At 36.3% G+C, this 72,089-nt stretch overlaps 4 protein-coding genes across 4 annotated transcripts; 3 read left to right on the forward strand and 1 right to left on the reverse strand.

Annotated features, from left to right (window-relative positions):
• Nucleotides 1-1,088: 1,088 nt before the first annotated feature.
• Nucleotides 1,089-6,080, forward strand: LOC121249439 (protein FAR1-RELATED SEQUENCE 5-like). Its single transcript, XM_041148151.1, has 2 exons — nt 1,089-1,517; nt 5,865-6,080. Exons 1-2 carry the CDS (start codon nt 1,089-1,091, stop codon nt 6,078-6,080), a joined length of 645 nt encoding a protein of 214 aa, XP_041004085.1.
• Nucleotides 6,081-28,221: 22,141 nt separating this feature from the next.
• Nucleotides 28,222-28,614, reverse strand: LOC121249440. The gene has a single exon (XM_041148152.1). It carries the CDS (start codon nt 28,612-28,614, stop codon nt 28,222-28,224), a length of 393 nt encoding a protein of 130 aa, XP_041004086.1.
• Nucleotides 28,615-47,440: 18,826 nt separating this feature from the next.
• LOC121250812 (ethylene-responsive transcription factor ERF017) lies at nt 47,441-48,577 on the forward strand. Its single transcript, XM_041150033.1, has one exon. The coding sequence runs from the start codon at nt 47,633-47,635 to the stop codon at nt 48,245-48,247; it is 615 nt and encodes a 204-aa protein (XP_041005967.1). The 5' UTR covers nt 47,441-47,632; the 3' UTR covers nt 48,248-48,577.
• Nucleotides 48,578-54,707: 6,130 nt separating this feature from the next.
• On the forward strand, nt 54,708-55,303 carry LOC121249441. Its single transcript, XM_041148153.1, has 2 exons — nt 54,708-54,906; nt 55,002-55,303. Exons 1-2 carry the CDS (start codon nt 54,708-54,710, stop codon nt 55,301-55,303), a joined length of 501 nt encoding a protein of 166 aa, XP_041004087.1.
• The last annotated feature ends 16,786 nt before the right edge of the window (nt 55,304-72,089 follow it).

The following is a 72,089-nucleotide window of genomic DNA, read 5'->3' on the forward strand; positions in this document are numbered from 1 at the left end:
TGGATGGACAATGGATGCCGGCATAAAACATTCAGATAATGAGTGTGATGAGGTAGGAATTGATAAGGAGATTGAATGTGATGAAACTATTGAATAACCTAAGGTTGGAATGAAATTTTCATCTATAGAAGAAGTTCGGTCTTACTATATGAAGTATGGTAAGCAGATGAGGTTTGGGATGTGCAAAAGAAATTCTAGACAGGATGACAATGAGAATGTAAGATGGTTTTACTTGGCATGTGCGCGAGGAGGCACATAAAAGAGTAAGGCTACCAATGTTATGAAATCAAGACAAACAGAGAAGATAGGGTGTATGGTTGGGATTCACGTGATATTGAATGAAGAAGGTGAATATACCATATCTAAAGTGACCTTGGATCACACACATTTGTAGTCTGAGAAAGGCAAGACATTTCAGATGCTTTAATATGGTTGATGCGCATGTAGCTAAGAGGCTTGAAATAAATGACGTGACAGGAATAAGGTTGTCCAAAAATTTCAAGGTTGTGGTTGTTGAGGCGGGGGGTTACGAGAATGTGCCATTCGGGGAGAAGGAGTGTTGAAACTACATTGACAAAGCATGACAACTTCGCCTCGAGGTTGGAGGTGCTGTAGTGTTTGTGGATGTGAACTACCATGAGCAGTCAATCCTATTTGAGTGCGGATTGATATCCAATGAGGACGCAAATACATTTGAGTGGTTGTTTGAGTCATGGTTGAAGTGTATGAATGACCAACCGCCTAATGCAATCATCACAGACCAAGATAAGGCCGTGAAAATTTCAATTTTGAGGGTGTTTTCAACGTCTAGGCATCGCTTCTTCTTGTGGCATATAATGAAAAAGCTTCAAGAGAAGTTTGGATCACATTAACGATATGGAAAAATCAAGAGTACTCTACATAGGTGCGTTTCTGACTCTTTCAATGAGCATGAATTTGAGGAACATTGGCATGATATGCTTGATACCTATGATCTACATGAGAATGCATAGTTTGTATCACTATATATTGATCGGTATTTTTGGGTGCCGGCCTGCGTTAGAGACACATTTTGGGCAGAAATGTCAACTACACAGTAGAGTGAAGGTATGAATGCATTTTTCGACGAATACATTAACTCTAGAACAAATCTGAAACAATTTGTTGACCAGTATGATTCAGCCATTAGGATGAAGGTAGAGAATGAAATATTTGCTAACTTTAATTCATGGAACATGGAGATTCCTTACATCAATCGCTATCCTCTTGAGAAGCAATTTCAAAAAATAAATACAATTGCTAAATTCAAAGAAGTACAAGAGGAATTGCGAGGATTTCTATATTTGACTACCTCGTTATTGGGATGTGAGGGTGGTAGATATACGTTCGTAGTTGCCGATGAGGTTCAAGTTAGTGATGACTTGTTAAAACGTGCAACCTTCACTGTCAAAGTTGATCAAGATCCCCTTGATGTTAAATGCAGTTCTAAGTTATTTGAGTTTAGGGGCATATTATGTAGGCATAGACGATGCCCGAAGGTATGATAGGATCCATAATTGTTGGTATGAACTATGTTCCAATGTTTCAAAGGTCGAGAGTAGCTATGTTAAATTGATTAGCTAGATAGAAAAGTTGAAGGTACAATACCTTGGTATCGCTAATCGTGATACTAGAAATACAGTTGATCCAGCTACTTTCATGGAGGGTACGACATGTAGAGTTCTTAGTCCGTTGGTAGTTTGGAGTAAGGGAAGACCACCGTCTAAGAAAAAAGTGCACCACGTTGAGAAGAGTCTTAAGAAATCTAGTACGAGACGGTGATTACACCATCACGAAGCTGAGGTTCCTTTTTATTAATGTTGTATACTAAATTTACGGTTTCAAAAATATTATAGATGTGTAAAGATAAATTATCATCTTCATTCCAATTCACAATGGAGTAGTCACGCTCCAGATGAATGCATTGTGAGCTGCACATAACATGAGGCTCCTCAAACCCAAGTACATTTTTTCTATTCACAATTGCTAGATTTTTTATGTTTATAAACACGGGAAAAATAATTTACTTTTGCCACTAGTATCAACAAAGTCAAGTTTGGACATATGCGCCAGATTGTTTTTCAACTCCTTTCGATTGCTACAGATTATTTTGGCATTGGACGGACTGGTCCTCCCTCACAGGTAATTCAAACCACATTATGGTGCACACAGTTTTAACACGTTGGTTCATTTAACAATTTTTTTATGCCACTCACAGTACACAACTCACAAAGTATACACTACAAATTATTTTGGTACTAGACAATTTGCTTCTCCCTCACAGGTAATTCAAAATGCATTATTTTGGTATTATTTTTCTTAAGTGCGTTGCACTTTTAACATTTTTTTATGCCCCCCTTAGTACACAATTGATCAAGTATACACTACAGAGGCTCTTCATATTGGACCGAGTGCTCTTACAATGCAGGTAGTCTCAATGTGAAATATCATATTTAGTTTTTGAGGATTCTTTTTTAGATGATAGTAGTGGCTTTTTGTTCAATTAGGGGCAATGGAGATGATTGCATCTCTCGGACCAGGATAATGATTCGAGATATTAATCATAAATGATGCAGCTTTGGTGATTAGAAGACGCCATGCTTTTGGAAGATAGTTGGATGATTTTGTATATTTGCTCCATATTTTGTAATGAAACTATAGTTTTCTGGGAGGGATCAATTTTCTGGTTGCTCCATTTTTCTGGTTACGCCAAAAAATGTAATGAAACTACATTTTCCTTGTTGCTCCACATTTTGTAACGAAACTATAGTTTTTTGGGAGGGACCAATTTTATGGTTCCTTCATATTTTGTAATTAAACTACATTTTTCTTGTTGATTAATGATGGGAGGGACCAATGCAAACTGCAAAATGCAAAATTGCTTCATATATTACATCTTTTTTTTTGGATTGCTGCAAATAGATTATTTGTAGAGGTCCTTGTTGTGGTCCTGGTTCTTGTGTAGATAAATAGGTTGGCTGCCAAATTGTTATTGTCTCGAGGGAACCTACATAGAACTTCCATTGTTTATCTTTTAAAATCAATTTTGGTAGTTGAAGATGGATTGCAAACCGTATTTATTTGTTCATTTAAATTGTATAGAAAAATGGTGGAACAATTCTGGAAAGCATACTCCTGACATGATAATAAAGTATATTAAACAAATGAACTGAAAAATGCTCAAAATAGTGCAAATGAACATCCCAACAAGCTTAATTTTAAAACATAGCGTTTCATCAAATTCTCCTCTACAAGTAATCTACCATACATTCCTTATAAGCTAAAATAAAAAATTGCTTCATATATTACATCTTTTTTTCTCAACATTTCCCAAAAAGCATACCTAAACAAAGTATCCATGACATTGAAATTACTAAAACTACATTGACTCTCTCAAACTTTCTCTTGTGCCTCCTATCTCTATTTCTAGTCGATGTCAAGTTGTTTGGATATCCATTACTAGTTGTATCGTTTGAATTTCAATTTTTAAAATGTGATTCTCCTCTCGCCATATGGTAGTATTTTCGGGTCATACCAATAAAAAAAATCAACCAACACATATTAGCAAACATAGATTACCAATCACTTCTTAGCAAACAAGAGTTAAATAACATACCTCAAAGTTTTGGCAACTGAAAAATAGGCGCCCCTCATTATCCTCCATATGCGCGGTTCGTCAACATGCTTTAATACCACAAAAGCATATTAGATATTCATTTTGACAAGAGTTTCTTGAGCATGAGATATTACTAGTGCTACTACGTGCTTCAGACATTGTGTTAATATTAACAACCTCTATTTCTAGACTACCAAATGATTGATTAGTGACCTCATATATATATATATATATATATCAAAATGACCAACACAACATATCAAAATGACTAACACAACATATATATATATATATATGAGTAATTTTACATACAGCTATGAAGTGCATAAACGCCGCGTAATCGTTTTGAAAAAAAGTGAGGTCCTCTATTAAAAAATTAATTCTTTTCAGATGGGTCGTATGTTTTATTTAATTTTTTCAAAGCGATTATGCGATGGTTACACAATTCACGGTTACAAATATATTTTCTCTATATATATATATATCATCATCATCATCATCAATCAACAAGGCATGCACATGACAGCTAGCAAATGAGGAAGTAACCATGACAGTTCCTGGACTAACGAAACTAAATAAAGGTGGGTATATATGTAGCCAACAAAGTTTTTGAATTCAAAGTCCAAAAATAATTCATATGTAATTTCAATACTTCTCAAAATTAATTGAATATGCACATACATGAATAGAAACTAATGGATATATATATATATATATGTGTGTAAAATTTATGCACTCTGTCATAATCGTCGATGTTGGTAAAGTTAGAATGATTTGGAAAGGTAAAACATGATCAGCAATTTGTGCAAATTGCAAGACCATATTCATGAATTCAAAGCTGAAGAAAGCGACCGGTACTCCATGCATGTTCAATATTCCATGAATTCAAATTGTAAGACCTTAATTCACTCTACTTCCCTATCAAGGGTAGAAATAACAGGCTAGATAAAATGACCCATGGAAGTAGATTGATTATTCATATGAAGCATACCTACTTAAAAAAAATATATTAGTTTTGTTTTGCTTTGCCAACAAAGAAAACATGAATTAATTTTAAAAAAGAAAAGATAAAAAATGGAAAGCAACAGCATGAAGCATTTTTTTTTTCAAATTTTGGGAATAATTTGAGAAAATAGAATGTCTTACCTCTGTCGGCATGACAATGGAGGCTTCGATTTTGAGGGGCTTTGATTTTAGGTGAGGGGCTTTGGTGGTCTTAGGGTTTGGCGTGGTTGATGTAGGCGAAAAAATGGTTTGGCCAGAGAAAATTGAGGCGACATAATGGTTTGGCCAGAGAAAATGGAGGTGACAAAATGGTTTGGCCAGACAAAATGGAGGCGACTGGTGGTTTGCCGTTGTTGATGGAGGCGACAAAAACAAGGGAGAGACGTTTTCGGGAGAGAGGGAGGCTTGAAGAAGACGAAAACAAGGGAGAAGGGAGAGTAGATCTAGCGACTGGTGGTTTACCGTTATTGATGGAGGCGACTGATTTTACAAGGGAGAGACGTTTTCGGGAGAGAGGGAGGCTTGAAGAAGATGAAATTTTTCACTTGTAGAAGACGACATAATTTTTCGCTTCAAATATACTTTTTCGTTTGAAAAAATGAAATTTTTTAATCTATTAAATCATGCCATATGGAATGTCAGGTTAAGCGGTAAGGGCAAGCGGTGGGCGTAGCTTTTTCCCTTAAAAATCTTTTTAGGCTAGTACCCTACCGAGGCAACAAAAGGCCCTGCTCGGTTAGAGACTTCCAAAGACAACTAATGAACCTACTAGACTAGTACCCTGCTAGGGTGCTGAAGACTTGACTAAGCTATTACATCGGCATTACACAGAAAAGACCCTAGTGACCCTCTAGGGCATCTAAAGATTTTGTCAAGCTAGTACCCAGCCAAGGCACCAAAATATGCTTTCGAGCTATTGTCCGGATAGTGCATTAAAAGACATGTCAGGCTAGGTCCCAACCATAACACACCTCGCCAAGGCATGTAAAGTCCATGTCGGGCTAGTTTCCCTGGCACGACACCCCGCAGGTCGAGTATTACGCTAGGGCACCTAAAGGCCTTTCAAGGCTCGTACCACACTAAGGCACTAAGTCCCTTTTAGTATACCTCGGAAGTACACAAAAAGTCCTTGCCAGACAATCTTCGAGGGTGAGGGCGAGGGCACGACGGGCTTTGAGGGCCTTTGGCTTCAATTGTGCTTAAGGGAGAGCTTCTTGGATGATAGCGGTACCATTTTACCAGGTCTAGAAGGCTCGGATGGATGTCGGTGAGAGATGGGTTTGAGAGCTTGATGGGTATGAGTGTATTGGTGGGCGAAGAGGTGTACTGTGATCTAGGGTTGGCTAGTTTGGCTGAGGAAGAGATGATTCTCAAAGCTGAGCTTCTGCAAGCCATCGGTGAGAGAGAGTACTCGAATCAGCTACTCCTCTCCATCAAGTAACCATCGAGATCATCACGACGGCGGCTAGGGTTTCGTAGAATCGTTGCTAGGGTTGAGAAAGGAGGGGGAGGGGGGGGTCTGGGGTCACGGGCCAAAGGATCGAGATTTTTTTTTTGCCTTTTATACAAATCCGGTTATACCGGGTTATGAATACGGAACCCGGGTTTCATACCCGGGTCCAGACAAGATATATCCGGTTTTTATAATACGGGTTCCGGCCTGGATTTGATCTGGGCCAGAACCTGGTTATCTAGGTTCCGGACATGGCCGGAAAAAAACTCAGCCCGGATGAACAGTCCTAGCCAGACTAGTAACAATCAACACACCTTAAGAGTCTAAGACCATGTCAGGCCAAGGCACCTTAAGACCATGCCTAGTCAATACCACACCACAACTAGTTTTTGGGCTATTACTACAGTACCATGCCATTTCACCTCCAGACCCTGCGGGCCTTGTAGCCCGCTAAGGCACATAAAGACGTAGTGACTAGTAGGGCTGTGCAAAAAAGGGCTTGGCCCGAACAAACCAAAAGGCCCGACATGGGCCCACGGGACTAAAATCGGGTTCAACGGGTCAAAACCCATAACGGGTTCATTTAATCATCTATCGGTCGAAACCGATCACCCGAAAAGAAATTTCTATTTTTTCTTCTCTATAAGGTGTTCCGTAGCTTATCTCTGAACTTCTTTACTGTTTACTATTCTTCTCTATTGGGTCTTCGTGAAATTGCTATTCTTTGAGGGAAACTAGTTGGTGCTGCTCGGTTAGTGTTATATTATTATATAACTTTTAAGAGTATAGTTATCATAACTTATAATAGTTATAGCTATATAGTAACTATATAATACTTACACTATTGTAGCTATATAACTAATAAGTACTATATATATTAATTATATTAAGTACTTGTATACTACTTATCATAACTTATAATAGTAACGTGTATCTATAGTTAGTGTTATACCATCCAGAGAACATATATGAGTATAGTTAGCATAACTTATAATAGCAATAGTTATATAGTCTATATATAATACTTAAACTATAGTAGCTATATAACTAATAAGTACCATATATATAACTTATTAATATATATTAATTATATTAACTTGTACAGTTATCATAACTTATATATAGTAGCTATATAATTAGGCCATTATAATTATACTAAGTACTTAGTATGTTATAGGTAATAGAATAAGTATATTACAAATAATATACTAAATATTTTAAATAAAAGTATTATAATACTATTATTAGTTTTATTTTTATACTTTTATACTTTGTAGTATTAGTTTATTATATACTAGTATAATAACCGTTTGAACGGATATTTATCCCGTTTGAATGAGACGCTACGGTCATTATATACCCAATTCGAATACAATGAAACAAATCACTCCAGTTCGAACCAGCAGCCATTGAGAGCTTCGATTTAGCACCTTATCTCCGCCGTGAAAACCGCCACTCAACCGCCATTGCAACCCCACATTTGAACTTCTAAAAGGTATGGGTCCTCCACATTTATTGTTTGGTTTTATGTTCGAATGGGTTGTGTTTGGGGGGGTATGTATTTCGAATCTGAAATCCCCCATTTTGGTGTATTCCTTAGAAATAACATAAAAATAATCAGTAGAAATGATTGGGTTTCAGTCCTTAATAATTTCTACTGATTAAAACAAAGGTTAACATCTAGATTGAGTTTTTTCGTTCAGGGCTGAGTCGTCTCAGCCTATTTGGCGTGTTCTCGTTCGAATGAACTCTAGTCCGTTTGAACACTCAGTTGCCAAACAGATTTATTTCAGTTTGAACAAAATAAATTCGTTCAAATGAACACAAATTGTTGGTTCAAATGAACAGAACAGTCCATTCGAATAGATTTTACTTGTTCGAACAGAATATGTTACGTTCGAATTTATTATTTCAATTCAGTTCAATATAGTATAATTTTTCAATAATATAATTTAAATATTATGGTTAATTATATTCTTACTTTCATTGTGGTTAAACAGTATACTAATGGCATCCATCAGGAGAAAATGTGCGAGATATTAGCCCGACCAAAGTAGTGGAGCAGCTCATGCTCAGGAAACGAGACCTATACTTGTTGAGCGTGAGATCATTTTGTGTGACTTCTCAGATCTTTCATGGGAGGGACGAAGCATACAGTCTATCTTCACCGAACGGGGATGGACACCGATCTGTCAGTAGCGGAGTACTGCATATCCAAAGATGGTCGGTGAGTTTTACCGTGCCGTGAGAGAGGATAACGCTGATGCTCTATTCTACACCTTATCGATCTGGGGAGTGAGTATTACTTTCTCTCCCTGCATTATTGCTGAGTTTCTTGATATCCTGTGCGTGGAAGGTGCATATCCTACAGTGGCTACGTTGGAACCAGCGACTACACCATCTGATTTCGACACACCGACTGCATCCTCAACGCTAGCGCTGAATGTAGAGCTGGATGCTAGTTCGGATGGTAGTGAGGATGAGGATCTATCCAATGATGGTCTCATTGATGATCAGGTCCGTCAGCTAGTGCGAGACCCTTCGGCTCCTCAAGATGATGGGAGTAAGGTGATCTGACAGGCCGATTGTATGGCATTTTTCAGAATGTTTAATTTGATTGTTGGCTATAACATCGATCCGAAAAAACACAAGACTGATTTCGAGATCGATCGAGCCAGATTTTTGTTGGGGATAGCATGGGCGGACCCTATTGATTTGGCATTGTATTTCTTCCTTTGCATTCGATTGAAGTCACGCTATTCCAGAGGAGGTAGTCTACCATTTGCATTGTTGATATCTAACCTCCTACTCCGATCGGGGGTTACAATGTTTGTGATTGAGCGGAGGTCACCACAGATGGGGCCCCTTAACAAGTTCACATTCAGCAAGAGCAAGGAGCACTTGCAGAAGAATGCACCAGAACAACCTAGTGCCTCGCCGACAGATCCAACTTCTAGTAGTACTGCCGCTATTGAGAGATAGCCTCCTGGGGCTACTTTGGATCAGGTACGAGTTCTATTTGTGAAGTTTGTTGAGCCCATCATTGAGAAGTTTAGGGATTTGGAAGGAAATATAAAAACGTTACAAGAGGATGTTAATCTACTTAGCAAATAGATTGCTTTAATTATTATTTTACTTTTTATGTTGTATTGAACATTATATATTTGGGATGTAATTAATGTATGACTTCTATTTTTCATGTTTGCTACGTTGTTTATTTTTTTCATTTTACTTGCCATTCTTGATAATATAAAAAATAATACTATCTTTAAAGTTATATTTATATAAATTTAACATAAAAGAAATCACTATAAAGTTTTGAAATTAATTACAGAAAATTAATTTATGAGTTTATAAATATTTTAACTCACCACAAATCATAATATATAATATATACACATTTTTATATTTTGAAAATGATAACAAATTAATGGAAAAAATATTTATTACTTTAATGGAAGAAATATATGCACAAATTAATGATGACAAACAAATTAATGGAAAAAATGTCCGTTCGAATAAATAAATTTAAGTTCGAACGGTTATTAACTTTCCCCAGGAAAAATAAATTAATTTCTCGCCAATATTATTATTTGAACATATTATATACTGTTCGAACAAACTTTAATTCTATATTCGAATCTATTTTATTCCGTTCGAACAATTTTTCTTTTTTGAGACGATTTTATTCATCACAAAATATCTTATTCGAATGGATATTTATCCGTTCAAACAAATTTAGTAGCTCAGGCATTTTTGGATATTTATCCGTTCGTCTCCAAAAATGACTTTTAGGGATGAAATTTAATTCGTTCCTAAAAGTCAAATCTCTTGTAGTGTCATATACTATATTACCTTGGTCAAAGGTTTGAACTCTTAGGTACAAACAATTTTTAGGAAATTCCTATGAGTGAAAAACTGATGATTTACCCGATCTGCATGGTAGGAGCGCATTATACATGTCTGAGGTTCAATTAGGGAAAATACATGGTGTATTTATATGGTCTTCTCAATTTATATCATAAAAAATATACGTATGACTTTAAAAACTGCTTATATAGTTTGTATTTAATTAGATAGTTACATGTATATATAGTTGTAATATACTTGCATACGTATTCAAGTATGCTATTTATTGGGAGAAGTGCTATAATCACAAATAGATTTATTTTACAATAAAAGAAAATTTACATTTTGATGTACAATATCAAATCACGTTAATATATAATTTGTGAGTACTTTTGTAAAATTCATTTGTGGTTAAAATATTTCTCTTTTAATAGTACCATAATATTATGTACGTCTATCATGGTATGAACAATCATTAGTTGCTATATACAAATACCATGCATATGCTAAAATTATAGTATATGCCGGTATATGCATTTATAGTTATAATATTATGTATAATATATAGTACGATGTCATAATATATTATGCATTTATAACTATAATAATAGCTTATATATTATAGAACCGAACCAGAGTAATTCTACATACAACCGTGAAGTGCGTAAACGCCGCGTAATGGCTTTGAAAAAGAGTGGGGTCCACTATTAAAAAAATTAATTTATAGTATAAATAATTCACTGTTGTTTGCAGATGATAGTGTCTTGTTTTGCAAGGCTACCTTACAAACCAACTTGAATATAATGCATCTACTAAATGTCTATGAGAAGGCCTCTGGATAGAAGGTGAACAAGGAAAATACTTCCATGGTGTTCAGCAAAAATGTCATACCTAGTCAACAAGCAAAGATCATGCAGTTGTGGGGAGTGTTGCAATGCCAAAATTATGACAAGTATCTAGGACTCCCTTCCATGGTGGGCAGAGGGAAATACCAAGCTTTTTCTCAGCTTAAAAATAAAGTATGACAGAAACTTCAAGGGTGGAAGGAGAAGATTCTATCTTAAAGGGGGAAAGATGTGCTTATCAAGGCTATAGCCATATCTATTTCCACCTACACAATGAGTTGCTTTAAACTTCCTACCTCTCTATGCAATGAATTGGAAAGTTTGATCACCAAATTTTGGTGGGGACAAAAGAAAGAGGAGAATAAAATTAGGTGGGTTAGCTGGAGGAAAATGTGTGAATCAAAGGCAAATGGTAGCATGGGGTTTAAAGACTTTCAACTTTCAACTTAGCACTCTTAGCAAAGCAGGGATGGAGGATTCTCAAAGAGGAGGACTCGCTGCTTTATAGGATTTTCAAGGCTAAGTATTTCACCTCTTCTAATTTTAAAGACTCCAAGCTAGGAGCAACTCCTTCTTATGTGTGGAGGGGTATTTGAGAGGCAAAGAGCTTGCTGTTACAAGGGTGCAGATGGAGGGTAGGAGATGGAAATGCCATTAATATATGGTTTGACTATTTGTTGCCAAAGCACAGTTTAATCCTAGTTTTAGATTCTATTACTCAATCCCAATTGAACTAGGCAGTTGCAGATCTGATTGATGAACACAGAAGATAGTGGGATTTGGATAAGGTACGAAAACTTTTACCTTAAAGAGAAGCTTTTGAGGTTCTGAACATAATGTTACCTACTGATAGCAGACCTGACAGCATGGTGTAGGAGCATGGGTCTGATGGACAATTTAGTATCAAGAGTGCCTATAGACTGTTCATGTCCTTGGGGTGAAGAAAGGCAGCTTGGTGAGGTTTCATATGGGGAGGAGCAGAGGAGATGGTGAAGGAAGATTTGGAAGATGAAAGTACCTAACAAAATAAAGATCTTTGCTTGGAAGGTGTGTAAGAATGGGCTAGCAACTCTGAAAAATCTACAAGCAAAGAATGTAGTGGGTGATGCTAAATGTAGATGATGTAAGGTGGAATAGGAGGATATTAATCATGCTCTACTATATTGCTCAAGTTTCAAAGAAGTTCTGCAGGCACAACTTAGATTTTTGTAAGAGTTTCAAGTTCAGGTTGATTTTTTGCAGATTATGGCTCACTTGATTAGAAGGAATAAACAAGGTGAAATAAAGAAGCTATTCCTATGTGATTGGGGGCTATGGTATAGAAGAAATAAACTACTTTATGAGAATAAGAGCTTAACTCCAGAAGAAGCCTTGGACAATGCATTGGCAAGATACAATGAGTTCATGTATGCAACAGAGGAGCAGCAAAAGGGATGCAAACCTCAATGTGGTTGGAAACCTCCACCTTCGGGTGTATTGAAGTTGAACACAGATGGTGCTATCTTCCATGATCATTCTAGATCAGTTACAGGTATGGTTCTTTGAGATGAAGGTGGAAGGGTGATCTTCACAGTAAGCAAACCAGAACATGAGGTCGATGATCTTATGGAGATTGAACTATTAGCTGTGCTGAGGGGACTTCAGATATGTCTTCCTTTGGGTATTACTAATCTTCAAGTTGAATGTGATTCCATGTTGGTAGTTCAAGAGCTAAACACAGAGCATGAATCTATGTCTATTTGGGGGAGCTTGATTCAGGAGATAAGGAGGTTGGTTTTAAGATTTCCAAAAGTTACAATACACCATAGAGGCCGAATGGCCAATACTGTAACCCATTGTTTAGTAAGACATTCATGGCATGTAGATGATCTAGTGATTTGGTGGGACTCTTTCCCAGATTTTGTTTCCCAAGTCATTTGGCATGATGCAATGATGCAATTCTTTTTTTGAGGGATAAAACAGTTAAGCATTGTTTATAAAAAAAAAAAAAAAATAGGTTACATATTATTTTTGTAATGATATATATATATATATCTATATAATTATAATATTCATCATACACATTATATATTTATGTATATTGTGCCTACTAATATAATAGCATGGACAGAGTAGCTATAGTTTGCTCCAAAGGCCTAAAAACTGGTCATTGAAATCAGTATCATCATTCAAACTACTAAATTAGACTTTCCAATGAATAACACCGTTGGAACCCCTAAAGTAGAGGGTTCAAACGGAATATGAATTGTAAGGATGAACAATTTAGTCCCTAATTTAAACTAGCACTATTTTACGAGCAACCCCGTTTGGATTGAGAGATGAGACGAGATGAGATGAGATGAGATAAGATGAGATGAGATAGTTTTAGATGAGTTGAATAAAATATTATTATAATATTATTTTTTAATATTATTCTTATTTTGAAATTTGAAAAAGTTGAATTGTTTATTATTTTTGTGTAGAAATTTGAGAAAGTTGTAATGGTGAGATGAGATGAGTTGAGATACTTCTCAATTCAAACAGAGCCTAAACTCCAGCCAGAAAAATAACTTTTCGAAAAAAAAAAGTTTGTCACAAAAAATTAGTTCAATTGCCTAAAATTGAATGTTTGAATGAATTATATCGCTCGAACACATAAAAATAAGTTATTAAAATTTTACCAAATATTAGCCCAAAATTAGACACTCAAATAAATAACACCGTTTGAACAGCTAATAAAAACTGTTCCAACAGATAATCACTTTAGGTACAAATGACTTGTGTTTTCGAAGATGAGATGAGTTGAGATAAAAGTTGAAAGTTGAATAAAATAATGTTAGAATATATTTTTTAATATTATTTTTATTTTAGGATTTGAAAAAGTTGAATTGTTTATTTTGTTTTGTGTGGAAATTTAAGAAATTTGTAATGATTAGATGAGATGAGATGAGATGAGAATGGTTGTGAAAACAAACAAGGAGTATAACCGGTGAATTATTGTTCTTGGCCATTGTTAGGATAAATATTAGGAGTGTAACCAGTTCGATTCGGTTTGTATGTTTTTTAGAATCGAACTAGAGTAATTCTACATACAATTATGAAGTGCGTAAACGCCGCGTAATCGCTTTAAAAAATTAATTTTTTCCATGTGGGTCCCATGTTTTATTCACTTTTTTCAAAGCGATTACGCGGTGGTTGCATAATTTATAGTTGTAAATATCTCTCTCACCGAATCAGTATACACCGATTTTGAAAATTTATAATGGGCACCAAGATGGACCTAGTCCTAAAGATCATTTGCAAGTTTCAGATAGACCAATTACAAGATCAAGAGCCAAGAAGATCAAGAAGGCAATGTAAGGATTGATGCAATCCACTTGGGATGAAGCTAGTAAGACTCCAACACTCAAAATGGGGTTTAGAGAAGGAGATCCAGTTTTGATCCACTTGATATAAACTATGGAAGGCATGAGCTAGGGTTATTGTTTGACCTTATTTAATTTATTAAAATGACTTATTTTATTAGTTATAAGTATTAGTCTAGAATAATGGGGCTTGAGATGTTTGGCCCACATATGTTTTATGTTTTATGAACAAGGGTTTCAAGAGAGGTTTTTAAGGGTAGTCTAGGGATTGTTTTAATTTGCAGTTAGGGTTTCTTTTGGGAAGGCCTTGTATTTCGCCCAAGGGTATTTTGGAAAAGGATTTTAAGTTAGCATAGGGTTTTGGGGGGATTGAGATATGTAAGTTACTGCAATCGAGTATTGTAGCCGTGACACTATTCACTCATGGGTATTTTTGAAAGATGGGGATTTATTTTGGCTAGGATTTAAATTAGGTTTTGATTTAAATACTCTTTGTAGCCTCATTTTAATTAATTTATGAAATTTGATGAATTTATTCGTTGTGAATTGAGTTTATCTCTTCTTGTTCTTGAATGAATTTTTGAACTTATCAAAGACAAATCACAACCTTTGTGGTGGTCTTCCTTATAATTTAAGTTCTTGAGACAGGTTTTTCAACTGGTCTAGATTTTCATATAATTTAGGTTCTTGAAACGATTTCCTCAAAGGGTCTAAATTCTCCATTGACTTGATTTTGACTTTCTTAGGTGATTTTTGAAATTGATTTTGGGTTCAGGGGATTCCATTCCTATGGGTTCATATCATTTGGTATTCAAAGCAAGGTTTCCAATCAGGTCTGATTCTATCTTTTAATTCTTGCATCTTTAAATTTAATTCTAGGGCTTCATTATTCTAGGGTTGCAAAAAAAAAAAAAAAAGTAGACTGCCAAAATTCTAAGGGTTTTTGGTTTGGCTGAAATTTACATGACCTAGGGTTTCAAAATTCTAGGGTTTCTTGCATCTCTAAGTTTGTCAATTGCTTAGAGTGTCGTTCCATTGATCCTCTTATACTTCATTGCCAATTCTTATGTGTTTGAATTTAATTGCTTGATTTTCACAATTGAATATTGTTGTTTGTGATTGAATTAGAGAAAAAAAAAAGAAAGAAAAAGAAAAGAAAATGTAACATATTAAAAGGTTGCTACATAGTTACAACAAAGAGAAATAAAGACATTTGTTGATTGAGCTTTATCATCAAAGGGGCTAAATACATTTTTCTAGTTGGCATCTTCTTTTATAATTACTCTTTCCCTTGTATAAATTCCTTGAGTCTTGTGTCATTTTATTTCCTTATTATTTCTTGTTTTTGTTTCTTGAACCTATTTCTGGTTGGAATAATACAAGGTAGTATTGTTTTGATTTAGTTCAACTAGTTCTTAAAGAACTTGAGTGGGAAAACTATTGAGGTAAAATGCAAGAGAGTGTGAGACTATTATTGGAAAAAAATCAATTAAGAGTGAAATACGAGTGAAGTGCCATTATTCGAGTGTAAACACGTAAGAGAGTGTGTGAAGTTTTCTACTAATATTTTTTTTGTGCAGTACATTACGATATCTCATATGAGTGACTCATCACCAAAGGGGATGACAGATAACTCATCCTTTGTGTTAACAACAGTTTGAGCAATTGAACTTGGTGTTGGGTGAAGTGAGGGATAAGATAGATCAACGGGATGCAGTGTGTAGAAAACTACAAGTTTGGAGAGAGAGGAGGAGGTGTGAGCCTAGTATTGAACATAAGTGTAAGAATGAAGAGTATGGTGAGTCTCTTGTTGCCAGGCGTGTTCTCACTATACAAATTAAGATGGATGATATAGAGCAGCAGAGCGAGAATATTTTTCATACTAGCTGTCACATCAACAACAAGATATGTAGTATGATCATTGATGGAAGGATTGTATTAATTTGGCTAGCACTACTTTAGTTGAGAAATTGAATTTACCTACCTTGAAACACCCTAGACCATACAAGTTGCAGTGGTTGATTGATTGTGGGGAGGTTAGAGTAAATAAGCAAGTGCTAGGTTTTTTTTCAATTGGAAAATATCATGATGAGGTGATTTGTGATGTAGTGCCTATGCATGCTGGCCATATTTTGTTGGGAAGTCATGGCAGTATGATAGAAAGGTGATACATGATGGGTTAAGGAACATGAACAATTTTGAAAAGGATGGAAAAGCATTTGAACCTGCTCCTTTAACTCCAACACAGGTCAATGGGGACCAACTGAAATTGAAAAGTGAGGTTGCCAAAAAAGAAAGCGTGAAAATGAGAGTGATAAAAAAAAGAAAGAGTGAAAGTGAAAGTGATCAATAAAGAAAAAGTGAAAAAAAGATTAAGCTAAAAAGCAAGTGTGAAAGTGAGATTAAGCTAAAAAGCAAGAGTGAATGTGAGATTGAGGAAAAAAAAAAAGAAATAGTGAGGCCAAAAAGGAGAGAAAGAAAAATGAGAGAGAAAAAAGATGAGGCTGAGGCTAAGACCTCAAGAAAAAAAAATGAGTTGAAAAACAATTGTGAGGTCAAGAGTTCAAAAAAAGATGAAGAAAAAAAGAGTGACAGAAAAAAAAAGAGTGAAAAGCAAAAAAAAAAAAAAAAAAAAAATGAAAGGGAGAAAGAGGGTGAAAAAGAAAAAGAGTGAAAAGAAAAGAGAGAGTGAAGAAAGTGAGAGAAAAACAAAGAGAAAAGTGAGTTTTTATGCTAAGACGAGTCTTAATACTAATGAACTTGACATATCTTTGCCTAGTGTTGTTGTCTCTTTGTTGCAGGGATATGAGGTTGTGTTTAGAGGATTGTCACCTGTTAGAAAGATAGAGCATTACATTGATTTTGTGCCAAGTGCGACAATTCCTACCCGACATTTCTTTGAAGAACATGAGTCCTTGACACACTTGAAGGAACAACGTAAGTTGTTGACTAGAATGCATGCTAAGTGGAAGGACTGTATTGAGACTTTTCCTCATATAATCAAATACATACATAGTAAGGAAAAGTTTGTGGTTAATGCATTAGCAAGAAGGTATATCTTTATCTTTATTTTAGATGCAAAGTTATTGCAATTTGAATATGATAAGAAATTGTATGCTAATGACGATGATTTTGCTAGTGTGTATGGAACATGTGAGAAAGCATCGTTTGGTAAGTCCTATAAACTAGATTGGTACTTGTTTAGAGAGAATAGACTTTGTATGCCTACTAGTTTTATGCGTAAGTTGCTTGTGTGTAATAGACATGGTGGTTTGTTGGGTAACTTTGGTGTAACAAAAACTTTAGACGTGTTGCATGAACGTTTGTGGGGGATCATTTGTCATTCATTGACATGTTTCATGAACGTTTGTGGGAGTATCATTTGCCATTCATTAACGTATTGCATGAACGTTTGTGGGAGTATCATTTGCCATTCATTGGATTGTTACATGGACGCTTGCGGGAGTATCATTTGCCCTTGTTAGAGTGTGCATATAATAAAACCTTGCATACTACTATTTCTTATTCTCATTTTGAAATTGTTTACGGTTTTAATCCACTTACTCCTTTAGCTTTGATGCATTTGCTTGTTGATGATAGGAGTAGATTGGATGGACCTTTTCAAATTCTCGAGAAAATTAATGATAATGCATATAAAATGGATCTTCCCAGTGAGTATCATGTTTTTACCACTTTCAATGTTTCTGACCGTTCTCCATTTGATATAGGTGGACATTCAAGGTCAAATCCTTTTGAGGAGAGGGGGAATGATGAGCACCAAGATGGACCTAGTATTAAAGATCATTTACAAGTTCCAGATGAGCCAATTACAAGGTCAAGAGTCAAGAAGATCAAGGAGGCAATGAAAGATTTGGTGCAATCTACTTGGGACGAAGCTAGCAAGACTGCAACACTCAAGATGGGCTTTAGAGAAAGAGATCTAGTTTTGATCCACTTGATACAAGCTATGGAAGGCATGAGCTAGAGTTAGTGTTTGGACCTTGTTTAATTTATTAAAAGGGCTTATTTTATTAGTTATAGGAATTAGTGTAGAATAATGGGGTGAGATGTTTGGCCCACATATGTTTATGTTTTATGAACTAGGGTTTCAAGAGAAGTTTTTAAGGGTAGTTTAAGGATTGTTTTAATTTGCAACTAGGGTTTCTTTTGGGAAGGCCATCTATTTGGCCCAAGGGTATTTTGGGAAATGATTTTATGTTAACCGAGGATTTTTGGGGGACTGAGATATCTAAGTTATCATAACCAAGTACTGTAGCCGTGATACTATTCACTCAGGGGTATTTTTGGAAGATGAAAATTTATTTTGGCTAGGGTTTTAATTAGGTTCAGTTTAAATACTCTTTGTAGTCTCATTTTAATTAGTTTATGAAATTTGATGAATTTATTTGTTGTGAGTTGAGTTCTTAAATGAACTTTTGAACTTATAAAAGGCAAATCACAACCTTTGTGGTGTTCTTCCTTATAATTTAGGTTCTTGAAACAGGTTCTTCAACAGGTTTAGATTTTCATATAATCTAGGTTTTTAAAACGAGTTCCTCAACGGGTCTAAATTTTCCATTGGCTTGATTTTAGCTTTCTTGGGTGAGTTTTCAAATTGATTGTAGGTTCAAGAGATTTCATTCCCACGGGTTCATATCACGATGGTTGCACAATTCACGGTTGCAAATATATTTTCTCATTGAACCGATATACACCGATTTTGAAAATTTAAGAACCAATACCGGTCCAATTTTGTAAGATTTTTAGAACTGAACCGCTATATACCGATTTTGAAAATTTAAGAACCGATACCAGACTGATTTACTACCGAAACCGAAACTTTCGATTTTTTTGATTTTACAGATTATCTAAGTAAGTAATCATATAATGTTTATATAAACTATATTATCAGTCTATTTATATTATATTATAAGAACATTTTTTTATAATAATTATCACAAACTAGTATAATATTCAATTTAACTATATTTTATATGAGTATATATGATCAAATGTGTAAAAATTTATTTAGAAAAAGAATATATATATAAATATATATTATTGTTTATTATGCCAAAAAATAACTTTATATTAATAACTTAATATTAATGTTTATGTTGAAGATTAAAATTTTATGTTATATTGATTTTACATTTTAAGATTAAATTTATATATTATATCCAATGTTAAATTAAAAATTATAAGATTAATTTTATGTAATATCACAAGTTATATTAATTTTATATTATAAGATTAATATACTTGAATAACAAGATTAGAAATTCATGTTATATTAATTAGCAATTTAACATATAATATATATACTATAATATAAAAATTATAAATATATATCAGTCTGGTGCACTTTAAACCAGTTTGCATAATATGAAAACGGATATCGCACTGGTTTAGAATTGGTGCCACACAAACCAAACTGGCTTGGTCCGGTTCAACCAATTTTCCAATTTTATTTTTACACCCCTAATAAATATTGTACCTAAGAATCAAACTTCTTATAGTATAACCCAGTATGGCAAGCTCAGAGGTCTACAAATAGAAAAGAAAAAAATGGTACTTGAAGTGTGCCAAAGTTATCCTGCACAAAATAGGTATCCACCCCTAAGGAAGATAGTTACACTACAACACAATTTGCCTTTTGTAATAGAGAAAACTGTCACAAAAAATAACCAAAACGTCACTAAAGATATTTGCTGACAGTTTGAAACCATCACCACGACCATCACCTAATATGCATCACAGAAAATAATTGGTAACTGTTTACTATTAAACTGTCACTAAAAATATTTTTAGTGACGATTGGAGGTGTTTTGTTTGGTATAACGTTTAAACGTTTCCTTTTTTCTGATGGTTGAGATTTGTCACAGAAAGTAACGTCTGGACGTCCAATTGAACGTTCGAACGTCAACCCGACCGATTGGTGTTCGAATTTCAAAAGTTGATGCTCGTTGATTATAGTTCGAACGTTTATACGTCCAAACGTTAACTGCAATAAACATTCAAACCTTCGTTCGAACGTTAACGGACCATTGTTCGAATGTAATGGGTATAACATTCGGACGTTAGTTTGAATGTCAATGAAGAAGCATTCGAACTCAAGTGGTATGTTTGGAGGTTTGTTTGAATGCTAATCGTTCAAACATTCGAATTTTTTGTTCGTTTGAGGATGAGTACGTTCGAAAGTTATGTTATAATTTTGTATAATTACGTTTGAATGTTGATTCGAATGTGTACTGTACTGATGTTCGAACGTTTTTTATTTACATTCGAACGTACAAATCAGAAATACTAATTTCATAAAATTAAAAAACATATCAATTGTATCATATTATACATCATCAATTAACAACTAACAATGTCTTAAAAAGTTTCAAAATTAGATATTAAAATTAGTTATATACACTGATAAAATTGATAAAATTCATTTCTTCTTCTTTTCTCGCCAACTGCAATTTTGTTGCAACGACATAACACACTCCATTTGCACCATCATCTTCTGCTGCAGTTACTCTTGGACTTTGCTGCGTATTCTTTCCTCTAGGTCTCTCTGTTGGTCCTGCAAACACGTCTCTAAATGAGATTGTCACTCTAAGAGATACTCTAACTCTTGCTATCTCGACCTCATATACTCATTTTCGCATCGTGTAGCTTCTAAATTTTTGGTAAGATTATTAATTTGTGAAGTCGATGAGGTTGAGAAGGATGAACATCTATGTTTGGAAGATCGTCCCAAACCTCTTGCCATACAAGACTGCAGCTCGAGCACTTGCATGAATATGTCTATGTCACTAGGAGAGGATTCCCCAAAAGATGATTGCATCTCCATCATTTTTTCTTGCAATTTGATAGAAAACACATAATAAGTAACATATTAAAAGAAATACAAATAAAAAATAAATTATTCACATGTTGCATAATTTATTTAACTAAACTAACACTGCTTACATAATTATCTACAGCGACAGGATTTATCCACTCACTACGCTCATTAGTATGAGCTGCAGCATAGATATGAATGAAGGAAAGGTTTTCAGAATCGTCACGTTTCTAACAAAGTGACATTAACAATTTTAAAAAGATAATGTTAGTACTTAAATAAAAGAATATCAGAAAAATAATTGAATTCTATAATTTGTAAATTACCATGTTTTCAGCAAGACGGTGGAATGACCTTGAACCGGTACGATGGTGGACACTCAGAGCAGATCTATTCTGTGCATTTGTAGAACTTAAGTGCTACAAAATTAATTAAGAATGTTAATTGTTCTATATATACATATAATCTATAGAATGAATATAAATGTAAATAATTAAAGAATATAATCTAGAATACCTAATAATCTGGAGATACGAAAAGATCACAATATTTTCTTCAATCGTCTAACTTCATCTGCTGGAAAGGGAACTGTGCAGCCTCTTCCAACGTTTCAAACTTCTTGAAGTGATCATGACATCGTCCCTTGTGATGTCAAAATAGTGTAGCCATCAACTCATTCACAGTTCTCAAATCCTCGCTAAGGCCAAAGTCGAGGTCGAATTGATCCTAATAAGTGAGTTAGGTAAAAAATGTACTCTCAAAATAAACTCACCAGCATATGAATTTGAATGTACTTCTTAATCTCATTCGGAACATCTTGCCATGAGTGCACATAAAATGGAGTATAAGCTCGGACTATTGTGCCAATATAGGAGGAAAGTGCTGCTGCACTATCATCCACTCCTCCAGTGAAATTATTAGGAATGGTGATCTTGATTTTCCGTGCTTTTTATTTTTCTCAAGATAGATGTCACGTGTATAGCCACGACCGTGACGAGCGGATGTATCAACTATATGATAACAGTAAATTATAGTTATATAGTTATTGAGACAAAAATATTAATTGTATAATTAATTATCAATGACATTTCCTTACTGGTAGGTGTCGATTGACTGTTGTTCTCTTGCGTGTTAACTTGATCTTTAGGAGCGGATTCCTCGGGTGGGGAGTCCTCAATGGGTTCGGGACTTGGACTGGAGGAGGCACATTTCTTCGTTGTCGTTTTGGCGACATCCTTGAAAGTGATTAATTATATCAAAGAAAATTAATTAGAAGAAATTATAAAAAATATAATTTTCTATAATCACCTATATGAATAAAATATTTAGTATTTTTATTTTTCATCTTCGAATGTATTTTCCAGGCTTGTTTCAGAATCTCCCTCAATAACATCTTCGTCATCATCATCAACCTCTTCTTCGTCCTCCTTATCCACTTCCTCCCCAGATTCTGATTCGTCTTCTTCTTCTGACTCTTCTTATTCTTCCTCACTTATTTGAATTGAATGATCATTTAATACGAATGGGTAAAGATGGACATATGGGATGTCATCTCTATACAAGGAGAGCAACTCGAGTGCATCGAGGTCAACAAACAAGTTAATACCCTCTCCATCTTCCTAGTAGGCCTCTACAATCCCAGTGTCATCTTCATTTCTACTATTCTCGTAATCTGCACTTGTTCCTGCTTCATATATATTTCGAGGAACAAATTTTTGTACGACTCGCCAAGTTATTTCTCCACTATCTTCATTAGCGTTTTTTATTGGATCAATCAAGTAACAGACTTGGGTAGCTTGACAAGCCAATAAGAATGGATCATCTTCGTACCATTTAGATGCAGTATTGACACTCGTAAAGTGATTATCTCTATGTATCAAAACCTGACCATCGCCTAGATGCCACCAATCACACTTAAAGACATATGTTACAAACCCACCCATTTATTTCAATCCGATAATATCACGTATGGCACCATAATAGTCAATATCATTTGTTCCATGACTCTCCTCGACCAACACACCAGAGTTTTGAGTCTTTCTATTACGTTCACGGTCTAGAGTATGGAATCTATAACCTTGAACCGTGCATGCAGTGTATCAAAGTGCTCTATTTGAGGGACTACGGGCCAATTCATACAATTCAGGAGAAACTGATCCGGGATCACGAGCACGTTGTTCCAAAATCTAACAATTGAAATAATATATATTTATTAAAAGTTTCAAAATATAACATATATATAATTTTAGTTCATACACGTTGTTCAAATCATCCGGAAAATTCTTCCTTGTGTCTTACCTTTATATTCTCTATGCCTTTCGTCCTAAGTTTGTCCATATGCTGACTATATTTAATAGAAAAAAAATATTATTTTGAGAACAAAAGTTATGGTTAAACTTGAAGAAACTAGAATTATTTGAAGCATGCAACGACATACCTGAGAGAGTAATCAATCTCCCGACAATTATAAAGCACATACCACCAAACTTTACCCAACTCTCAGTCAATTAAATTGTAACCTGTTTGTGCACCCAAGGGTCGTACATTCTGGGAAAACACTGATAGCTCATGGGGAGGCGGAGCAGCAAGATCAACATTTCGCTCTTGACGATTAAATCGTGTCTCAATAACACGAAGATATAGAGAGCAAAATGTTAACCATTCATCGTGTATACAGTGCGCTTCAGTACACCCAAATATCTTTCAATTGGAGACATCCAACGGAACTGCACCAGTCCACCCAACAGTACCTCTTGGGGTAAATAGATTGCTAAATGGACCATGACATCAAAAAATGATGGTGGACAGATCTGCTTGAATTTATATAGTATAGTAGCAATGTCTTCTTTCAGTTTCCACAATATATCTAGATTTACTACCAGAGCGCACAAATCCTTAAAAAACATACAGAGTTCGGATATGGCGACACGTACATTAGATGTTAGCTTCCCAAGAATTCCCATCGGTAATAACTTCTGCAAAAATACGTGATAGTCATGACTTTTCAATCCACTAATTTTTCAGTTATCAGGGCTCACACATCTATTGATATTTGAAGCATAATCATCTGGCAACTTTACACCTTGCCACTATTTGCAGAAGTCCATCCTTTCCTCCCTCGTCATCGTAAAACATGCACGCAGCATGACCACTCTATTGCCTTCCACCCACAAATGTAGATTATGTTTAATTCTCATTCTCTCAAGATCTTTCCTCGTCTTGATTGTGTCTTTCGTCTTTTTGTTAATGCTCATCAATGTACCTAGTATATTATCATAGATATTCTTCTCTATGTGCATAACATCCAAACTATGTCGCAACATGCATGACAACTAATACAGCAAGTTGAAAAAAATACTACGCTTTGTCCAATTCAATTCTGTTGCGCCTCATTTTCTCTTGTTCTTTTCCCGACCTTTGCCAAAACTGTTCGCTCTAACATGTACCAGTTGTTCCACTATCTCTTCCCCGGACAACTCATTTGGTGCAATTCTGTCCTCTACTCTCCCATCAAACTTAGAACATTCTCTTCTCCATGCATGATTTGCTGATAGATAACGTCAATGACCCATGAAATAAAACTTCTGAGAATATTTTAATCACTCACTAGCAGTTTTTTTATTACACATCGAACATGCTAACTTCCCTTCAGTACTCCAGCAGAAAAGATTCCCATATGCCGGAAAGTCATTTATCGTCCACATTATCGCATCATGCACATGAAAAGATGTCGACGTGGATGCATCATACGTTCTGACGCCTATTTCCCATAACTCTTTCAGCTCTTTAATCAACGGCTGCATGAATACACCAATGTCATTCCCAGGTGATCTCGGGCCGGGGATAAGTAAAGTTAACAAAAAGTTGGGCGCCTTCATGCACGTCCATAGTGGAGGATTGTACGGAATCAACACTATGGGCCAAGTGCTTTAACTTGTACTCATAATCCCAAAAGGGTTGAATCCATCGGTTGTGAGTCCCAGACACACGTTCTGAGCTTCAATCCGAAACTCTGGATATTGATTATCAAAAGATTGTCACGCAAGTGAGTCAGCTGGGTGCCTCATATATGCGTCATCCTTAACTCTTTTCTCCTCGTACCACCGCATATCGTGTGCAGTTTTCTTACACATATAGTCTTTGCAACCTAGGTCTCAAGGGAAAATATCGCAATACCTTAACCGACAAGTTTTTCCTACCCTTCCACCTCGACTCTCCGCATACAGGACATGCTTGTTTCTCCTCATTCTCCTTCCAGAACAAAACACAATCATTCTTCCATGCATGAATGGACTTGTACTCAAACCCTTATCCATTTTTCAATTGTTTCGCTTCATAAAAGTTCTTCAACAATGCAGACCTTTAGGAAAACACCTCGTTAAATAGGTCCAATACCATGTATATTGCTTTCGTCGACATCCCACACAATAACTTAATGTGATGCAACCGCACAATAAATGAAATTTTTGAATGTTTTGTATAGCCTGGATAAAGCTCGAGCTTTGCATCTTCCCACATTGCAACAAAATTTTCAGAGTCAGTCCCTTGGCCACTTGAGGCATTGTCATCAACCTCATCTATAAACATCTCAGCTCCAACGTCACACAACATCTCCTTCATTTCCTCCATCTCATTCTATTCATAATCATCATCTATGTACCGCAAATAATTCAGATGACCGAGCAATATATCCGCTGACTGTTCATTTGGCTCACCATGCAATACCCATCAGGTATACTCCAGATCCATACCGTTCACAAATATATGACTTTCAACTTCATCCAACCCTGACGCACACAAATTTTTATACCTTCGACATGGATACTTAATGTAACCATGACTATCAGCAGAGGCATGAGCAAAATCAATAAAGGTTCTTACTCCACGTGCATAGGATAGGTAATCCTTTCCGAGTCTATCGCCTAGACGCATCCAACTTTTGTCAATTTCTAAAAATATCTATCTATTTGTAACACGTACATAGAAAATTCACATGCATGTCATGCTTCAATTTTCATTTTTATTTTTGATAAGGTAGTTGGTCCTATTCCATTCGAGATTATATTATCCATATTGCACAAATCTCATCACTCTACTACTTTCCACGTTAGTATAAATCTCGGCAGCACCTCCCCATAGTTGTCCAAGTATACATGTTCACATAGAGGGATTGTGACCCTATGAACAGTAGCGAAGATACCGAAACTTCATATTAAACGTGGAAAGTAGGAGTAACAAACATGTGCAATACAGATAATATAATCTCGAACTGTCCACATTGGACAATTCAAGAATTAGTGGACACATAAATGTACACTAATTTCCAAACGGGTCTAAGGTTATTTATTCAATGTCAAACAATATCTATCAAAAAATACTACAAACAATATTTCATGTTGTTTGAATTAACAATGTCAAACAAATAGTAGTGTTATATTGTTAAACTAGAGAGAGATAGGAGAATATGTGAACAAGTTTCCTATCAGTAGATAACGAGGGAGAATGATCTTAAAGAAATGTCTAAATTTTAGTCTAATTACTTAACTGTCATAAACTCTCCGGTCTTGAGAACTCTTAAGGCTGGAAAGACTTTGACAGTTAAGCAATTTGACAGACATTTTTTCAAAATCATTCTTCCTCATTGTCTACAAGACAGGAAGCTTGTTCACATATTCTTCCATCTCTCTCTAGTTTAACATGATAATACTATTATTTGTTTGATATTGTTAATTTATAAAAAAATAAAATTTAATAGTTATAGAATCGAAACTTCAGATTTTTCAACAAGCACCAAATTATAATTGTTATTATATAATTATAATTGTTATTATATAGTTTTAATTGTTATTATTCCTAAATTATAATTTTAATTGTTATACTTAATTGAGTGAGTTATTTATTTTTATAGACAATAAGTATATAATTTCTAACTAAGCATTTATTTGATCTTTATTTATTTACTCTCTATTTTATTTTAAATAAGTATATTTATTTATTCTCATTCTCTACTTATTCTCTACTTGAAGAGTATTTTATTTTATTTATTTATATATATATATATTTAATAATATAATGGTTTAAAACCTCACAATGGTAGGAGTATTTAATAAGTTATTATTAATTATAGTTATTACATGTATATTATACTTTATATATAGTCAAGTTATTTACTTATAATTTGCATAATATCCAACATATTCATAACAAAATGTAGAAAGATACCTAGCAATTTCCTCACAATATTAATCCCCAACAAATGTCAAGCTTCAAAGATCCCCAGGAAATAATCCTTTAAACAAAAACACAATACTAGTTAGTACAAATTAAATAATATATAGAAAAATCACAACATTATTCAAAATAAATAAAAAAATATAATACTAACCTCACAATATTGAACTATTTTCTCTCTAACTCTCTCTCTCACTCTCCCTCTCTCTAACGCTCTTCTCTCTCTCTCTCTCTCTCTCTCTCTCTCTAATGCTCTCTCTCACTCTCTGTCTCTCCCTCACTCTATCTCTTTTTCTGTGAAGTAGAGTTCTCTAAGTGAGGAAGGCACGGTCAAGTCTGGGGCGACATTATCTTTTTTTCAAAATTTTTGGACTTATTGCAACGACTTTGGTTGCTGCAATAGGTCTTCCGTACTCGAACGACAACGTATTGAAGGCGTCCTCGAGCTATTGCAACGACAAGTTAAATGAAAAGTAGTCACATCAAATATCAGGTAAGTTCGAACGTCATTATATACATTCACACGTTATGTGAAATTTTAGTTCCCGCTGAAAGAACCGCCTAATTTTTAACACTCACAAACGTTCAAATGTACAATAGTTTACGTGCGAATGTTACGCTAATAATCCCAAAACAAGAACAGATCACGTGGATTAAGTTCGAATATATAATTCAAAACATTCGCATGTTTTGTTGATGATTTCACAAGTGTATGACCCCTAATTCATGCGGGAAAGATCTCGCCATTTTTCCATTCAAGTTTGCACATCTCGTCGTTACGTTTGCACGTATATGCATCTACGTTAGAACATTTTTTTTTCCCGAAGAGCCAGTAGCCACACGTGTGGTGACCCCATCCCAAGTTTGTTAAAAACTCTACTTATGGCAGAGGAATACCGTGGTTACATCAATATGCTGAACAAAGCCAAAACCAAACCAAACCAATCCATAAGACATAATTGCAAAAAAAAAAAAAAAAAAGCCAATCTTGACTAACACAAGAACTACCAACTAAGTCCAATGCACTAGCGATGCAAAGCAGGAAGCCCCAACTTGTCAACCTTTAAAATCCCTTTTAGTCGATGAGGAATAATGCTGAGAACCATCCACGTCCCAGAATCATGCTCGGAAGCCAACCTCTCTAAGAAGTCTGGCCCTACGTTACACTCATGATATACATGCCTAACCTTATGCCTCAAGCTTGAAAGCATCTGTATTATTTCCTCCCAAAAATCTTCCAGGTACCAAATACCACAGCGCTTATTCTCTAACCAATTAACAATTAAGAGAGAATCAAGCTCCACTTCTATTTGTTGTAATCCCAACTCCAGACAGTGCTGCAAGCCATAATAAAGGGCTAAAAGTTCCGCCATTTTTAATTTCCCTTGATCATCCCGAATAAGACCACCGGCCCCCATACGTCCAAGATTACCCAAACAACTCTCATCTACATTTAGTTTAAACCAACCCTCCACGGCTTTTGCCAATTTACAAGACAAACGCAATTATTTTTTAGCCCCTTTACTGGGATTGAAAACGCCATTAAAATTTGTTTATCACCAAAATGAAATTTCTTACCAGCTTTAAGTGGCAAGCCCACCCAAGAAATGGCCGCCTTTATAGACAACTATAAGGACTCCACCGAGTTCGCTCTACCTTCCATATGCGCCTTGCATCTGCAAACCCACAGCGACCATGTTAAAATAATGGCAACAAGGCCGAATAAACTACCTCTTTGGGTGGAGTGACTAGCTGTTCGGAACCGACATTCCATTTTGTCTTTCCATGGTCTATGCAGATCAAACGAAAAGCCCAGGTAGGAGGACGCACGACGCCAAATTTCAGTTGCAACCATACCTTTAGCAAGTACATGGTCTTGGTCCTCTAAACTCCCCGGAGAACAACATTCACATTTAGAAACTATTAGAATCCCCAAAGAGCTCACACGAGCATCAATACTAAGAGCAAAATGCATTGCCTTCCACAAATTAACCGAATATTTCTTAGGCAATGCCGAGTGCCATATCCAATTAGACCAACTAATCTTCGGGGCTCAGATTCGAATACAATCCCAAGTCGATTTAGACGTAAAACCACCACTCAGGTTCGGTTTCCAAATAAGTAAATCCGTTCCTTCCTTGTGCGCACCAAGACAACCCAAAATTTCTTCCATTTGTTATCGCCCACCAATGCTCTGATCAAGTCCACATGCCAACCATCTTCAAGCCTGCACTCCCGCACCTTCAACTCAGGCTGTGCAGTTACATACATGACTCCACCAGAGCACCCGACTTCAACCATGGATCCCTTTAAAATGAAACCTGCCCTTCCCGTAACCTCCAGGTAGACTGATTTAAAAATTTCGGAATCATGGACACCACACTCCGCCAAAAAACAGAGCCATTCTGAGAACAAACCAGCGTAACGTGCTTATCTTTAATATACTTAGCTTCGAAAAAAATTGGCCCATAAAGAGGATTGAGTCAACAACTTCCAAGCAAATTTCATAAACAAAGAAGACTGAACTTCCTCCAAATTTCGTAAACCCATACCTCCCTCCCGAGTCGACCTGCAGAGTTGTTGCCATGCTTATCTTTAATATACGTTGGAACGTTAAGTATACATGTTCTAACTTAAATATCATCTATTTCTCTTACAAATAACATGGGAAAAGATACCGCCAAAATTTTCAAAACGTTCGCACGTGTAAATCCACATTCGCACGTCAATAAAAAATGTTCGAATGTAGATTTGTATTGTTCGAGCGTAATTCACATATTTATATATTTTTTAAACAATAGTGGTTTATATAACCATAGTGGTTTACATATTTATATATTATTTGCTTATAGTATGTTAGTACATAACATTAATTATTAATAAGAATGTTATTAATTACATAACAACACTAGACTAGTATATATAGTATATATATTATACTAGTGCACTATGTACTAGTATAACTTATATACTAGTACATAATGGTATTAGTATAGCATATATTATTAGCTTATAATATGTTAGTACATAACATTAGTTGTTTATTACATTTTATTAAACTACTTAACAACACTAGACTAATATATATTGTATCTATTTCTTACTAGTGCACTATGTACTAGTATAACTTATATACTAGTATATAATGTTATTAGTATAGCATATATTATTAGCTTATAATATATTAGTACATAACATTAGTTGTTAATTAAACTTAATTAAATTAATTAACAACATTAGACTAATATATATTGTATATATACTATACTAGTGCACTATGTACTAGTATAACTTATATAGTACATAGTGTTATTAGTATAACATATATTATTAGCTTATAATATGCTAGACAATAAAATTAGTTGTTACACTTTATTAAACTAATTAACAACGCTAGACTAATATATATAGTATATATGCAAATGCATAGTGCCCTATGTACTAGCATAACCTATATACTAGTACATAGTGTTATTAGTATAACATATATTATTAGCTTATAATGTGCTAGACAACAAAATTAGTTGTTAATTACACTTTATTAAACTAATTAATAACACTAGACTAATATATATAGTATATATACTAGAGCGTAGAGCATAAGTATAGTGTATATATAATATATTATTTAGTATGAATTATAAAATTTTTATTGTAGAGACGTTCGAATGTACAAACATAAAGTTCGCATGTATCTGGCATTGAGTACAAGCAATCGCATGTACTAACATAACGTTCACATGTAACGAGAATTAAGTAATTAAACATTCAGACGTTATAATTGAAACATTCGAATGTCTTTCTCTCTCATCAATTGATGTTCGCATGTTAACTATTAAATGTTCGCACGTTAAGTGTATAAAAGATTAAGTCTGAACGCGAAACGGCACAACTCACATTTCTCTCTCACTCAATCCGTAGCCTCCGTCGCATACAACCGTTTGCACCGCTGTCGCTGCCGTCAAACTCCGGTACAACCATCACAACAGATGTAGGCATTCTTCTTTAACCTTTAGGTACATTTTTTTTGGATGTTTAATGAAGGTTTCGGTGATTCCCGAAACCCCTTGGTGATCAGACCTTTATCTTCATTTTCTGACCACCACGCATTGTCAATGGCCAAACTGCCACCATAGAAAGCTTTCTTGAACTTTATACTTCATTTGTACGGTGGCCCTCGAGCCAATTTCATTGTGTTTGACATGTATGGGAATGATTGAGTCGACTCTCCCATTTCTGTATCGTAACGTTCAAATGTTACGATATAACATTCGAGCATTAGATCTTCCGAATGAGGAAGATGACATACATGTTTGCACATTAATCATATAACGTGCGAATGTTCTATAGTACATGTGATCATATTTAGTATGCATGCGAATTTAAATTATACATGCGAATGTACATCTGTAAAGTTCGCACGTATGATCGTTTATATTCTTGAGCGGCACATACATGCGAATGTTATTTGTAATTCATGCCAAAGTAAAACGTTTTTCTTGCCATAAACCAAATATACGTTCGAACTAATAGTTATGTACGTTCGCACGTATTATTAAATACATTCAACAGCTTCCTCACGTGCGAATGTGATATGCTTTATACGTTCCAACATGTATTTAAGCCGTCATGTTTGAACATTTATCATATTACGTTCGAATGCTTATACTAGATAATCTAACGTGCGAACATAATAACCAAAACGTTTGTACGTATAAGCTTATCCTCCAAACGTTAAATTTTACGTTCGAACGTGTACCAGAAATAATTTAGATTAGAATACATAATATGCTTCATAATATTAATATTGCTCAATTTTTTTTTCTTTCTTTCAGGATATAACTCATCCTCTGACTACTAGGAAAATGGGGAGGGAAGGAACAATAGAGGGCACGTCTTGAATCGTGGCTCAAACAATGATTCCTGAATGAGAAGTCATGATCAACCACTTTCACGAACTCATATGGGAGCAGAAGAGTGTTTGAGACGTGTTCGTTACAAGAGGTTTTGAGTATCTGCACATTGAAGGGTTTCTTATATACAGATGTGCTCCATGCCTGAGGATGCATACTCAATGGTTCGGGAGTTTTATATGCAGATGTGCTCCATACCTAAGGATGCATCCTCTCACACTATGTCAGTACGCGGTGTTTAGTTCGAGATCTAAGCGGATGTCATTGTCGAGCTTTTGGGGATCGGTCGCATAGCTGAGATATCGACTGCAGGAGATGCTCAGCCTATGGATGGATCCCGAGTAGATGCAGATGTAGGCACTTCTGCATCATCTATTGGCCCAGTTCACCGATTGGAGGCTGGGGATGGTGATGAGAAGGATGGTGATTGAGATAAGGATTTCTACATCCTCATTAGACCGACCGAGACCGTATCGATAGGAAGAACTCATTCAACCAGGTACAGCTCCTCCCTTTTTTCTGCATGTTGCATCTTATTGTTGCAACAAAAGTGGATCCTGTGGGACATAAGGCCACATTTAGCCGAAAACACGCACAGTTCCTTATACAAGTGGCACATGGGACCCCATTGACTTGCCACTTCGTATTTTTGAAAGGATCCATTATGAGGCAAGCGTCATCTCCAAGGACAACCTTCCATATGGAGTCCTCATTACCAAGTTATTACTGGCCCGGAGTGTGCAACCCATGGTGGAGGAGTGAAGGACAGACTAGATGAGCCCCATCAACATTACCACACACCGTCGGAGCATTGGATAGGGGAAGAGGCATGCTCAATGTCAGCCTAGCCCTGTACCAGATCTTGTTCCTCCGATCCAGTCCGAGCACGGTGTTGGGAGCACAATCAACCGCCGACAGGTACATCTATGGGAGATGTGTGGCCTGCTTGGGTTGATGCGATGGTCTCAAATATTACTGCGCACATCGACTGAAAGATCGAGTTAGTAGAATAGAATGTTAGATTTTGTCGCTAATGTTCTCCATCGGATAGATATCATAACACAAATGTCAACACATTGACTGCCGATTTTAATAAATATATAACCAACACGTTTTGAGTATTTTATACTTTACTTTTATCATATGTAATGAATAATATTATTATTTAATATATCTTCTGTTTTTGAATTTCAATTCCCAATATTTTTTAATGTTAGCTTATACAATTTTAATATTAAATCACTGCATTTCAATTCTCAATTTTTTTTTTAATTTGAAATATCCAACTTTAATATTATATCAATTAACGTTCGCATGTGAGAATCAATAACGTTCGAATGATGGCACCAAAATTTTTTACGTTCTCACGTAATTAGACCCCATGTTCGAATGTCCAGGGAATGTTCTAACGTGAATATGTGTATGTTCGAACGTAATGTAATTTCTCAGCTACTTTCAGTGACAGTTTCCACAAACTGTCACAGAATATACTTATAAAATGGTGTCTTGTGCATCATTTGTATAAAATGGAGTAGGGAGCTCAATATCATTCATATCGAATTTTTTATGTTTTATAAATGATGCTCAATACACCATTTTATATATATAGGAGTAGGGAGCTCAATATCATTCATATCGAATTTTTTATGTTTTATAAATGATGCTTAATACACCATTTTATATGTATAGGAGGATAAAGAATATGAAAATGTGATACATGAATTAATAAAGATACATTCATGAATTTAGAAACTCCAAGAGTTGACACATGAATGAGTTAGAATTCTAAAAGGTTGAATCTTAATGGTCATTTACCCAGTTCATGTATACATTTATAACACCTCTCCTTGGATAATCATGCAATTCTTGTGTACCTTAAAATATTTTAGGATTGTCTCGTTAAGACCTTGCAAAGAAAAAATCAGTGGGGAAAAACCGTAGCGAAAGAAAAATAGTAAATTCATATAATCTTTTTCTCCTATTGAAAAGTATGTAGAGTTTCAGTTAGTTTATAATGAATGATCCTTACGCTGACGCATTCCAATATTGTGTACTAACTTCTTAAATTTTACAGTTGGTAATGCTTTAGTGAATAGATTTGCCAAATTATCATTTGCTCGTATTTGCTTGATATCAATATCACCCCTTTTGTGGAGCTTATGTATATAAAAGAATTTTGACGAAATATGATTGCTTCTATCATCTTTGATATAGCTTCCCTTCATTTTTGTGATACAAGCAGCATTATTTTCAAATAATGTTGTCGAACTATCTTTGATTTTGGATAAACCACAATTTTTTTGAATGTGTTGAATTATTGATCTCAACCAAATGTATTTTCAAGTTGCTTTATGGATTGTAATAATCTCTGAGTGGTTGGAAGAAGTAACAAATAATATTTGCTTGATAGATTTCCATGAAATAGCAGTATGGTCACAAGTGAATATGTATCCTGTTTGTGATCTTCCTTTATCCAGATCGAAAAAGTAACTCGAGTCTGCATAACCAATTAATTGATGAGGATTCAACCATTGTGAATAAAATAATCTCATGTAAATTGTTCCACGAAAGTAATGTAGAATATATTTGACACCATTCCAATACCTTTGAGTTCATACAAAAATTGTATCTTGCTACTAAGTTGATTGAAAAGACAATATTTAGCCGTATGCAATTTGCAAGAAATATCAAAGCACCAATTGCACTAAGATACAGTACTTTAGGACCAAGAATTTGTTCATCATCTTCTTGAGGGTGAAATTGTCATTTTTTACATCAAGTGACCAGACTATCATTGGAGTACTTAAGTAATGAGCTTTGTCCATGTAAAAGTACTGGAGGACTTTTTTCATATATGTTGACTGATGGACAAAAATTATTTGAAAAGCACTCAATTTACAGACTAAGACAAAATTTGGTTTATCTAGGGTCTTTCATTTCAAACTCATTGTTTTTAATAAGTTGAAATTTTTATGAGATCTTCTAGAGTCCCAACAAGATATAAATTACCTACATATACTACGATAATAGCAAATTTAGAATCTGACTTTCTAATGAAAATACATGGACAAATTGGATTATTTTCAAATCTTTCTTTTATTAGATCAACAGTAGCAGGTCTAGAATCTGACTTTTTAATAAAACACACGGACAAATTAGATTATTTTCAAATTCTTCTTTTATTAGATACTCATTGAGACGATTGTACCAGATGTGTCCAGATTGCTTTAACCCATATAAAAATCTTTGAAACTAGATAAAATAAATACTTTGGGATCCTGAATTACATGTGTGAGGGGAACTTTCCTCTTGAGAAAGGCCCATAGGACCTCAGCCCAGAAGCCCAGCCCAATGAGGATCTAACCTGAATAAGGAGCAAATCGTCAACCAGGGAGAGGTGCCATCTGGTCGACAAGGCAGCTCAACCTGACGCATCGGCGGCCTCCTTCAAGAACAGGGCATGCATGGGGTACATGAGAAATGTGGAGGACCCTCGATTCATCAACATCAGAGCATCAACGGCTCCCATAAACCAGGTTGAGGCTCAAGAAACTACCCCATATTAATGACATTGTAAATCAAGTCACACTCACAATTATGAAACCGACACGGAGCCCCGCTGCATTTAGAGATTCTGACAAAAAAACACAGTGCAAGGACTCCAGGTCTCATAGCGACAAGCTTGATCTGCTCACCGAACTTCTAGTATAAATAGACCATCTCAGGTAGGAGGAAGCTCTCTCTGATTTTTAAGATTTCTTACTTATTCACTACACTCCAAGAACAATTACTGACTTTGGCATTGGAGACTCCCCCAGCTCCTAGGCCGCCCTTCCAAAGTTGCGTACTTCCTCTCTTTGCAGGGCCCGTTGTTGGTACCTGGTACAAGGGTGTGCAAAACATGACATTAACACCTGATCAAAAGGAGGGGTGACTAATGTACAAGATCAAAAGGAAAAGTGGCGTTCGGCTCCCCACTCAAAGAAAATTAAGCCAAGCACACGCACCGCACAAACGATAAAAATGAGCAACAAAAACATCATCACTCGGCAAAGAAAGCAATGTAAGGGGGCCACTGGCGTGCAAGGTCACCGATTGTGACCAGACGTCGGCGGGGTAGGACATCGAGAAATAGCAGAAAAAGAAAGGTGGGAAGTGCGAGGAGAAATACAGCAAGGGAAACGTGGAAACAACATAGCAAGGAAAATATAGAGACCGTGCAGCGCGGAAAACATAGAAACAACTTTGTGGAGAAAGCAAGTAACAATTGCGGGAAATACATAGTCAGACATACAAAAAAGTCATTTTATTAACCGTATCATAATACAAAAGGCCAACTACATCATGAAATCGGACTACAAGGAAAAAGTTACATCATAAAGTCGCATGAAACCATTGAACTACAAAAAATGACTCGCACTGAGAAACCCATACATTCTGATGAACCGCCTGCAGTACCTTCTACTCCGTGTATACACGTACAGGGGAGAAGTCCTTGGAAGGATCCAGGACCGCAAGCCCTACCAAGACCAGCTCGGCGGCAGAGAATGACGACCGCAGAATCGCAAAATTGCAGAACCGCATTACGACAACAAAGTCTGACGGAGTCAACATTACGGGGTGTAACTGGGGTTGAAGACCACCACCGTTACGATGTGTCAATAATGCCCGAGGAAAGTCAATAGGGATATCCCGAGGCAATTAATCGAGTTGTATGGTAAGTGCACAGCCCGAAACCCAATAGTAGAGGATTGGCAGGAAACTTGTGCTGAAATTCCGCCCTTATAAATCTGACTTGATCCTAGCACAGCCACCTCCAAACCTCCGAGTTAACCCACCAACTATGGAAGATGGCGGCGGGGCCCGAAGTGTGATAAGAAAAAGGGTGAAAAAGAGAACAGGAGGTCTGAGATTCCAACGAAAAGGAATACGCAAGGAGATCTACCTTGTGAGTCCGCCTTCACGAGACAGGTTCATTTCCAGCAGGGCCTTCACGAAGGCCACTGGAGATCAGGCCCACTCCGAGCATGTCGCATCGTTGCAAGGACTCTTTGTGCGAGGAAAAGTCACACACGCTTAAGGTCCGGAGGTCGCACTGGGGGTTCTGGAGGAGGTAGGTCTTCATCTGCTCCAAGCCCTCCTCATAGCCGAACTTCTACTCTTCATCTCGTACCCCCCGGATGTAAGACAACTCGTTGGCAAGCCGCTAACGGTCGCTTCTTGGCTCACGAGTGTTAGCTAGTTCATAGTCAAGGTGGTCTCTACGTCCAACCTTTGCTACTTCTCATCCTTCAGGTTCTACTCTTTGATGCCAGCGACTCATTGGCCTCTTTGAGCTTAGATTCGAGCCATCTGATCTACTGACCATCAGTGTCTCGTTACTGATGACGCTCGGGAACATCGGCCTGCAATCGCTCTAACTCCAACTGGCGTTGGTCTAGGGACTGCTGCAGCATGTCCCTAGCCTCGCAAGCTAGCGAGGCCTCAATGCGTAGTTGACCAACCTCCCATTGGGATCGGATCAAGTCAGCTAGGGCTCCCTTAGTCGCCTATCTCTGTTCCCGCTCAAAAGCCACATGTTCCATGGTAGTTTGGACCAGGGAGCGAAGGTCGCGGTTCTCTCTCACAAGCACCGCTAGGCTGTCCACAAGGAAGGCGGCCAGGCGTCTCAATCCCTACAGTGAAGGGCGAGTTAAAAGAAATAAAAAGGAAAAAGAAAAGAAACACACGAACCAAACGGCGGTCGAGCAAAGTTTACCCCAATAAGTAGCACCCTAGCTTTCTCCTTTGCTTTGCGGACACGTTTAGCGCGGCCACATGGCTCGGTCGTCCAAAGACTTTCGGGGGCCTTCTTGGCAACCTTCACACCGTCATCAGCAACACCTATAGCTTCCTCACCGAGAACGTCACCTATTGTCCCCGCTGTATCACAGGGGCGAGTAGTTTCAGCCGCATAAGTTGCATCAACAAAGACCCTTTGGGCCGGAGGTGCGGAGTAATGCAGGATGGAGGACGACATTAACACTTTGGATGCTCTCGGGGGCGTAGGGAGATGAAGCATGCACGCGGACGGGCCCCCAGTAGGAATGACTACAACAGTGCGATTCGAATCAATAGATCGGGGAGAGGGGCTGCGCGATCTTTTTCCCTTCCCCGCAACTGGCGGGCTAGCAGGATGACGTAAATTAGGTGCGGCTCCATGGGAATCCCTACGTCAGAGTGCTGGCCGGTAGGGGGAGCTAAGTATCGATGAAGGCTATCATCCGATAGTAGGGCCTTCGAATACACTTCTCTAGGATGAGCAGCCACCTAGGAGTTGACAATCTCCAGTCTTGCTTCCTCACGGGGATTTAGGTCAGGGAGGCGGATCAAAGCATCTGAAACTGTGCCCCAGTTGGCATGAACGAAGAACAGCCGCCTAACGGCCTGCACGGCTGGATATTACCAACCGTCGGCTGGCAGGAAGAAGAACTTGCGGTTGTATCCCTTCACCACCTTGTGCCACCCTTCTATCCGGACCAGCTCTTGGATGGGTTGAAAGCTATAGATGCGTCGACCTTTCCACACCAAATTGTAGGTGATGAAGAATTCACAAGAGGTCAAGTTGGAATAATTAGACCCGACCTCCTCTAGGGCACGACGCCAGATGACGCAACATGAGACCAAAATCCTCCATGAGACTGGAAGAAGTTGTGAGGGTGCCAGAGCAAAGAAATCCAGTACTTCATGCACCGATCGCGGAACAGGCAACCTCAGGCTGCAAGAGAACATTGCAGGGTACGCTGCAACTTTGGTACCGTAGCCTTCCTCATCAACCGCTCTGCCGGTGGGAGACGGCACTTCCAGCTACAGCTTTGAGGGAATTCGGTACGTTGCTTTCAGTTCCTCTAATTCCTTGGAGGTAACTATCGACCACCAGAAAAATCTCGCAAAATCCTCTGTAAGGGGTTCGTCCCGAGTAGCAGCGGCTAGAACGGCGCCAGAGGCCGCCGAGCGGGAACTGGGGCACGAGGACTGCTTTAGGCTTATAACAACATAGAGAGACTCATGAAAAAAAAAAACTTTGGAAGAATGACAAGGAAATGAAATCGCAAAATACCAAAACAAAGTCGAAATTACGAGGGGTCACTCGACTGAAGGAGAGTCTTTATATATATAGACGCAGGGGGCAGTGTGGGATTCCCCTTATCAAAGCATCATAACTACACGCGTCTCACACATGTCCAACTCAAGTATTAGTATCCCTCGATTAACACAACTGTTGTAAAGCGTATCCTTCGGGATAATGTGTAAATGATGATTGCAAAAGATATGGAGGTGGCAGAGAAGCTAGAGGGGTGCCATTAAATGTGGAAACGTGGCTAACATTGCATGGCCATATGGGTGGAATACAGACAGTCACTCAACATGCGGCCAGGTAGGTCGGGAACTTAATCGGGTTTAAAACAAAGGTGATAGAAGAAATACCTCCCGGACCTGTCCGATTAGAATTGACAAGGTAACTGTGAGGGAAATTTTTCCCTTGGGAAAGGCCCATAGAAACTTGGCCCAGAAACCCAGCCCAATGAGGATCTAACATGAATAAGGAGCAAATCGTCAACCAGGGAGAGGCGCAGTCTGGTCGACAAGACAGCTCAACCTGACGCATCGGTGACCTCCCTCGAGAAAAGGGTATGCACGAGGTACACGAGAAACTCAGAGGAGCCTCAATTCATCAGCATCAGAGCATCAATGGCTCCACCAGTTTGAGGCTCAAGAAACTACCCCATATTCATGATGCTGTAAATCAAGTCACTCACAATTATGTAGCCGATCCCAGGTACGAGGAAGCTCTCTCTGACTTTTAAGTTTTCTTTCTTATTTACTACACTCCAAGAACATTTACTGACTTTCGTATCGGAGGCTCCCCCGGCCCCTAGGCCGCCCTTCCAAAGCCGCATACCTTCCTCTCTTTGCAGGGCCCGTTGTGAAGACCTGAGTTGTTGGAGCTTGGCCCAAGGGTGTGCAAAACATGACATCAACAACATGCTTCAAGCATTTTATATCCTTCATGGACTTTCATATAAATATCATTATTCAGTGATTTATATGTATATATTATGTAACAACATTCATTAAACGCATATCCAAATTTTTTGTGACTACCAAGCTAATCAGAAATCTGAATTTAATTGCATATACTATGTGGGAATATGTTTCTTCATAATCAATACAAAGTTTTTGCGAGAAATCTTGTTCAACAAGTTGTGCTTTGTATCTCACAATTTTATTTTTCTCATTACGTTTACGTACAAATACTCATTTATATCTAACATGCATCACAAATTGAGGTGTTTGGATTGCAGGTCTAAATAGTTCACGCTTTCCTAGTGACATCAATTCTGCTTGAATTGTTTCTTTCTATTTTGGCCAATCATTTCTACGTCGACGTTCGTTGATGGTTTGTGGATCAATTTTATCATCACTTCAAGTGATATGTAAAGCAACTTTAAATGAAAATATATTGTCGACAACAATTTTATTTTTATCAAATAATTCTCTTGTACTTACATAGTATCGATATCTCGTTATTTTTAGGTATATTTTCCTCTTTAAGAGATTTTTTTTTAGAGGATGATTCTATTCTGGGAAACTTTGTACAAAAATTTTGGATGCATCTATAACTCTTGTTATCTGTTTTAGGGGTCTTTTTTATTTGTTATTTTCTCTTCCGGGTAGTTTTCCTTTGCACTAATAGGCCTTCTACAATTCCGACATGTCATAGAATCATTTGGTATTTGTATTAATTGATTTTCCTATAGAGACATTGATATTTGTTGGAGTAATAACAGTCGGAATGTGAGACTTTATTATTTTCTTATTGTCAATAAAAGCATTCGGTAAGTGATTTATATTAACTTGCAAATGAATGATTCTTTGAACTTTCAATTTACATTGATTTGCATGAGGATCAAGATGAGATAATGTCAAAGTGTTCTATGTTATTTATTTTTGTGCTTCTGGCACTTTTTCTTCCCCTAATGGTGGGAAGACTGTTTTATTAAAATGAAAATCTTCCAAATGTGCCTTAAAAATATTCCTAGTTAAAAACTCGAGGTATCTAATGATGGATGAAGAGTCAAAACCAAAATAAACTTCAACTCTATATTAAGGACCCATCTTAGTGCATTGGAAAGGTGCAATTGGAACATTCACAACACAACAAAAAAGTACGAAGATGAAAAATATTTAGTGGTTGGACAAATGCAAGTTGTAATGAGAAATATTTCTTATAAGCAATTGGTCTTATTCAAACTAATGATGCAGTATGAAAAATTGCACGTCCCCAAGCAGACACAGGTAGTTTTATTTTCAAAAGTAATAATCGAGGAATTAACTGTTGTTGTTTAATAAATGACTCAGGTAAACCATTTTGAGTACGTGTATGGGCAACATGATGTTCAACATGAATTCCAATTGACCTATAATAGTCATCAAAAGTATTGGATGTAGATGTAACGACTCGAAAGAAACTCAATAGGTGAATGTCTTTAGACCATAGAAAATGTTGTGAAATTCCAAAAATATTTCATGAGTTGAGCAATCGATTAGGTTCTAGTCCATTAGCATTGTTGGATCCTGACTCATTATGGTAACAAAATTGCCTTTCTATTTAATCAAGGCACTTCGAGGTATAAGTTTACGGATCAAATTGCACCACTAGACTCTTTAGAATATTTAGGATCTTACGATGCAATAATACGTTTTTCGTTTCCCAGATGAATAGCAGTCAGGAGTGCCTTTTTATTTAATTAAGACACTTTGGAGTAGAATTTCTTGTAATGAATCACACCATTAGACTTGTAGGAATATTTAGGCACACGTTTAGGTAACTTAACTTGACATGAACATGGCATGCTTGCTCGTGTAAACTAAATTCGTGCATTCTAAATGAAAATAGCAATACTCAGGCAGCTCGCACGCCTTCACACTAAGTACCCTTTATATTACGGTTGATGTACACCCTTCACCATAGTACCCGACAGCTCATGTGCCTTCACTGTAGTAACTGACAAATTGTATCTCCTTGACCGTAATACAATTTAATTTGATAAATGTTTCATGCTTGACTCATAATATTTCTTGACAGACTCTTATCCACTTGGGGTCGTGATAACATAGAAGATTCATGCATGACTTAGAAATATTTCATAACATACTAAATGATTGTGGCAAGACATTCATGGCAACTAACGGATAATCATGTAACAGAAATGAAGGCGTGGCATCTAATAGATGACACGGTATTCATTATATGGGGTTTTAGGGTTTTGGTTGGATTCCAATGACTTGGGATTTCATTAGAGTTGAAACCCACTTTTTGTTTATCAAATGATATTTTGGTTGGTCGGAATAGTGTTTGGGTCAGGTGGCGTGATAACATGGCTTGATTTACACATCATTCCATCGCACTTCAACCTCCATGTGACAAGTGTCTTAATACTATTCATATGAGTGTTTAGGATTGTGCCATGTATCCAACCAAAAAGTAATCCTAGTGATTCTAAGTTGATTAAGACATTCTACATGGCAATTTGACCATTTTTTGAACTGGCTACCACGTTGCGCTCTCACGGGTATTACTATTCACCCGAAAAATTACTAAATGTATTATTGCACCATAAAATTCTAAATATTCCTACAACTCTAATGGTGCAATTCGTTTTACGAAATTCTACTCCTAAATGCCTTAATTAGATAAAAAGACACTCCTAACTACTATTCATCCAAGAAACTGAAAACGTATTATTGCAGCGTAAAATCTTAAATATTCTAACAAGTCTAGTGATGCAATTCGTTTCGTAAACTTATACCCTAAATTACCTTAATTAAATAGAAATGCAACTTCATTACCACAGTGGATCGGGCTTCAACTATATTGACGGACTAGAACCTCATCAATCGCTTGACTTGTAAAATCTTTTCGAGATTTCATGACATTTTCGAAGGTCAAAAGAAATTCACCTATTGAATTTCTTTCAGGTAGTTACATAAACCTCCCTGCATTATCCAATCAAATAAACTAATTTGGATAATCAAGACAAAGAGCTCGTAATCTAATAGCTTAGGCAAGAAGTCTAGCAAATGCAATATTTTGAGTAGAGAGTAGACAAGCATGTGACCATCAAGTTTATGCATATATTAAAACCATAAAATATCTAAATAGCCCAAATGGTGGATGTATACATCCATATATATATATATATATATATATATATATATATATCTACAGATTCTTTGTAGAAATGATGGAGATTCCATAATCACTCTAGATCAATGAGATGGTCAAATCATTAGTTTTTCTTTGCAACATGCATCACATGGATAATCACTTGGTAAAACAAATTTTTTGACTCTTTAAGGTATATCCATATGAATTCTTAATTATTCGACGCATTATGATTGATCCCGGATGACCAAGACTCATTTCAAATCATAAAGATCTTTGGATCAGAGTACTTCTGGTGCACTACAACATGTCATTCAATTATTTTCATTGTTGTATGTTATAACCCACAAGTGAAAATTGACAGATGTTTTAATATGAGCTTCTGACCCAAATTTAATGTTGTAATGTAAAGATATTCATGATTGCCTTCATTGGTGGCTTCGTCATGATAACAATTACGATAAATATTTTTAAAACTGAATAAATTCTTCTAGATTCTAAAGAATATAAAGTATCGTCAATATAAATTTTTGTTCATTTTGGTAACATGATATTGGCTCCTTCGGAGCCTTTGATTTCGGTTCGATGAACCACATATTGTATTGATGTTGACTCTGTTTAATGTTAAATATTAAAAATATATCTTATCCTTAATAATTGTGTGTATTGTACAACTATATGCCAGATACATGTCTTTACTAGTGATCTTGGAATTGATCAATACATCAATAGACACCATATCTCCTTATAAACAAATATATGTATAAAATTTTATTAAAGTAAAATAGGGCAAGGGAAATGTGGACGGGGGCACAACCCATACCGCCCCTCGCACTTGCTGGGGTGCCCAAATATGGGCGGATTAGCCCACCGCCCGCATCCGACTGTCGGGGCCCCTACCCAGCTTAATGACTGAAGATCATGACGAGATAGTGTCAAAGTGTTTATTGTTATTTATTTTTGTGCTTCACGCAATTTTTCTCCCCCTAATGGTGGAAATACTAATTTACTAAAATGAAAATGTTTCAAACATGCATTAAAAATATCCTCAGTTAAAGGCTCAAGATATCTAATAATGGAGGGAGAGCCAAAACCAAAATAAATTCCAACTTTACTATGAGGACCCATTTTCGTGCATTAGAGAGGTGCAATTGGAACATTTACAACGCAACCAAAAGTACGGAAATGAAAAATATTTGGTAGTTGGCCAAATGCAAGATTTAATGGGAAATATTTATTATAAACAATTGGTCTTATTCATACTAATGATGCAGTATGCAAAATTGTATGTCCCCAAACATAGACATGTAGTTTTATTTTCAAAAGTAATGGCCGAGTGATGAATTCCTGACATTTAATAAATGACTCAGGTAAACCATTGTGAATACATGTATGGTTAATAGGATGTTCAACATCAATTTCAACTGACATATAATAATCATAAAAAATTTTGGATGTAAACTTCCCTGCATTATCCAATCAAATAAACAAAATTGAATAATCAAGAAATTGAGCTTGTAATCTAATAATTTGTACAAGAAGTCTGGCAAATACAATATCTCAAGTAAAGAGTAGACATGCATGTGACTATCTAGTTGATGCATCTATTAAAATAAAAAAATATCTAAATAGCCTACATGGTGGATGTATAAGTCCACATATATCTTTGTAGATCTTCGTATAATCACTTTGGAAGGGGATGGTCAGGTTATTATCTTTCCTTTGCAACATGATTCACATGGATAATTGCTTGGTAAAAAATATCTTCTAGTTTGTTAAGACATGTCTATATGAATTATCAATTATTCGATACATGATAATTGATTCCAGATGACCAAAACGATCATGTGAAAGCATAAAGATTAGAGTACTTCTGGTGTACTACAACATGTGATTCAATTGTTTTTATTGTTGTATAAAATAACCCAGAAGGGAAAATTGAAAGTTTTTCTAATATGAGATTTTGGCCCAAATTTATTATTGTGATTTAAATATATTCATGATTGGCTTTATTGGTGGTTTTAACATGATAACCATTACGACGAATATTTTTAAAATTGAGTATATTTCTTCTAGATTTTGAAAAGTACAAAGTTTCATTAATACAAATTTTTGTCTTATTGGTAACGTGATATTGGCTCTTCCGGAGTCTTTGATTAGATTCAATGAACCAAATATTGTATTTATGTTGGCTCGGTTTAATGTTAAATATTAAAACTATTTTTTTTATCCTTGAGAATTGTGCGTGCTGTACAACTGTATGCTAGATAGATCTTTACCAATAATTTTGGAATTGGTCAATGCATCAATAGACACCATATTCCTTATAAACAAATATATGTATAAAATTTGATTAAAGCAAAATAAAGTTAAACAAGATATGATCACAATGACAATTTCCTTTATTACGATAAAATGAGATTCCAGAATACTTAGTGAACTTTCGTTCTCGATATTAATGCTACAGGAGCACATACGAGGAATGAAATGTAGTATATGCTTTTTTTCCAATTTATTCTCATCTGTGAATTCTTCTCTACACAGTTTCAAATGTGAACTAATTTTAAAAAGTGAAGAGTTATATTCACTAATAGTCTTGAAACCTTGCAACCCTAGGTGCATCCAATCATAACGAGCTTTTGGGAGCATTACAGTCTTCTGGTGGTCGTATCTCTCCCTTAAAGTATCACATAGAATCAATGGACATTTTATTGCGAGGTACTCATTTTTTAGTTCTTTATGCAGTTGGTGGCGAAGAAAAATCATTACTTTAGTGCAATCCTACAGAGGTGCTTCATTTTCTAACTTAATAGTATTTCCAGGATTTTTTTTATTGGCACTGGACGTCTAGGAATAACATCCCGACTAATCCCGGACTAGTATTTCCAAAATTGATTGCATCAAGATGAATCTCAGTGTAAAAAATTGTTGCTAGAAACATCAATGGCAACAAATTCGAATTTTGTAAGATTTGACATGGTCTATAAGAAATACATCAAGTATTGAATAATAAAGAAATATTTAAAATCAAGATGACATATAATTAAAACAAAAGTATTTATGACTTGATAATATTATATTCTATTCTATATAATATCACATAAATCATATCAAGATTTTATAAAATAATTTATGTCACAATAAGCATATTTTAATATTTATAGAAGAGAAACTTATAGCGGCCATAAAATGTTATGGAAGTATCTTGCTAAAGATTAAAAGAACACAACAGTTGGCTAGAGTCTCATGCTAATAACATGTTGTAAAATAAGGAGAAGTAGCAAGAGATTTAAAAATTATAATATAGACTTAACTCTTTAGGAGCGATATCATTCACTTCAAATTTTTTATAATGTATTAATGATCCTCAAGACACTTTTTTATAAGCATAGAATGATAAGGAATATGAAATGGTTATTCACAAAAATTATGTATACATTTGTAACATATAAAAGATAATACTCCAATTATATGTATTATCAAATTGTTATACTGCTTATAGATATTATCAAGCAAATCAATAATAGTTGTTTTGCGCGCATCTCATAAATAAAGTCTAATTTTCAATAAATAGTATTATCATTTTTAAATTAAATTCCCAGATTAATAACTCGTTTAGGTCATATTGTAAGACTAGTCAATTGGTTCTTTCTCAATAATATGTATATTCTTAACAAGCTTGACGTCGATGCTGACGCATTGCTTGACGTTAATTGCACATACCCAAATTTATATTATATATGAAGTGTGTGTACTTGTTTTGTTTTGTTTTAATTATAATTAATTAGTCATTGAGGATTGCTTAAGCTAAAAAGAAGCCTAAAAGAGGATTTCTTAATTATTTATTTATGTAGTTTTTTATTTGCAGGACCTTTTTCCAGAAAAGAAATAAAAAGGGGCACGTGGAATATAAGACACACATGCGTCAAACCGGGGGGTTCCACAGTCTCTCTCCCCGCGTTATAAGCTGCTTCAATTCATCTTCCCCGAGTTCCCTCACCAGGCCACGTGTACACTCGTTTGCGCTTTGCGGCTTCCTAGACCGAAAACGCGCCTCCCAGTGTTGAGTCGTTGACCTTCTTCTCATGAGTCCCAGCAACACTCATTCATATAAATCTCCAGCCGCAAATGCCATGCTCTCAGACAGTAAAGCACAAAATATCCTCAACAGATCGAAGAGCATAAACAAAGATTCAAAGGTTATCTTGTAGTGTAGTTTCTTAAAACTGAACACTTAAGTAACCTCCTTAAAGAACAAACAGATTTCTTCTTTCTTGTTTGTTGTTTGGTCTTTTGGGATTAGATTATTGGCAGATGGTGAAGCAGACCACTGAGAAACCAGCGGAGCGAAGCGATTCCAAATACAAAGGTGTTCGGAAGCGCAAGTGGGGAAAGTGGGTGTCCGAAATCCGGCTACCAAACAGCCGGGAAAGAATTTGGTTGGGATCCTACGACTCTGCCGAGAAGGCAGCGCGTGCTTTCGACGCTGCGCTTTTTTGCCTGCGCGGCCGCACAGCGAAGTTCAATTTTCCTGAGAACCCTCCGGAGATCGACGGTGGGCGTTCTCTCACTCCAACGGAGATCCAGGCTGCCGCGTCTAGGTTCGCGAACTCCGTGGAGCCTCCGAAAACCAGCCACTCAGATCCGACGGGTACCGACTTGTTAAATGAGTCGCCGTCGCCTTCGGTGTCGGAGGGGACTGTGCAGATGGGTAGCGACGCCGCCTTGGACGGGTCGTTCTTGGACTTGGACTTGTTTAGGACAGTCGGGTCGGGCAATTACGCATCGGATTACGGAATATTTCCGGGTTTTGATGATTTCACGAATGAATTGTACGCACAGCCGTTGCCTAGCTTTGATTATGGAGAGGAAAATTTTGACGGCATTGTACCTGAGTCGTCATCGTCGTCATTCCTATGGAATTTCTAGGGAGACGACCCGAAAGGATAAAATGGGTCAGAGGTCCGGACAGTTTTAGTTTTCGGAGCTATTGACCAAATTTTTTTAACACGGAAGGGCCAAATTTTTCATCCGGAGCTGCTGACCGTGTTCTTGAATCCGAATATAGATGGACCAAATTTTTGTAGGGACATCTTTGCAATTAATAAAATTAAAATTAAAATTAAAATTTATTTTTAAGTTGTAAAGAAGTAAGAGATGACGTAGATGATGATGTAATTTGGATCACTCGTCTTGTGTGGTTGCAATGAATGGATATTTCCCACACATTTGAATAATTTGCAGAATTATTAAAGTAAATTGATCTTTCAAGCACGTTTTTGCTTTTCTATGGGCACCACCTGTAGCGCACACCAAGACTGGACCTTTTGTTTGCACGTTTATGGTGTCTCTGCCCATGTCCCATCCTTTAATTAAAGCTACCCCATCACTGGCTAATATAGCACAGACATCTTGGTATTCAATATATTTTTCTTACTAAATATTAAGTAAATTGTTTTAGAAATTAAATTAAGTTGAGTTGAAATGATAAAATATTATTAAAATATTATATTTTAATATTATTATTATTTTAAAATTTTAAAATATTGAATTATTTGTTATATTTTATATTAAAATTTAAAAAAAATTATAATGATAAGTTGAGATAAATTTAAGAATCAAACCAATTCTATTCTCCTAATTTGTCCTTTCTTACAACTTTATTTATTGTTAGAATTGGATTTCATCAATCATTTAGTTAGGTTTTTCTTTTTTTACTTCATCTATCAAAATGTTACATCAATAATAATAATTTTATAATTTAAAATGTCATATCAATATTAATCATATTAATAATTTCAAATATACTGCTTAGATTGCATGGTCAGAATTGAAAGAGTAAGGAAACATTCTATAATACAAAATGATATTAATTCTTATTTTAAAAAATATATTTTATTTTAAAATATTATTACAAAGTAATATATATTTATCATTATCGATTAATCTGTTTACCTATAAAAAAATATTATCTCCAAACACTATTTAGTAGGGGTGGTCAGTGTGGGGGCCCTATACCCCCCGCCCCCGTCCATCCCGCCCCTCATGGAGAAGGCTTAGTGGGGGCGGGGCGTGGGATGACCCCAATAGACCCCACCCTACCCTGCCCCTGCTTCGCATATATATTTTTTATTATATTTATATATATATATATAAATATATTGTATATGATATATACAATTTATTGAAAACTTAAAATTATATTCAAGTTATTGGATTGTTTTGGTCACTTAGGTCAAGACAATCCAAAATCTAATTCTAATGAGTTTAAGTTTTTTTTGTATTTATAAATTTAAATTTATAATTTAAATTATATTATAATTTGAGTCTGAAAAAAATTTAAAAATTTTTTAGACTAATTTTTTTTTTTTAAATCTAAAGTATTGGCCTAGACGGAAACAGGGTAGATGAGATTTTTTACCCCACCCCATAGGCACCGGGGTGGGGAAAAAATTACACCCCCGCATAGTACGGGGCGTGGTGCAGGGAAGGGTACCCCGCCCCGCACCATGCGGATATCAGCCATACCATCTAGCTATGAAAAATAGTACTGTACTTAGAGTGAGACGTTGGGTGACAAAGGCATCGGCCTGGGTTGTGCAACCTACACCGTGCGTGGGACGGTGTATCGGGCTGCCAACCCAGGCACCTAAGCAGCACTTAGGTTGCCCTTAGCTCCCCAAGTACTGTTATGTGGGTCATTTAAACATTAATATGTTTGTCTTTTCTTTAAATAATTTTCTTTCTTTATTATTTTAAATGACTTACGTGTTACACTTAATTTTTGATGCTGACGTGGCAATTAAAATGATTATTAAAAAGAAACTAACGAAATTACTAATTTGATCACAATTAAAGACCAATTTGATTACATAAAATTAAACTATCTTATCTCATTTTATTTTATGTAATTATTATAATTTTTTCAAACTCTTACGAAAAAATATAATAAACAATTCAACTTTTTAAATTTTAAAATAAAAATTATATTATAATAATATTTTATTCAATTTTCAACAAAACATCTCATCTCATCTCATCTCATCTAAACTGCATAATCAAATCAAATCTAAAAGTATAAAAAAAATAAAAATAAAAAATAGAGTTTAGTGACTAATCTACCAACACAGAAACTATTTGTGTATTTAACCCAAATTTATAATAGGAATACTCTTTCATATATACTAATTGATATGGTAAATTCTCAACATTCGTGGTAAGTTTAATATATGTTTCAATGAGTTCAACTCAAAATCAAGTTATTATATATATATATATATATATATATATAAGAATATCTACTAAGTTTTTGTACTCATGATCATTGTCTGTGCACAGATAATGAGTACAAAGAAAATCAAACAGATGAAAGAAACAAATCAAGGAAAATGATATATACATGACCAAGGACCAGAAGGAAACCATCCTCGAAGACAGTACGCGTAGTAGCCATGCGTCAATCCAATATTGAGAGCTAGGATATATATTGTAATTACGAAAGACAAACTAGTACGAGATCAAGGAACCAGCTTGGGCATGACATGCATGCAACAATATTAATAGGTCATGTATTGACAAAATTATTTAGCAATATTTCCACCTACTCCGATCGAGATGAAATTTAGTAGTGTTTAAAAAAATTATGAAAAATATAGATCATGTGTTGGTATTTTTCTAATAAAATTTCTTTAATATTATAATTTTAATTATATTATTGTGGATTTCACCAACATCATGTTTGTCAAAATTATTAAACGTGTAAAAGCTGTAACAAAGGAGTTATTTATATAAGAAGATCACTTCATTTTGGATACAGCGTTTGACCGATCGAGTTCAACATGCAGGGAGTAGTAGTGCTGCAAACAAACTCGAGACGTTCTAGAAGAGGAGAATTGTAGGAATGATGAGTCAACTATTATTCTCTATGAATGCAGAAAAAGTATGACAGCAACGTCATCGATCACGCGTACTACTACTGCACCCAGCACTCTCCATGACAACCACGTGTGTCGACTCTACCTGGAATACTATTCTCAATCCAGCCAAACATCCCCATCATCATGGGTTTTCCTGAAATTTTCCCGCCACGTGGCATACACCCAAGTTCTTCTGACCTCATGCTTCCCGATCGATGTGTCCTCTACTTTGTTCTGATCTACATGAGACCGAATGGTGCATAAACGATTTGAAACAAAGAAAACCAGATTGACGTACAGAAGATCGATGGTGTTCAGGAGGCAGATCAGTGGGAGAAGAAATTAGCTAGAGAAGACACTACTGCGATAATAGGAACGGCCGTTACGAGGGCTTGAGGATGAGAAAGTAGGGCAAGTGCCGCAGAAAACCTCCTGGAACTTCCATCCGCCGGCCAGTGATCTTTTGGAGTCGCAGATTCAGGAGGATGTATTTTCTACACGCTCGCAGAGTTCTGCAGGCTGCTGGGAGGAGAACGAGGTAGGGCTCGAGTCAGTCATGTCTGCGGATGAGGTTAGTATGGATAATGGATGCCGTACTTGGCTTTAACGAAGGATTACTCTACGATCTTATAAGCCAAGCACGATTCTTGTTTTGTTTTGGTTTTGTTTGGAGGGCTTCTTGTCCGAAGACTGAAGATTAGCGATACTTGCCGGCTGCTGGAGAGCATGAGCGGGACGGAAGTTGAAGGCCGACGTCTCTACCGAAGTTGCGCACCAGAAAATTAGTCATTACGTACGAAAATAGTATAAAAAAACAAGTATTGATGACAACTTATTTGTAACAAGAATATGCTCATTTTGATAGGAAATGATCGTAACAAATAACTGTAAACTGATCATAAATAAAAATTTTTCTTCTAGTAATATACATGCATATGCGTGGACTGCTTACCATTAATTAAGGAGGTTTTTTGTAAGTTAATAATTGAATAACGATCTAATTAATTAAAAGGCTTGTTTGGAGAGTGAAATGAGATGAAAATTTTATAAATAGTAGTAAGATAGTTTGTGAATAATAATGTGATAGTTTAAGTTGAGTAATTTTTGGATTTTGAGAAAGGAGACTATAGAAAAAGTTGAATAAAAAATATTATAAATTTAAAATATTGTTAGAATAAAGTTTTATAATATTATTTTTGTTTACAGATTTAAAAAAAGTTGAATTGTTTTTTATTTTTTATTTGAAAATTTAATAAAATTGTAATGATTAGTTTGAAAAAAATTGTAATGATTAATTTGAAAATGTTTGCATTTGAATTGTGTTTTAGAATGAGATGAGATAAGATGAGATGAAATAAAAAATTTGAGATGTAATAATCTTATTCAATGTAAATTAAATAATGCACAAAGATGTAAAATGGTTGGTCAATATATATGACTAATAATTTATGCTATAATTTTAATTACATCTTTCTTTCTTTGTAACACTATTCTTAGGATGGTGGGTACATATCGACTAAGCTAAATAATAATAATAATAACAATAATAATAATTTTATTATTATTATTATAAAATCCCAATTTCGGATCCAAATTCAATTGTTAATAATATTAATTCTAAGCGCTTGATCTCAAAGTTAGACATAAATATAAATAATAAAATCTAAGTTTTTAGCTTTTGGATAACAAGTGATTCCACGGGAGTAACCGAGTAACTTGGTGTCTATTAAGATATATAGCTAGTAAACCTTCGGCCGGCTGGAAAAACATCGATCCAAGGGTATGAGATTTTCTGGTACATTCCAAGCCACTCAGCTTAATTAATTGATCTTGTATTCCAGAGCGATCGAGTTTGGTGCTCTCTTCGATGTCGATAGCATATCTCTTTCCCTCAACCTCATATTCAACCCACTCTTCTTTCATGCCTTCAATCAATGCTTCAATGAACTCTAAATATTGTTAACCCGTCTGATTGAAGAGCACTAGCCTTTTTAAATCATTGTTTTCCTTCACTTGTTGGAATAATTCAATAGATTTATCTAGGATATTAGTGCCCACAATGAACAGTACCAATAATTAATATATGGTCGTTAGTAAAAATAAGAAGAGAATGTTTTAGCCATAAATAGATCTCACAAATTGATATGTGTTGATTTGGTATATTAGATTGTAATACTACTTTTATTGTAAAGTAAATATAACATATCATATGAAACCACGTCAGTTTATAAATTTACTTTTGTGAGATATCTTTGTGACTATAGCACTTTTCAAATAAAACATTTAAAGAAACAAAAATAAATAAATAAAAAGCTCCTTTCAAATAGCAGAGACCATCGAGGTAGAATAGTTCATTTTGGCTAACAGAGAAATCAAATTATAGATTTTTTTTTTGTTAAAATTAAAATTCTCATCCTTTTAGTTTTATTGAATTGTGATCTCTTTAACTGTTTCAACTGAGGACCCCGGGCCCTTCATTGACTCGGGCCTCTCCTATGAAGACCATATATCCACCCTGACTCCATTTGTCACACCGCGTGTAACGATTATGCGTAAGACTTCGTTACTAGTAATGCTTGGCTTCGAGTACCAATCCTTGACCACAAATTCTCTAGCCTCTAGCAGTAGAGAGGCAACGTCTATGGTACGAGAGTGTTATTGTCTCATTTGAGCCAGTTGATGCTTGGCATCAACCCAGGAGACGTTAGTCCATCATTACATGTTCTTAAGTGATTAGGAGAGCGCTTCATCGAGATAATACTCCATCTCGATTTGGGGTAATGAGACACGCATACACATGCCAACTCAAAAATTGCGATAAAATATTATCAATGGAAGTTAACTTTCTTATAAAAAAAAATTGCTATATAATATCAAAAGTTTTGCAAAACTCTAGTAAGGTAAATGGAAAAAAAAAAAAAAATCTTATTCTATAACATAAGTAGGTAAGATCTTAAAATTGTTCATGTTAGACCAACTTAGCAAACAGATTCTCAGCAAACAGATTCCGTAAGTTTTGCTGATCCCTGAAATCAAGCATGCAGTGATGAGCTCTTCAAAGCAGCCGTTACTATTGGAGATTCTAGAAAATCAAGGATACGTTAGTCTTAGGATACGTTAGTCTTACTCTGTTTTTGTAAATTCCCTTGTATATAGTTTTGCATCCGTTGCTGTAAATTTATTTCCATTCTTTTGAAAAGTTGTAATCGACAGATGTTTTGGACATTATATATAGAAAGAATAAAATCAGAAAAGGTAAGTTGGCCTTTACACATTTTGTCCTTATTTGTTTGCATTGTCTTACATGGTATCAAGCCTCTCAGGCTAACGCCAAACACGAACATCCTGCAAAACAGCTTCCGCACAATTTCCAAATGGCCTCTTCCCAAACCACTCCCCAATTCCCAAAATTGGATGGCCCCAATTATCTAACATGGAGGATCCAATTTCTTATTTTTCTCAAGAGTCATGACATGGTTGGTCTAGTTAATGGATCAAGCCCTGCTCCAAGTAAGACTCTCCCAGATAACTCTCCAAATCTAGAGTACACACGCTGGTCTAAGCAAGATAACATCGTTCTCAGTTGGCTATATGCCTCTATTGTGGAAAAACTAGTTTCCATTGTTCTTAATTTGGAGACCCAAAACAAGTCCGGGACTCCCTTCAAGCTCGGTTCTCTTCAACTTCACGTTCAAGGATTGCTTTTCTCAAACGGCAACTTCAAACAATTTCCCAAGGAAATCGACCCTGTCTTGCGTATATTGAAGAAGCCAAACTCATCTCTGATCAACTTGCTGTTGTTGGTAAACCAGTTGATGAACAGGATTTGATTACATACCCCTTGAGTGGACTCAAACCACACTTTATGCCCTTTATCACTGCCTATATGTTCGCAACAAGGGACAAGGACCTTCTGATTGATGATTTCCAGACCGAAATGCTCAATTATGAAACATTGATGGAGTCGCCCAATTCCTCTGCACTTGCTAAGACCAACTTTGCATTTGCAGCTTCACTTTCAAAAGGGGGAAACATAAAAACATCAAAAGGGCCGCGCTTCTCTCCTTAGACTCGCTCACCAAGTCATTCACAACAAAACATAGGCTCCTCCACAAACCAGAGCAATATCACACACAGCAGTGATAATAGGCCCGTTTGTCAAATTTGTGAAAAAAAGGGCCACAAAGCACTTGACTGTTATCACAGATTTGATTTCAGTTACCAAGGACGACTCCCTCCATCAGACCTCGCTGCTATGGCCGCTAAAGGAAACAATTCTTATGCTCAACAGGTGTGGTATGCCGACAGTGGAGCCAACGCTCACATTACCAGTAACACAGCAAATCTCACAACATCGCAGCCTTATGACGGAGGAGAAACTATAACGGTTGGAAATGGCTCAGGTTTGGTGATTAAAAACTTGGGTACATCGTCTCTCAAAACAAACCATTCAAATTTCAACCTAACCAATGTTCTTCATTGCCCAAATGCGTACTCTAATTTAATTTCTATCAATCGTTTTTGCTTAGATAATGATTGTTATTTCATACTCACTGGAAGTGATTTTTCTGTGAAGGAGAACAACACGGGGCGACTTCTACTCCAAGGGCAAGTTGAGAATGAACTCTATCCCATCCCAGACACCACATCTTCTACGAATAAAATTTCATGTTTTGTGGCCAATCTCGGCGTGTCCACCACTCTTGACATGTGGCATGATCGATTAGGCCATCTATCTCAAGCTAATTTAAATCATTTGTCTCGTTCAAAATATTTAGACATTTCAATTTCGAATAAATCTGGATTTTGCTCATCGTGTCCTTTAGGGAAATCAAAACAATTACCCTTTAGTGACTCGACTAGCCAATCCTCTCAACTTTTGGCTCTTATTCATTCAGATGTTTGGACATCTCCTATGTATTCGGTTGGTGGAGCAAAATATTATGTTCTGTTTATTGATGATTTTTCTAGATTTACTTGGTTATATCTCATTAAATCAAAACATGAGGTGTTTAACATTTTTACAAAATTTAAATCACTTGTGGAAAATGTATTCTCTTGTAAAATTCAACAACTTCAAACGGACAATGGTGCCGAATTTCTTTCCACCTCTTTTAAAACCTTTTTATAAGAAAATGGCATTTTCCATCGCTTAACATGTTCTCACACGTCTCAACAAAATGGGATTGTTGAGCGAAATCATCGACATATTGTTGAGACTGGGCTAACTCTTCTAGCCCGCTCTCACATACCCAACACATATTGGGCAGATGCTTTTCTTACGTTTGTTTATCTCATCAATCGACTCCCAACAAAAGTGTTAAACAATTTAACCCCTTTTTACATGCTTCATAAACAAATCCCAAAATATTCACATTTGAAAATTTTTGGATCTGCATGTTTTCCCTTATTAAGACCCTATGAAAAACATAAACTCTCTTTTCGCAGTAAAGAATGCATCTTTCTTGGCTATGCTAGTCAACAAAGAGGGTATAGGTGTCTTGACTTTAAGTCGGGTCGTGTGTACATTTCACGAAATGTGATCTTCAACGAAACACATTTCCCAGGGAAAAGTGGAGTCCTTTCACAACATGCCTCCACGAGGGAAGAAACTCCAGGTATGCCTCTTCCAAAATTTTCAATTACAGCTCCATTCCCTTTTGGCACTTAAAATACCGAAAATACAGCAAACCCTTCTCTCATCAATTCGAATCAACACCAGCTTCCTCTTTCGGAAACTCATGGAATTCAAGATCCCGAAACCCACCCACACCAATCCGTGATAACTCATCAACCAGAATCCCAGATTTCTCTCTTGCACAACTCAGCAAATCACAATACCGAAACCCACTCAAATTTCCAGATTTCTCTCAACCCAGAAAATCAAAGCACCGAAACCTACTCAAATCCTATTAACTCAGCCTCACAAAATCTTCCAACAGATTCCCAAAGTTCTCTCTTGCAAAACCCCAAAAATTGAATTCCCTAAACCCAATTACATCACGCAGCATCGCAAAATCTCATTGATTCCACTCACACCGAAAATGCAATCCCTGAACCCAATCGAGTCACCACTCGATCAATGACTGGAAACTCCAAACCCAAAAACTTTCCCAACTTCATTGTCTATTCCACACGATATCCTCTGCAGGTACTATCAATGATGATCACCGAACTTGAACCAACAACTTACGCACAAGCAACGACTTCTCCCGAATGGCGTGCTGCGATGGGTCGTGAGTTTGATGCTTTAATGGTGAATGGGACTTGGTCACTCTATCCTCGCCCATCTGGTAAGAATATTGTTCTAAATAAATGGGTCTTTAAAATTAAACGCCTCTCTGATGGCAGTATTGAGCGCTATAAAGCGCGTCTGGTTGCAAAAGGATTTAATCAACAACATGGGATTGATTATGGAGAAACCTTTTCTCCAGTGGTCAAACACACCACAGTGCGTATGATTATTGCTTTAGTCGTGTCCTTTAATTGGAATATTCGTTAAATAGATATTTCCAATGCTTTTCTGCATGGGCTACTGGATGAAGAAGTTTTTATGGAGCAACCCAAGGGATTTGTTGATGAAAATTACCCGGACCATGTTTGTCGATTACACAAGTCCCTTTACGGACTTAAACAAGCACCACGTGCTTAGTTTCGTCGTCTCTCTCAATGCCTTTTGGAATATGGTTTCGTTGAGTCTAATGCTGATTATTCTCTTCTTATCTATGGAAATGATTATGTGAAATTGTATGTACTGATATATGTGGACGACATACTTGTAACCAGCTCAAGCAGCACTGCCATTGACTCATTCATTTTGTCACTCAAAGAATCTTTTCTTGTTAAAGATTTGGGTGAACTGAGTTTCTTCCTAGGTGTCCAAGCAACACGTGACAAACACGGCCTACACTTACGTCAAATAAGATACATCACTGACCTGTTGGACAACACTAAAATGGGCGGTGCTAAACCTCTAAATTGTCCAACAACATCAGGACCAAAATTGTCATCTAAAGAAGGTGTTCTCTTGATGGACCCAACTTAGTATCGTCGTGTAGTTGGAGCCCTTCAGCACTGTACAATAACACGGCCTGATATTGCTTATGTAGTAAATCAATTGTGTCAATTCATGCACAGTCCCCGTGAACCACATTGGGTTGCTGCAAAACGTGTGCTTCGATATCTCAAAGGTACAATTTATTATGGTCTTTATTTTTCACCCGGTGATATTAACCTACATGCTTATTGTGATTTTGACTGGGCGGGAAATCCGGATGATCGACGTAGCACAACTGGTTATGGCATTTTTTTTTGCCCTAATCTCATCACTTGGACAGCAAAGAAACAACCCATAGTGTCCAAAAGCAGCACCGAAGCAGAGTACCGCAACATAGCAATTGCAACGGCTGACTTATATTGGATAAGAATGCTAATGAAGGAACTTGGAGTTCAACTTTCATCTACGCCAACAATTTGGTGTGATAACATTGGAGCCATTGCTTTGGCTTCCAATCCGGTGTTTCATGCAAGAACCAAACATATTGAAGTCGATTACCACTTCATCCGTGAAAAAGTAATTAACAAAGACATCCAAGTCAAGCATATCTCAACATTTGATCAGATTGGTGACATGTTTTCAAAAGGACACACGGCTCCAAGATTTACATTTCTTTGGGACAAATTAATGGTAATACTGATTCCCATTAATTTGAGGGGGGTGTTAGACCAACTTAGCAAACAGATTCTTAGCAAACAAATTCCGTAAGTCAAGCTGATCCCTGAAATCAAGCATGCAGTGATGAGCTCTTCAAAGCAGCCGTTACTATTGGAGATTCTAGAAAATCAAGGATACGTTAGTCTTAGGATACGTTAGTCTTACTCTGTTTTTGTAAATTCCCTTGTATACAGTTTTGCATTCATTGCTGTAAATTTATTTCCATTCTTTTGAAAAGCTGTAACCGACAGATGTTTTGGACATTATATATAGAAAGAATAAAATCAAAAAAGGTTAGTTGGCCTTTACACATTTTGTCCTTATTTGTTTGCATTGTCTTACAGTTCGAACTACCTTTGCATGGGTATAGTGAGGTCAAGATATCATGCAGAATAGATGAAACACGAGGGGGTACTAATTAATTAGGTCCATCTTTCATAGGCACGCATAGTTTACAATTGCCCCCACATATTGTAAGCATTGTCTAGTTAAATACTTGTTTCAATGAAGATCTTTCCTAAGTTTTATTGTTGTTGGGTTGTCTGCGCGTGGTCCAGCGATGACCTACGAGCGTCCAAGTGCGTGCTTTAGCTTTAACTCTAGGAAGTCAAGGTACATGAAAGAGAGTTTACACGAGAGAGAATGATAAGAGAGAGAGTTCTGAGTTTGTGAAAGTGATGAATGATGAGGAGAATAAAATGGAAAAGGGAATTTGTCACAGGTTCCCTATAGTTTGTAGAAGCATTGGTCTATTAGTCAACGAGCTCTCATTTGTCCAGGTGTACGCCAGGTTGGGATGGTGGCACAATACGTAATGATTTGCTCTGTCAGAGTTCAGAAGCTCAGCCAATGAGCGACGAGTTCTTCTAACGGGGTTGGTCTCCCAGTTTGCCACGGATGAATGTTGTCTACATGTCATTTTGGTGGACATAAAGAGCTTGTGAGGCATCTAGTAGAGACATTGTTTCCGCGCACTCCCAAGTTGCCTCTAAGCACACCACGCTCTTGGGCACTCAACTGGACTCACTCCACGTTATTTGTTGCTCGACTTGTTATGTGTTTGCGTTGCACGTTACTCGCCTGTTGCACTCTTTTTGCATGTAACACATTATACTCGTCCATTCTTTGCTCACCCTCACCATTGCTTGCCCAAAACGCCATTCTTCTTACGTTACCTCTCCATATGTTGCTCACATACGTACATTTGCTTGCCTAAACCTTTACTCGCCCAGATGATGCGTTCGCTTATTTCCGTTTGCTTAATTCTTTCCTTACCCGAATTTTGCCTGCTTGCTCGCCCAGTAAGACTTCCCTTACATCGAAGGCTACGCTGGTCAACCTGGTCACGCTGCTAATGCGCAGAGGGTTCTTTCCAAAGTTTCGACAGGGCTCTCACATGGAGAATCTAAGTTTTATTTATTTATTTATTTTTTGAGTCAAGTATATTACTCATGATCTTTCCGGTGAGGGTGGGGCATTGTAGATTTTATTTACATTTATTTTATTTTATTGATATTTGTTTTGGAAAGATTGTCTTATCCTACATATCTTAATATTAATATTTTCAAAACTGTTTATAAAAGATTGCTTAAAATTGTGAGTGTAATTCACTATTTAGTGGGAGTATACATTTGAATGAAGGAGTACCACTAGTCATAATGACTTCCAAAAATTTACTAGAATATAAAAATATACTCATAAACAGCATGGTAGCAATTTAATACTATTCTCTCGTATTTAGAAACTAGAGAGAATATTTATTATATGCACTCCACTAGAGGTATTGAATTTACATAATATGAATGCATAAACAAAGAATATAAGATTTACTTCACTTATATGATCCAACCTAAGGTTGTTGATCTAACCGATAAAGGAAAAGTGAGTTAATGTTGCTAATGGTTTGGTTATCTTGGATTTTTTTGTCACCTAAGAGCAGGTTGTCCAACTACAAGGTGGCTAACTAGGCCTGTGCAAAAAAGTACTTCACCTGATTAATCTGAAAGGTCCGACGTAGGCCCACTCGACTTTAGTCAGATTCATCGGATCAAAATAAATATTGGATTTATTATATCTATTATTGATCAAAACCGACCACCGAGTAAAAGAACCGCACAATTTCTAAATTTGCAGGAAAAAGTAAAAACCCATTTAATTAAAGAAAATGTAGTAGCTGTACCTAAACTTTAAAAAGTTTGAAAAATCTGCACAAAACCGGAAACCCTCCATCAACATCACTCATCAATCAACATCACTCACCAATAATACTCTCTCACGATGGATTCACCTTATTGAATCACCAGAGTCCTGACCCACGGATCATTCATTTCTATTCATCTCTCTCTCTCTGCCCTTGCTATCCTCCTTTCCTGCTCTATTTTATCTCTATTTCGCTTTCTCCATGAGATCCTTCACATCCAAGGTGGGCAATGTGCTGTTCTCATGGATTTGGAGCCTGGTACCATGGATCTGGTATGGCTACCCTTTTGATCTCAAAGATCAGAGAGGAATACCCAGACCGAATGATGCTCACCTCACCTTCTTCATCTTCCCATCCCCGAAGGTCTCCGACACCGTTGTGGAGCCTTACAACACAATCATGTCTGGGGAACTATGAGGATGGCGAGATACAGCTCTGGGAAGTTTTCGGGTTCCCGTATTTATCCTTTCCTCTCTCTCTTTGTGTTTGTTTCCTGAGAAATTTCCTTTTTTTTTCCTTTTTTTTTCTCCTGTCAGTAGTGTAAGAAGAGACGACTGAAATGCTGCTATCCGAGATTCTGAATGACTCTCACCACAGCGAAGCCATCGACGATTCGATGACTACATCGAATTTTTGCAGACGGCTTCTGCAAACGACTCTTCTGCAAAGTTTTGCTCTTTTCATTTTTTTTTTGGGTTTTTCTTGAGATTGAGAAGAATTTGAGATTGAGATTGATATTGTCTATTTGTCCTCAGATCTGAGATAAATCGATCTGCAGAAAGTTTGATTTTTTTTTTGGGTAAAGGTCGAGTCTACCGGTTCGACCCGATTCTATTTTATTCGGGTCGGGTCGATTCAGTTTTGCCCCTTGAACGAGACGATTCGGGTCGTATCGGGTGCAAACCTGGTTGTGCTGGGTCAAGTTGCAGCCTTAGCTTAAACTAGATGCTTTATGAAACAGTTTGCAAGAAAAATGGTTTGTAACAACTTTACTTTCAAAACCCATAGACAATTAATGAATTAGAGAATAGCAAATAATCTATATTATAGAATTGAGATGCTCATATTTTTTGGTGTTTTCATTGTTGTTAGCACAACATGAGAGTTAAAGGTTAGAATTTCATTCAAAGCAAATTTTTGTTTTGGTAGAGTGAGTTTGTGATTGCAATTTGAACCACATTAAAGGTGACTAAACTGAATTTTCTTAGGGACAAAGTTTCTAATTGCTTTACCATTAATGAAAATAATGATTGGTTATCTCATATGTTGTTGTTGAGTACAATAGATCAATTTGAAACCTTGAATTCAGAGATTGAATTTGATGAATGATATTTATGGCTATCTTGTGGATTCTTAAAAGTCACAATTGGACTTGCTGACTAGAATTTAAAATTCATATTATGAGTTTGATTCTAAATAAATTCGCGGTGAGTTGCTACTTCATACTTGTGTAAAGGCTTCTTATCTATAAAAAATTAATCTCTTAAGAGGCACATATTGTTGTTGTTCTATTTTGAAAAATAACTATATATGAGAGTGCACGTAGAGATAAATGGTTCAAAAATTCTATTTGAGACTTATAGTTTAATTATTTGTAGTTCATCATTTGATTTCTCTCCTTCATATAATTGCTTGTAGTGCACATGAAAGTGAGCACACACATTCAGCATGTTTATTTTTTGAATCATGTAAAAATGTATGCAACAGGTTTAGATCGATTTACTCACACAAGCAATTACCTCTGACACATAGGTAACTAGCAAAGATAGACATTGTGTCCATTGATGTTTATGTAGCATATAAAAATGGTTGACACAAATATGTATGTAGCCTTAACTAGGCTAGGATTAGCTCTTTGCAGTTTACTAAGACTATGCATTGATAGCCCATAATCCAAGTAGTCTGTGGTTAGTCAAGTGCGAGATTCTCTTTGGCGTCTTGGATTGTGAGCAAAAGGAGAGACTTGAGTTAGGGGTGAAGATAACGACTAGACTAAGATATGTACGGTTATATGCACGTATATATTCAAATCATTCGAACGTTTAGATCGTTTGTGCATTGAAACGTGCGAGCGTAGTGTCTTACGTTTGAACGTTTTGTTGGAATTCGCTGGTATTTTGTTTGAACATTAATTTGAACGTAAAGCCATATTCGAACGTTTGTTTTTTACATGCAAACGTTATGATCAGAAATAGTAATTTCATAAAATTAAAAAGTATACAAATTGTTTCATATTACACCATAAATATAACAACTAATAATGTCTTATAGAGTTGCAAAAATAGACAATAAAAGTTTCTAATAATGATAATGATATATTGATCATTTCTTCTTCTTTCATCACCCACTGCGATCCTGCTGAAGTGACATAACACGTTCCATCTAGACCATCATCTCCCTCTATATTTGTTATTGGACTTCAATGTGTATTCTCTCATCACGATTTCTTTGTTGCTCTTGGAAACGCATATCTAAATTAGATTGTCGTGATAAGAGAGACTTCAACTCCTGCTGTCTCGACTTCATTTGCTCAATTTCTTAGCATGTTGCATCTAAATCTTTAGTAAGATTGTTAACTTCCAAAGTCGAGGTCGTGGAGGATGAACCGACACACTTGAAAGAACGTCCCAAACCTCTTACCAAACCAGATTTGGTCCTGAATACTTGTGTGAGTATGTTTATGTCGCTAGGAGAGGATTCCTCAGAGGCTGATTGGATCTCAATCATTTTTTCCTACAATTACAACAAAAACACACAACAAATAACATATTAAAAGAAATGCGGAATCAAACATAATATAAATTCACATGTTACATAATTTCATAATTTATTTACAAAAAATAACCTCACTTACATAATTATCTTTAGTGACAGGATCAACTCACTCACCGTGCTCATCAATGTGAGTAGAAGCATAAACATGAATGAAGGAGAAATTTTCAGGATCATCACGTTTATAACAAAACCATATTAGTAATTTTAATAAATAATGTTAGTAATTAAATAAAAAATAAGTGAGAATTATTAAGTTATTAATTACCATTTTATTGGCAAGACATTGGAATGACCTTGAACTAGTGTGATGGTGGATTTTCAAAGATGTTCTATTTTGTACATTGATAGAACTTAAGTGCTGTAGGAGAAATTAACAATGTTAAATATAATATATGAAAGCAATATAGATGTAAATAACTTATAGGGAATAAATCTAGAATATCTGATAATCTGGACTTGCAAAAAGATCACAACACTTCCTCCAATCGTCTAACTTTATTTTTTGAAAAGAGAACTGAACAACCTCTTTCAACGTCTCGAATTTCTTGAAGTTGTCATGACATCATTCCTTGTGATGCCGAAATAATGTTGTCATCAACTCATTCATAGTTCACACATCCTCGTTACGACCAAAATTGAGGTCGAATTCATCCTAAGAAGTGAATTGTGTCAAAAATATGAAATCAAATATGATCCTTCAGCTCATTCGAAACATCTCTCCATGATCGCACGTAAAATGGGGTAAAAGGGAAAGCGATATTGCACTATCATCCACTCCTCCAATGAAGTTATCAGGAATGTTGATCTCGACTTTTTCGTGCCTTCTATTTCATTCTAGAGTAAGACCATGTGTTAAGCCACGTCCGTGACGTGATAAAGCATCAGCTAATATTTTTAAAATTATTAAATACAGTCCCTAAAGTATTGAAATATAATTAATTATCAACGAAATTTTCTTACTGGTAGGTGTCGACTGGCTGTCTGTCTCCTGTGTATCAACTTGTTCAGGAGCGGAGTCCTCAGTTGGGGAGTCATGAATAGGTTCAGGACTTTGGCGGAAGAGGCACATTTCTTCGTTGTCGTTTTGGTGGCATCTTTGAAAATAATTAATATTTTTTAAAAAATTAGTATAGAATAATTTATACAAAATGTATTGTACTATCATCTATGTAAATAAAATATTTAATATTTTTATTCTTCATCTTCAGATGTATTTTATATGTTAGTTTCATAATCGACTTCAATAACATCTTCGTCAACGTCATCTTCTTCTTCGTCTTCGTCTTCTTCATCGACTTCCTCTTCGGACTCTTCTTCTTCTTCTTCTTCAGACTCTTCTTCTTCTTCACTTACTTCATGGACTGAATGATCACTTAAAACGGATGAGTCGAGATATATGGGTGGGACGTCATCTCTACATAAGGGGATTAGTTCAAGTGCACCAAGGCCCATTTACATGCAATATTGACACTCGTCAAGTGCACTAGGGCTTGACAAGCCAATATTTATTTGAATGGATCATCATCATACCATTTACATGCAGTATTGACACTCGTAAAGTGACTATCCCTATATATCGAAACCTGACCACCGCCTATATCCCACCAATCACATTTAAAAACATATGTCACATTCCCACCTAGGTATTTTAATCCGATAATGTCACGTATGGCACCATAGTAGTCAATATTATCTATTCTATGACTTCTTTCGACAAACACACCACAGTTTTGCATCTTTCTATTACGTTCACCGTCCATAGTATGGAATCTATAACCTCAAACCGTGTATGCAGTGTATCGAAGTCTCTGTGTGAGGGACCAAGGGTCAATGCATGCATTTTAGAAGAAACTAATGCGAGATCATTAGTACGTTGTTCCAAAATCTAACAATTGAAATAGTAACAAAATTATTAAAAGTAAACAATAATTAAAATGGTTCAAAATGATTTTTAAGTCATCGGACATTAAAATGCATATGCGTTGTTCAAACCATCTAGGAAATTCTTTTTCGTGTCTCACCTTTATATTCTCTACACCTTCTATCCTAAGTTTGTCTATGTGCTCACTGTATAGAAGTACAAAAGAATAGAATATTTTAACACAGAAGTTAGATAACAATTTTTTTATTAGAATTATTCTAAGTATGCAGCAACATACCTGAAATAGTCATCAATCTCTTGACAATTATTTAACACATACTATCGAGATTTTCCTAACTCTCCACCAATTAAGTCGTATCTAGTTTGTGCACCCAAGGGTCGTACATTCTAGGAAAACACTAATAGATCACGAGGGGAAAGAGCAACAGGATCAGAATTTTGCTCTTCACGATTAAATCGTGTCTCAACACCATGAAAATATAGAGAGCAAAATGTCAACCATTTATCATATATATAAGCCTCTACTATTGAACCCTTAGCTCGGGTTTTATTCCCAATAGTGCGCTTCAATCTACCAAAATATCTTTCAACTAGATACATCCAACAGAACTGCACCGGGCCACCTAGTGTATAAGTATATTAATATATTAACAACACTATACTAGTATATATAGTACATAGTATATAAGTAAAGTTTACATAGTGTATACATATAGTATATTATAATATATACTAGTACATAGTGTATAACTATAGTATATAAGCATATTACATATAGTTTAATAATAATATTCTTGATCAATAATCACATATTCACACTATATAACAACAATATTATCAATAATAATATTATTAGATTATATAATATATAACAACTACTATATTATATTATAAATAATATATTATTTAGTATAAATTATAAAAAAACTTATTCTAGAGACGTTCAAACGTACCAATATAATGTTCACATGTCTCGAGCATTAAGTGACAAATGTGCGCACGTAACAACATAACGTTTGCATGTCATCAAAATTGATTATTTTGATGTTCGAATGTTAAAATAGAAACATTCAGATGTCTTTCTTGCTCATCTCATGACGTTCGCTCGTGAACACTTCATTGTTCAAACGTTATGTTTATAAAGGCTTCCGTCCGAATGCAAAATGACATTGCAAGCAAATCCTCTCATTTTCCTCTTGTCGCATACCGCCGCCAAATCCGTCGTCACCACCGTCAAACTCCACTAGAAATGTCACAAAGGAGGTAGGCATCACTCTTTAACCTTTGTGTAGATTTTTTTTTTTAATGTCTAATGGAGATTTCAGGCGTTTTTCAAACCCATTGGTGGCGGGGCTTTCATCTTAGTTTTTTGGCCACCACGGGTTGTCAATGGCCAAATGACCACCGTAGAAAGTGTAAACTTCATTTTTATGGCGGCTTTTGGTCACTTTCATTGTGTTTGAGGTGTTAGGGAATGGCTGAGGCGACTCGTACATTTTTTTTCTCGTAACGTTCAAACATTACTTTCTCATGTTCGAACGTTATACCTTTTAAATGAGGAAGACAAAATAAACATTCGCACGTTAATCAAATAACGTGCGAATGTTTTGACAGTGTATATGGATGTATTGTGAGATCTCTAGTTTCACTTAAATTTTTAATACTTATTATTTTGAGGTATTATTTTGTTATTTTAATGTGCTAATTAAATATGTTATTTGTTTTGTTATTTTATTTTAAATTTAATTTAGAGAATGTTATTTTGATTATTTGTATTGTTTTTATTTTTGGACTTGTGTTTATTTTTTGGGCTTATTATTTGCTTGTTTTATTATTTGGGTTGTGTGTGTGTGTGTGTATTTTGGTGACCCGAGATCCAGCCCAGCCCAGCGGGGCCCAGGCCTTGTGCGGAACACGGCCCAGCCGTGCGGCCCGTGAGAACCCAGTCCCTTCAAAGAGAAACGACGTCATTTTGATGGAGCTAGGGCTCCATCTTATTTCTTCTCGCGCCGCACTCTGCTACTTCTCCTTCCCGATTCTTCTTCCTTCTTCTTCTTCTTCTTCCTTCTTCTACCTGCAGCTTACTCTCCACGCAGTTGCTGCCGACGCCACTTCGAGACTTCAATCCGCAAGCTAGCCGCGAACCGCCACCTCCACCTTGCTTTTTTCACTCCGTGTCTTTCGGTAGTGACTCCGAAAACCTTGCTGTCGAGCTGCCGATCCCCACGCCACCACCTCACTCTTCCATAGCATCTCGGTGGCGTTAAGCTTGGACTCCGAATGAGCTGTCGTCACCGCCGCTCCACACGTCCGCGCTATTTCATCTCTGTCCCCCACGGCTTGATGCTGATTTCATCTTTCTCTACCCGAGCGACACATAGCTCTTCAACACCGCCATTGCTAGTCTATATTTAGTCCACGGATTCCCTCAGATTATTTTGGAAAATACTCATCCTCTTTCAAGCCATTTCACCTCTTTCTAAATTGTGAATTTGATTTGTGAGTTTTGGTTGAACCCGAGTGTTGTTGGATTTAATCCGTGAATTTCATATCTGAAATGGTGGGTTTGGGTGATTCGGGTGGTTCATGAATTTGGGTGTTTTAATCCGAGAGCTTTGTATTTCTGTTGTACTTGGTTTTGTTTAATTGAGAGAGAGAATTTATCTGTTGGGTTGTTGTTGCGGTGTAATAAAAACCCAATTTTTGGGCACTGTTCCGTTGAGTCGCCGCCTTGAGCATCGTCTTTGAGTGATCTTTCAGATATACCCTTCATCGTGTGTATGTAATTTTCCATCGAATAATTCAAGTGATTTAAATTGACTTTATAACTGTTGTTCATTGTAAATTATTGAACTGTTGGTTTTGTTGGAAATTGGGCCTTAAGCCATTGAAGTGTTGGGTATGTTTAAATTGGAGTTGTTGGATTTGGGCCTTGGGCCGGAGTGTGAACGGGAATACGCGTGTATTTGTGAAACTATATAATTGTAAATGGAGGTTTATTTTTATAAATAAAATATTTAATATTTATTCCAATAAACTGCTGCAATGCATATTTATCGTTTATAATAAATTGTGTTGTGTTGTGATGTCATGTTGTCTGTTAAAATTGAGACTATTATCATTAATGGCGTGGGTGCGTGTGTATCACGACCCCAAGCCGAGATGAGGCATTATCTCGGTGGAGCTCCTCTGGTCACTCGGGAGCGTAACAGACTGACGTGACGTCCTCTGAGTTGTCGCAGGGCGACAACTGGAACGGACGAGACGGTAACGCTCTCGTACCGATTCCGTGACCTTTGGCTGGCGAGGTTAAAGGATGCTTGGCCATGTACACGCTAGGCACGGAACTGAGCATTTCTCGTTACGAAGTCTCATGCACGGACCTTACCCGTGATGTGACGAAGAGAGCCAGGGTGTGCGGACGGTCCATAGGGGAGACCATGGTGCATGCGTAAATTCATAATAAATATGATTGGGACAAAAAATGGGATTTTTGAGTGTAAGAATAAAAATGATATTTTTGGGAAAGGAATGTACATTGTTATTTTGTCCGCATGGGAACACGTGTTTGTATAAATATGTTTTAAATCTTTTGGATGTTATTTTGGTTAATTACTTGCTGAGATGTCATAATCTCATAGTGGTGTTTACCCTACGGTTTCGTTTTATGGTGCCGTAGAGTTTGACGCAGAGCCCGAGTATGAACCTGAAGGACCGACTCTGCCAGAAGCTTAAGTCGCTGTTATGTTGTTCAGCGTTTTGGGACTTGTTTCCCTTATGTTATTTGCTTTCTTTAAATTATCTGACGGAAGACTGTGAAATATTTGTAAAGTTATTTTACTGTTTTATGAACAATTCTGGTACTTAATAAAGAAAGACCCTTTTATTTTCACCGCTGCGAAAATTACTGTACATTTTATGTATGTTATACACACTTTGAGCACTGGTCTTTGGGGTGCGTGATCCGTGTGGTCATCATCCCGGTGTCATGAACTCCATAAAAATAACACGTGGGGTCGAGGGCGCCACATGTATATTTTACATTCGAAAGTACGTTTCTAGTGTTCGTACGTATGATCATTCATATTCTTGAGCGGCACATACGTGCGAACGTTATTCAGAATTCATTCGAATGTAAGACCTTTCAGTTCCCAGAAAGTTTAGAAACGTTCGAACTAATAGCTATGTACATTTGAATGTATTAATAAATACGTTCAAGAGCTTCCTCACGTGCGAACGTATTTGTACGTTTGAATGTAATAATTTTCTTTTTATTTTATTAATATCGTGCGAATGTATATTTAATTTAATTCGGATGTATGTTTTAGGGATCACGTTCGAATGTAACTCGTCTTACATTGGAATGCTTATTCTAGAGGAAATTAACGTGCAAACATAAAAATTAAACGTTCGCACGTATAAGCTTAAAGTCTGAATATGATATTTAACATTCGAACGTGTTGCAAAATAATTTATATTACAGTACATAATATGCATCATAGTACTAATATTGCCCAAATGTTTTTCTTTCTTTTAGGATATACCTCATCTTTTGACGACTAGGAAAAGGGGAGGGAATGAACAAGCCAAGACACATCTCGAATTTGGGCTCAAACAATGACGTCTGGACGAGAAGTCATGATCAACCAGTTCCACGAACTCATATGGGAGCAAAAGAGCATTCGAGACATGTTTGTTACGAGAGGGTATATGAGTACCTACACATTGAGGGGTAGCATATACCCCTCAATGGTTCGGGAGTTTTACATGGGATGCACTTCATGCCTCAGGATGCATCATCTCACACCGTGACAGTGCGTGGTGTTCAATTTGTGGTCTCGGTGCATTTTCAAGATTCTGGAGATTCGTCGCGTAGCTGAGATATCAACTATAGAAGATGCTCAGCCTAGGGAGGGATCCCGAGTAGATACACATGTAGGCACTTCTACATCATCTACTGGCCCACTTGACTAGTCGGAGGATGTGAATATTGGTGAGGAGGATAACGACTGAGATGAAAATTTCTACATTATCACTGGGAGTGACTAAGAGTAGATTGATAGGAAGAACTCCTTTAGCCATGTACACAGCTCCTCCATTTTTTATACCCCTCAATGGTTCGGGAGTTTTACATGGGATGCACTTCATGCCTCAGGATGCATCATCTCACACCGTGACAATGCACGGTGTTCAATTTGTGGTCTCGGTGCATTTTCAAGCTTTTGGAGATTCATCGCGTAGCTGAGATATCAACTATAGAAGATGCTCAGCCTAGGGAGGTATCCCGAGTAGATACACATGTAGGCACTTCTACATCATCTACTAGCCCACTTGACCAGTCGGAGGCTGAGAATATTGGTGAGGAGGATGACGATTGAGATGAGAATTTCTACATCATCACTGGGAGTGACTAAGAGTAGATTGATAGGAAGAACTCCTTTAGCCATATACACAGCTCCTCCATTTTTTCCGCGTGTTGCATCTTACTATTGCAACAAATGTAGATCATGGGGCACATAAGGCCACATTTAGCTGGACTCACGCACAGTTCCTTTTTTCCCTAGACACATCCCAATATATATCAATTAGCATAAAAAACCAGAGATTCAACATGGCCGGGGATCCACATTAGCGTGACGTACTACTTCTCTTGTTTGAACTAGAATTGAAACCAAACTTCTTCTAGGATAGATGAGGTAATTCAGGTGAGATCCAAATGTGGTTCCATCACTACTACACTTGATCTTCTCTATCCATCAACAATGGTACTGCCATGTGAGATTGCTGTCAAGTGCAAGAAGTTCTTCTCGCCTAGCTTAAACTTTCCCAACGGCTTGATTTAAAGCTTTCGGGAAAGTGGTCATGTGTTCGCTAGATATGGAGCTTGAGGATGGCTTGATGAATATAAATGAAATCCTTATAGGTTAGGTGCGGTATTCATAGGGAATGAGTTCACGTGATGGGCACAGAAGTCTTGAAGGTAGGTGGCTGAGGGTTGGCATCACATTCAATACGGACAAGAGACATATACCTGAGAAATGACATCACCGTTAATGTCATCTTGGGACTCAATTTCTTGAGATATTTGTAGAGGGGATTGACTTTGCTAAAGAAGTGGTGATCTGATGAAGGGACAGGTAAAATGAACATCCTTCTCTATGCACTCCCCCTTAATGCGATCGATTTTTAAGTGGCAGAATTACTTCTGTGTCTCAAGATTAAACCAATTTGAATATTAAAAACACAAATTTAGTTTGTGAGTGAAGTTTGTCGCGGTTAACCCT

This window comes from Juglans microcarpa x Juglans regia, chromosome 2D (assembly GCF_004785595.1).
Source record: "Juglans microcarpa x Juglans regia isolate MS1-56 chromosome 2D, Jm3101_v1.0, whole genome shotgun sequence".
Taxonomy (NCBI): domain Eukaryota; kingdom Viridiplantae; phylum Streptophyta; class Magnoliopsida; order Fagales; family Juglandaceae; genus Juglans; species Juglans microcarpa x Juglans regia.

Coding starts and splice junctions, on each gene's coding strand:
- LOC121249439 (XM_041148151.1), top strand. CDS start 1,089: ATGAATGCATTTTTCGACGAATACATTAACTCTAGAACAAATCTGAAA. Junction 1,518..5,864: donor GGCATAGACGATGCCCGAAG/GTATGATAGGAT, acceptor CTTGGATGATAG/CGGTACCATTTTACCAGGTC.
- LOC121249440 (XM_041148152.1), bottom strand. CDS start 28,614: ATGGGGGCCGGTGGTCTTATTCGGGATGATCAAGGGAAATTAAAAATG.
- LOC121250812 (XM_041150033.1), top strand. CDS start 47,633: ATGGTGAAGCAGACCACTGAGAAACCAGCGGAGCGAAGCGATTCCAAA.
- LOC121249441 (XM_041148153.1), top strand. CDS start 54,708: ATGGTTGGTCTAGTTAATGGATCAAGCCCTGCTCCAAGTAAGACTCTC. Junction 54,907..55,001: donor CGGGACTCCCTTCAAGCTCG/GTTCTCTTCAAC, acceptor CGTATATTGAAG/AAGCCAAACTCATCTCTGAT.